This window comes from Carya illinoinensis, chromosome 3 (assembly GCF_018687715.1).
Source record: "Carya illinoinensis cultivar Pawnee chromosome 3, C.illinoinensisPawnee_v1, whole genome shotgun sequence".
Classification (NCBI taxonomy): Eukaryota; Viridiplantae; Streptophyta; class Magnoliopsida; order Fagales; family Juglandaceae; genus Carya; species Carya illinoinensis.
The window spans coordinates 21,846,051-21,918,139 of NC_056754.1; the positions used below are offsets into that span (position 1 = coordinate 21,846,051).

General features: G+C 36.5%; 3 protein-coding genes and 1 long non-coding RNA gene across 8 annotated transcripts; 3 read left to right on the forward strand and 1 right to left on the reverse strand.

Moving 5' to 3' along the window:
• The first annotated feature begins 2,725 nt into the window (after positions 1-2,725).
• LOC122303801 (aquaporin SIP1-1-like) lies at positions 2,726-4,149 on the forward strand. Its single transcript, XM_043115764.1, has 2 exons — positions 2,726-3,723; positions 3,885-4,149. The coding sequence occupies exon 1, from the start codon at positions 2,960-2,962 to the stop codon at positions 3,677-3,679; it is 720 nt and encodes a 239-aa protein (XP_042971698.1). The 5' UTR covers positions 2,726-2,959; the 3' UTR covers positions 3,680-3,723; positions 3,885-4,149.
• Positions 4,150-34,947: 30,798 nt separating this feature from the next.
• On the forward strand, positions 34,948-35,724 carry LOC122303803. The gene is made up of 2 exons (XR_006240828.1): positions 34,948-35,315; positions 35,398-35,724. It is a non-coding gene; the product is annotated as an uncharacterized LOC122303803 (long non-coding RNA).
• On the reverse strand, positions 35,154-46,369 carry LOC122303802 (arogenate dehydratase/prephenate dehydratase 1, chloroplastic-like). Of its 5 annotated transcripts, none has more exons than XR_006240827.1 (12): positions 45,814-46,369; positions 44,981-45,048; positions 44,777-44,869; positions 44,327-44,527; positions 44,022-44,102; positions 43,843-43,938; positions 41,808-41,885; positions 41,640-41,729; positions 41,482-41,549; positions 40,609-40,690; positions 38,925-39,077; positions 35,154-36,400 (listed from the first exon to the last, which is right to left on the reverse strand). XR_006240827.1 is itself a non-coding variant. In XM_043115765.1 (11 exons), exons 1-11 carry the CDS (start codon positions 46,097-46,099, stop codon positions 39,021-39,023), a joined length of 1,200 nt encoding a protein of 399 aa, XP_042971699.1. In that variant the 5' UTR covers positions 46,100-46,369; the 3' UTR covers positions 38,665-39,020. The 5 variants fall into 5 exon arrangements, 2 of the variants coding, with proteins under 2 accessions (XP_042971699.1, XP_042971700.1); XR_006240826.1 differs by having other exon boundaries at positions 35,154-38,337; XR_006240825.1 differs by having other exon boundaries at positions 35,154-38,341.
• Positions 46,370-56,265: 9,896 nt separating this feature from the next.
• Positions 56,266-57,432, forward strand: LOC122304614 (protein FAR1-RELATED SEQUENCE 4-like). Its single transcript, XM_043116873.1, has 2 exons — positions 56,266-56,779; positions 57,116-57,432. The coding sequence occupies exons 1-2, from the start codon at positions 56,266-56,268 to the stop codon at positions 57,430-57,432; spliced, it is 831 nt and encodes a 276-aa protein (XP_042972807.1).
• The last annotated feature ends 14,657 nt before the right edge of the window (positions 57,433-72,089 follow it).

Consider the following 72,089-nt stretch of genomic DNA (forward strand, 5'->3'; position numbering starts at 1 on the left):
AATGAAAAAAAAAAACACACAAAAACAACTAGCGGTAGCTCCTGGTGGCAGTAGTGCTACACTTATTCAATTCATTTAAATGATATATATATATATATATATATATATATATATATATATATATATAAGAGTACAAGCAAAACTTGAATAATAACTCAACTCGGCTTGAGCTCGGTCTGCTACCTGCATGGTGCCACCCCACGCCCATTGTTTAGACCCAAACTATCACATAACTTAAATTGAAAATTAAAATTTGTAAATACAAAAAATCTTAAAAACTCATTAGAATTGTATTAATTTGGTTTTGCTCAAGTAATAAGACTCTTGTATTGCTTTAACCTCCTATATAAAGGTTGGCCTAGAAGGCCAAGGCAATGCAATCTTGTGAATATAAGTCTAATAAATTGTAATATATACAAATTATATATATTTATTTAGAGCTTTGCTACTCATTATCCTAATATACTACACAATGCACCTTTTTTTACTCTTTTTATTTTCAATTTTTTTTTTTGGTTTATTCTTCTTAAACTAATTTAATTCTTCTACTTATTATTCATATTCTAAATATTTTGTAAAAGAAAAAAAATTAAATAATAAATAAAAAAAGTATAATGTGTGGGCTTATGTTTAGAATTTTTCATATATTTATATATAATGTTGGGTACGGGGCAGTTAAAATGTAGGCCGGGGTTGGGCCCAACCTGTCCTCTGCCCTCGCTTAGCATCTAGATGCGGGGTGGGTGTCCTCGCCACCCGCATCTGGCAAATCGGTGGTCTTGCCACTACATCTAGCCAATGGGAGTTAGCCTCACCCATTTGGAGGCAGGGCGAACGGGGGTGGGGCATCAAAGTGTGGGGTCTAGCTGCCCACTCCTTGCTTAGGCTTGTTAAAAATACAAACAAAGATCAACAAATAACTTGACTCGATTTAAGTTTGTGTTTGATCAATTCAAACTTGGCTCGAAGAGCTTTCAACTTGAGCTCAAATTTGAATTCGAGGTATTTGAGTCTAGCTTGACTTGATAACCCAAAAGCTTGACTTAGGTCAGATCGATTATCGCCCTAACTGCAATGCTCAAGAAGAGAGAATAGGTAAAATAAAAAGGAAAAGGACAATGAATTATTGGTTTGGGGCCATGTTCTCAGCCAGGGATGGGACCACCTAAGGTGATCTAAATTGATTCTATAATTGGATCGATTGGTTATGGGCATATGGCTGTAAACAACAAATGGTAGAAAGATATTGCAAGCAACTCATGTGGTGCACTTTAACTCCACTTTTACCATCTCTACGTTCTCATTCGGGGAAAGCATGAATATGGTGAAATATTTTCAGACGGAAAACCATGATTGTCAGCAACCGTAACGGTGCATAGGGGCACTTGTAGTGGCACATAAAAGCCCACAAGCTGACAATAGAGAAGTGAGGTTGGACGCATTTTGAAGATTCGGTGTCGAGCGTGTAATTGTTAAGAGTCTTATTACTAGTCAGTTATACAATAATTTAAATAAGATAAAATGAGATAAAATGATTTGTTAAAAATTAAATAAAATAATATTATAATATAATTTTTTAATATAATTTTTTTTTAAGATTAAAAAAACTAAATTATTTATTTTATTTTATGTAAAAATTTATAAATATTATTTAAGATAAAATAAAATAAAATAACTTAAATTTAAATATCCAAACCAAACCAGAATAAGGGCAGTATCAAGTATTTGACTAGCTGGCGGCTTGGACGACACGTGAGTCACACACGCACTATGTAGACAACGGGATTTATTGACTAATCTTGTATATTGACGCCTAAAAGCGGTAGATCAGACATGGTCTGATTTTGCAAAGGTCAAAAAAAAAAAAAAAAAAAAAAAGAACAGAGGTAGAATGTGCGGAGACGGAGAATACGAGGAAGGAGGCTGGCTGAAAATAAAAAGTGAGGGACTCTTATCTCAAAGAGAAAAATAGATTTTTTTTTTTTTAAGAGAGTTTTTTAAAGGGTTTTGCTACACGCAGTCGGGAAACGCAGTCGGCGTGCAGTCGGCTGTACGGAATGAATAAAAAAAAATTATAAAAAAATTATTTTATATTCAGAGAGACCTGCATGAATTATAAAAAATTATAAAAATAATTTTTTTTTTCATATAGGTCCTGTATTAATTTTTTTTTTACAGCCGACTGCATTTTCCGACTGCACAAATCATTTCTCTTTTTTAAATGGAGGAATGATGAATCGGATAAAAAAAGGCCGAATTGAAAGCCAATTAAAGAAACTAAAAATAAATACGTTAAATATTTAGGATGTTAAGAATACCTTAAATCATCTGTAAATAATAATAAAATAATTTATAAATACTAATAAATTATTTATAGATAATAGTAAAATAATTTGAAAATATTTTAGATGAATTGTATTTCCTCTCAAACACACCAAAGTTAAGTCCCATAAGCTTAAACAAAAAATATTGGCATCCTTGGCCAACAACCCAGATGTTGAATTGATTCGGCAAAGCTTATTCTTAAGTAACCAATTAAATATTATAAAATATAATTTAGGTTGATTACATTAGTTTGCATTTTTCTATGATGGACATCGCTGTCATGCTTTTTGTTTTTGGCTTCGCATTAGGTAAGCACGTGTGAGAACAGAGGGGTGGGTGAGGTCGAGAGTTCGACACGAGCCCACAACAAAATGTCTAAAAGATAAAATGAGTGGTACTCAGCTTTCCAGCACAACGAATTCATTCGGTCTTGTTGGCCATCTCCATTTTTGATACCTTGGAGAGGCCAGCTGAATTCCCAGTGACCTACTTTCTTTTAACTCATATTCTTATTGAAGTAGGACAGCAGAGGAAAGGGGCAATAGAAAGGCAGGCATATATGCGGAAAGAGCCGCTGATATAAAGCAGGCAAAAGAGTAAATTAAGGATTTGAGAGCAAAGAGAAAGTAAGATCATGGGTGTGGTGAAGGCGACCATAGGAGATGCAATCTTGACATGTTTATGGGTATTCAGCGCGCCGATGATAGGAATTCTTACTCCTGTCATAGCTACATATCTTGGTGTTCAAGCCCAGTCACTGGCAGGCCTCTTCATCACTACCATCCTTATCACAGCTCTTGTCACGACATTCAGCTTGATAGGGAAGGCCTTGGGTGGTGCTAGCTTCAATCCCTCTTCCACCGTTTCATTCTACGCTGCAGGCCTTATTCCTGACTCATCTCTCATCTCCTTGGCCGCCCGATTTCCTGCTCAGGCTGCCGGTGGAGTGGGCGGCGCCATGGCAATACTGCAAGTGCTCCCAATCCAATACAAACAAAGGCTCAAGGGACCTTCTCTGAAAGTGGATTTGCATACCGGAGCCGTTGTCGAGGGTGTTTTGACATTTGTGCTTAGCTTTGCCCTCCTTTTGATCATGCTCAGGGGTCCTAGAAATCTACTGTTGAAGGTTTGGTTTCTCGCTGTGACAACCCTAGGATTAATTGTTGTAGGGTCTGGTTACACGGGGCCTTCCTTGAACCCTGCCAACGCCTTTGGCTGGGCATTTCAGAACAATCAGCACAGTAGTTGGGAACATTTTTATGTTTATTGGATTTGTCCCTTCATAGGAGCAACTTTGGCTGCTTGGATCTTTAGGATTTTGTTTATTCCACCAATCAAGGAGAAGAAAGCCTGAAGAAGCATGTTGAATGATCTAGATAAGCTCCACTTGCCTCTGTTGTAAGTTTTTTTGTTTTCTCCCCTTCTGTTTTCTCACTTAAACGACTCTAGCAAAATAGTTATTATGATCTAACAGTTAAGAATATGATTATCATGGTTCCAAAAGATGGTATTAATTCATAGGCTTACTCATCCGATGTTTCTTTGCATTTGTTTTTTAGAGAAATGAGATGCACATAAATATTGAAGCTATAAACAATGAGCAACTGTATCCACTATTATACATTCATCAAAGCAGTCCTTTCCTGGAACTTTTCAACAGCCACATTTTTCAGGTGACCCTACTGGAAACAACCCTAGGATCTTGAAGCAATTGGCCCGGACCAAAATGGTTGGTCTATTTTCCCAATTGTTTGTTTTTATGTTTTTCATTTGGCACTGTGTTGTGTGTTTGATGCGATTGATAAGGAATCCCATTCCATATCCCTGCATATTGCATTATTTAGTAGGGGTCGGCACCAACTCAATCGGAGTCGGTATCCCCTCAATCGACTCCGACTTTGTCGAAGTTCGAATCCAACCTTTAACTCCGACTTCTATAAGTTCTAATCCTACTCCGCCTTCGATTTGTCGGAGCGGAGTCAAACTTTTAAAAATAAAGAAATAAATCCACAACCATAAGCACGAACCGATGGTATCTATGGATAAAAACATATTGATTCCAATACCACTCATAAAACTTAAAAACGCAAAGGAGAATTGAGATTTGAGAGAGGGAGAAATAGAAAGCAATGGTTCCTACATATTGGTATCGTCTTTGATTTCAAGCTTCTTCTGGCACCCAGTGGTTGGGCCAGCAATGTTGAACTGAAGCAACAGAAAAACCAAATAATAATAATAATAATAATAATAATAATAATAAATAGGCTACTTGCTCTTTCTCCACTAGGGCTTTGTTGGCAATTTAGGTCCCAAATGTTGAAAGATATGAGATCCATTCAGTTTAATTTAATTTTAAATTGACTTTAACATCTAAATACCTATAGCACTTTTAATGGTTTATGTATCATAATTTTTAAAATACTTTATCAAACTTCACTTTTTTTATTTTATATATTAATTTTTATAATATACCATACATCAACTTATCTATTTTTTTACATCATTTAAATGTTATATTATTTAATGGTTTGTTGGAAAAAAAAGTACAAAGAGAGATAATCTATTGTGGGGAACAAAGTACATGCAAAGAGAAAAGATAAATAAAATAATTTTACATTTGTATAGAGTTCACACTGGATCTAGCTGAATACTGTAGCAGAATGTAACATAGATTTAGAGATACATAGTCCTTAGGAGGTAGTTTTGAATTACTTTTCTTCAAATTTTACATAAAAATGGGTTTTACAAAACTCATTGGGAGTGCTCTCCTCAATCACTAAATAATATTCATTTCAAAATCTATTTATACGTAATGTCCATAATCTTTTTTAACTTCTTATAAATGCATCTAAATTTATTTTACTATCTAAATATATTTAAACTCATCTTAAGTAGGTCTTATAAAATTCACTCTATTATTTTTATTTATTACTATTCATAAAAAAATTTAATTCTTTTCAACATCTAAACTAGTTGGGATTTTAGGCAGGAGAGGCTTTGATATTTACACTAGTTAGGATTTTAGGCAGGAGAGGCTTGGATATTTACACAAAGGGACACTTCGGTTGTTTTTACGATAGAAAAATATAGTTGCAAGTATAATTGTGTACTAATCTGCACATTAATTTGATGTGATTGGTTAAAAAATAGATTTTATTAAAAACAGTATTAATTTAAATTTTAAATATGAATGAATCAGTATTGATACGTAAATTAGTACGCGACTTTACTTATATATAGCAAAACTCTTTTACGATAGAGTGGTAATATTTGTAAGTGAAATATGGGAGCATACACGTGGATGCAGTCAAATCAAAGTTTTAGTTGGTGGGCTTTTTAGATGATGAAACGAGAGAGGAAGCAAATTGTTAGCTTTAGTTACAAGACTATAATGTTATCATACATTATTATAAATAGACTTGTACTGTAAGGTTTAAATATAATTGTTAATATTTATATTTGTACTATAATATTGATTATTGACAATTACATATTATTATATTATACTATTACATGTTATTAATTTATTATACTTTTACTATACTAGTATCTAACTTATTCCTATTAATAACTGAAGTATAATAATTAGTATTATACATTAGTATAATATTAGTAGTACATGTTATTATAAATTTATACATTAGTGTTTGTACATTAGTATTAAATATTATTATATATTAGTACTATAATTATTCCCTATATAGTAGTATTACAAGTTATTACATTAGTTTATTATACATTAGTAGATGTTTACATATGTCATATACTATTATTAGTCAATTTAGTCTATTTATATTTCAATATAAGTATATTATTTTGGAACAATAATTTGCTCATACTATTATTGACTTTAACTAACTATATACGTTATAATTATATAAAATATATATGATGAATGTATAGAAAGTCGAAGTCGAAGTCGGAGAGGAGTAGGGGTTAGAGTCAGATTTTCGAATTTTTGCTTAGCCTTAAAAAAGAGGGATATGGAGTAAAAAATTTTGCTCCCACCCATTTCCCCCAAGAGGAAGCCGCTTGAAGTAATTTTTATATAATATGATAAATAGACTATATAACTACAGCTAGAAGTCGCAGTAGAGAGTTGTTTGCAACATTTTGTTAGTTTGGACTGGTTGAAGGAAACTTTTACGACCACTTTAACTTGATCCTTGGTTAGGGAAAGTGTGAACATTTGATAATAACAACAAAAAACTGTGTTGAATCGTCGGCGGAAAACCGTCATTAGTTTTGGCGGCGCGTGCAACTCACGTGCTATACTAGGAGTGGAAGTGTAGGTCGAATCTAGAAGATTTGATGTCGTTGGTCCCAAGGGTGTCATGCTTGGTAGCATCAGGCTCTCCAATGCGTGACGGCTCATGAATCTCACGCGTTGCATAAGCCAAGGGTGTCGTGCTTGGCGACATCAGACTCTTCAAGGCATGATGACGCATGAATCTCACGCGCGACATAAGCCAAGCGTGAGATTATGCCACTCGTGAGATGTATGCACCGCACTTTTGAATTAATTTCTTCTGTTTTCTGGTAGATCGATGGCTGAAGAGTCTAGTGGTGGAGCGCGTGTTGGTCAAAGGAGGCTGACAGATAGCATATCGACACATTTTAGTGCCATGGACACAAAACTAAAGAAAAACAATTGCAGAATAGGTTTGACGAAGGGAAGACAGGGGGAGGGTGGGTGCAGCCAAAACTCCAACCCCCCTTTGGCCAGTGAACAGAAAGAAATACCTGAGTGGTGGAGGGAGGTTTTTATCGCTTAGAGAGAGAGAGAGAGAGCTTAAAACATCAGTGATTAGAGCAAGGGAACCCCTTTAGTGCATAGCGGGCAGCCCAGTGATTTCTGTCCAACAGTATACCCCACTGAGTAGCCTTTTTAGTAAAATACACAATAATACAATAAAAATTACAATGAAATTAACATTCAAATGAAACAAATTTAAACTGAGGCATAAAAATTTCATTCTCTTTAAGGATATTCCAATCCTCTACGTGTACGAAGTTTTAAATGAGCCGGTACAACAGATCCAAAATTTGGAGCGGCAAAAAGGTTAACTTTCGAAGAGAATGCTCCACAAAATGTCTTAGCGTTACCAAAGGTTGGCTAGAATTGGAATAAGTTTTGGCATTAAATTAATCGTTCCTCCTCACATTTTCTCTCTACTTTGCAATAATGGAAAGTTCTCCATTCAAGCAAATGGCGCTGCACAGATATTAGCCAAGGATGCCGCGAAATAATTTGCACTTGAATTTTAGTTCAAATCCAAATCTAAATTTTAATATTTACTTTACACAAAGGATTTAAATTGTAATGACACAAGTCCAAATCCTACTTCCCAAATCCATCAATCCATTTAAATTGTCAAGAGAGAGCAAAACTTGTGTTTGAATTGGAGAAACATACGACATGCAAGCAAGAAGTAATAAGCACACGATACAGGAAAATGCATTAGAAATCAACTGGGAATCTTTTCTCACCATGAAAGAAAGAAAACTCGCAATGAGCTAGTTCATCAATATAACTGCTAACTACAGAGCAAATTCTTGAGAAAGAAGCTATAGAATTTGGATAGACGTACATCTACCACCATATATAGACCATTGTAGCTCCATTTGTTTGCCTTCCACTACTTGGTTTTTTTATGAAAACACCAGAACAAAGGGAGCCAGAGACTCTTGGACCATGTTTACAGCTGCAATTCATGATCAACAAGAGCTTACAAACTTGAAGTTGCTAAGGGGAACTCTTCTCATGGTAAATACCGGAAGATGGGATCTCTGCCAAAGACATTGCGGCAGAATAAAACAGCAGAAAAATGAATGAGGCATCGGTACCGCTGCTCATTGACCCTAGTTCGGTACAAGAAGAAAGGTATAATATGGCTTCGTTCATGATCATTATCAATGGGGAGTGCTAAAATCCTTTGAATGATCCTTTCGATAGCCTAGTGAAAATTAAAATGCTCCTTAGTCTCTGCGTGTGCCCTCCCACCACCACATTCCTTTTTTCTCACCATTCCATGGAAGTGCTGGTCTGGGGCATGATTCATACCCATTTGAGAGTACTCTTGAGACATATATGTGAAAAGGGATACTATCGAGCAGCAAGTTCATGACTTGGAGTAAGCTTGAATATTCTTAGTAATTACCACCTCCACTTGACATGCCATTCCACTTCAACAAGCTACCGATGCCACCATGTGCCCTTTCTTCAAATAGGGACTGATCTTTTACCCCAATGATCCGAGCAAGCAGACTGTTAAGAGTCCATCAAAGAGGCATCACCTCGCTCAATCGGCAGCATTCTTGGTACCCATTTTGGTAGGAACACAATAGTCCATTGTTGACCAATAGTGCCAGCACCTCAACGGCATCCATAAACATGAAGTCAAGATGGCATGAAGTGTTTAAGTTCAAACTCGCAATGTCTATGTTAAACCACAGAAGAAAGCAAGCAGTCAACCATGATTCAATCGAAGTGACATCCTTAGCTCCACTGCACAAAACAGATGTAGGTTCCATGTTAATTCAGCGGGACACGGGCATGATTGCAACAAACTTCTCAATTATTCTGGCAGTACTGAATTATAGGCAAAAGCATATATAATGACAAAATGAATAAACATTACGTTATATATATTGAAAACTGTGAGTTGCTTTCATAATCTGCATGCATTGAGAAATGCATCCTCTTGGTTACTGAATTTAACAAGTTAAAAGGACAGCACCAGCAGAAGTTTGAGTGGAACTGGCTTCCACGTGTACTATATATGATGTAAACCAATTTAAATATTAGCTATTAGTTAATGAGTAATAATTGCTTTCCATTTCTGGCAAATCCAGGCTGTTGCCATGAAATGAAATTTCCTTTATATTAGGTGCCACTCCCATTGGGTCCGCATGTACCAATATATTGCCATTCTGCATTTACTAAAGCTTTTATATTTGGAATCGACTAGTTAACATTTGGGTGAGACAAACGAACAATAGGTATTTTAAAGGTAAATTTTTCAATGCAAACTTCATTTATAATTATAAAAATGCTTACAGCGAAGGTTGGGAGATGGACCCCAACCAAAATATAAACAAGCAACCAATGCAACAGTTAGTAAGGTCGGGAGCTTCGTTTAAATAAGACAAACAGGGTCAAAGGCACCGGAATGAGAAAATGGCCCCAAGGCCATGGACACCTCATTTGGAAGGGAAGATCGCTTGACAGACTGATGGTGGCTATTGTCGAAGAGCATGGTGGAAATCCTTCATTATATATATACACATATATATAGTCTATGATCACGATACATCTGTTTTATGTTGGATAATACTTAGCGACTTAAAAGATAAAGATCATAAAGAAAAAGGAAAAAGGAAAAAGTTCTTTGAGATCAACTTAAATAAAAAGCCTAAATTCATACATGGAATTGGCATCTCAGTAAGAATATCCACAAAGAAAGGGACAGAACAAACGCCTGAAAGCTGTAGTTATAATATTGATGTCACCGAGCTTTCCAAGAGCTTTTGTTCCAATCTCTAGCAAAGGTTTTTCCAAGATCCAGGTTTGTCCAAGATCCTTATTTAGCTTATCATAATCATCTCGAATACTTTCATAAAACTCCTCAACCACCACTGCAAAGATTACACAAACAAAAAACATAGTGAAATTTCTGCACATCACACATGAAGCTAGCTCATACTGCTCCTTAGAGTACATATATGAAGAAGAGAGTACATACCAGGCTTAGCACGTGTTACTGCTTGGGGAACGTTAAGGTCCTTCCTAGGCTCCACATGAGCATTTTTCACCCAATATCTCCCATTGATAGTGCCCTCCCAATTAGGTGCTTGAAAAAGTGATCGATCCGATGGTCGGAAAGAGATACTTTGTTGAGCTATGCATGTACAAATAAGTGGGATGAATCGAATTTTTACCCGTCACCATTGTACGACAATTATAGGTAAAGATTATCCAAAAATAATAACAAAAGAAAAAAGATTAAAGTATCTGGATTTTAGTTAAGATATGAGCAATAGCTTCTCTCAATCAAGAGAAAATTAATGAGTACTTGAAGCTGATCTTCGGCCTATGATGCGGGAATATCATCATGAGATATGAAAGATGCAATATGATGAGATGTTTTTTTGTGGGCTTTGGGGAAAAACAAAGCCCCCATCTACAGTAAAGCTTAATCCCTCTTGAAAGAGCTTTCCATCGTAAGGTTTTCATCTAAAAATACAGAAGCTTTTTTTTTTTTGAAGGGAAAAAACAAAAAAAAATACAGAAGTTGAACTCAAGCAACCAAGTGCCGTACGATTATACATGTGCATCATGAAGAAAATAAACAAATGCATCAACAAGACATTTTAACTAGAAAACTAAAAAATCCCCTCGGCTTATAAAAGAAAAAAGGGGCAAAATACCATTTAGCTCAAAGATTGAAGATGAAGCTGAACCAAGACGGAAAACAGCAGCAGAAGTAGCAGCAGAAGTAGCAGCAAAAGCAGAAAAAAGGACTTGGCTTTCTTTTCTTTCTCTGCCCCCATGAAGGACCGTATATTAATAATCAGGTGGGAGAGTGGTTCGGCAGATGCATTGAACCTGGTCACTTCCCAGGACCGTACAAGCCTCAGAAACAGTACTTGAAAGCCATGGACACGCTGATAATGCCAAACCATGCACTCTTTCTAGCAAGCTGGCCGCTTCATTGTCTTTGTCTGCCTTTTTGTAAGGACAACAGAAGGTGTGATATATGTTGGAAATTGGAATTATGAGATATATCACACCTTGAGTGTTTTACTTAAAAAGGTTTACTTGCGTGTTTTTTATTCTTTTCACGAAACAATATTAGTCATTATTTTTCGGGGCTACTTCACCATATGAAATTTATCTCATGGTTTTCTTGACCTAATATTATTATATGATACAACGTGATATATTAAAAGTATTAGAAATATAAACACAAAAATAGTAGAAGGAATTTAAAATTTTAGTCTTTTATCTTTTTTAATTTGTGTACGGGTTTTAATATATATATATTTATATTATTTTAATTAACTATGTGATATTACAAAGTGATGACACGTCAAGAAAGCTATTTTAGTGGTAAACTTAAGATGACCCGATAATAATACTCTAAATATGTATAATATTATTTAGTAGTGAACAACATACATGCACTTATGTGTGTTTATATACATACATACATATATATATATATATATATCTATATATATACATATCACTTTCTAAAACATGTATTGGATTGTGTCCCATTGCAAAAACAATGGTGCTGGAAACTCCTTGTAGTGCACGAATCGCCAACATGGATAAGTTAAAGGAAAAAAAAAAAATTTCAAAACAGAAGTTTCTTCTTTGTTGTATTACATCATCATTTCTCATTCGCCATCCTCCCGCACAGCTTCTTTGATGTGAGCCTCTTGCCTAGGTTAACCGAAAAAAAAAAGAAGAAGAAAGAAACTTCTCTCGCACTACTAATTCGTCCATCCTCTTGCGCTACTACTTCTCATTTAAACACTGAGCTTTTTTTTCGAGGTAGTAGCATTTTACGTGCCCAAAGGAAGGCAATCATCTCTCTCTCTCTCTCTCTCTCTCTCTCTCTCTCTCTCTCAACAAGCTGTGTAATATGTGTAAGGGATTTTGTTAAGGACGTGTTTCATATCACCAACTGCACGAATACCTGCAATAAAGTATGAAGGCGGCACGGGATGTCCAGTGGGACTCTGATACCTAAGTTATAGAAGTAATCTCTAGTAAAGTGTATGGATGAATGTAAATGTATTACTTTTAGGAATTATTTATAGAGGTGTGGCGTGGTAAGGATGACCAACCCCCAAAGTATATCCTAGAGACTCTCAGTGTTAATTGGAATAATCTTATTCTTGATCAGTCGGATGCATTATTTGTTATCTACAATATGTATATCCATAAGATCCATTGTTGGTCCTGTTGGGCTTTCGCTACATTTGATGAGCTTAGAACATCCACATTGGACTATGCATATGCATATGCAAAGTCACTTTTGCATAATATTAACATAAATTAGTCTACATTGAATTCTCTATCTCTAAAATTTTAGCTAATTATAAACAGTGTTATTACAATTTTCCATAGTTACTATTTACTCTCCAAGTTTTATTTTAATCTTTATTTCTCTCTCCTCCCACACTTTTTCTCCTCGACACCCCCCCAAACGGGATTATTTCTACAGCTCTCTCCCTCGGTTTCTCCTCTCCGAATCCCCATCCCTCTCTCGACCCAAACAACCTCACCGGAAGAAGCGAATCCGTGCACCTCTCTCTCACGACGGTCATTAACGGAGCCTGCGACTGTTGCTAGGAATCACTAGAGGTTGCTAGTTTCCTTAGTTTTCCACTATTTCAGGTATGATTTCTCCTTTTCTCTTCACGATTTCGGTTAGGGTTTTAGATCGTGCATGTGTTTTTCTGTTGCCATTTCTTCATTTGATGTTATTCTTGGTTTAGATTAGGGTTTCTGATTATGTGATATTATGGAATCGATTTTCTGTTCTTGGGTTCTATTATCTGAGTTTAATGGATTTGGTTGCTGTTTTAATTCGATCATAGCAATTAACTAATCACATCGATAGAAAAGCGGTCCCAAAAATACTCTGAATGGTATTAATGGCTATTTCCTTTAGTGGAACCTCAAAATTCATATAAGAAAAAATAAAATGGGATCTGCTCTCCGATTGTGTTTAGGAGACTTTTCCATTTATTTGGTTTGAAATGTCCATTGATATTAGAGTGGTTGTTCATTGAAGCATGAAGATGTTAGGTGAGGGATGACTTCATGCATATTTGAAAGGTTTTTTAAATCCCCAGTATGAAAACCGCTGAAAACAGAGGCTAATTCTGATCTTACCATTTAGTTTAAATTTTTAATCAATCTTTAAACAGAATGGTACTCACACCCCCAGTATGAAAAAGCCTCATTTAGATTTTTCATGAGTTTCGGTGATATATTATAGAAGGAGTGATACTCATCACAACCATAGAATAATACACATCTACTATCTGCATTTCTAGGCATTATTCAAAATTTTCTGGTTGTGGGTAGGGACAAAATTATGGAGTTCGATGGTTTTTGGAGTTTTCCATTATTTGGTTTGTTTCTTCATTTGATATTAGAGTGGTTGTTCATTGAAGCATGAAGATGTTAGGTGAGGGATGACTTCATGCATATTTGTTTGCAATGAGGTTATTTGCAAAAAAATAATTGAGCAAAAAGACAAGGACCTTTTTTTCCCTAAAAATAATTGTAGTAAGAGGGGGAGGGGGGGCAACAGAAGTTACTACTTTCTTTGTAGGACTAAGATTGTGCATTGGATTTAAAAACTGAAAGAAGAAATTAAAAGTTGATATGATTGAGGTTTTTTATTAATTCCCCAATGAACGAGTAATGTGTTGGCTTTTAATAGAATGTTTAAATAAAGGATATTATTGATATCAAGATTATAAAGTCATATATATATATATATATATATTCAACATGTATGTTCGGATGGTCAACATTCACATGGGTTAATATACAAATTACTTCAACATGGGAAGTGGGATTTCAAACAGGAGAATGATTAGATTTTTATATATAGTTTTGGTCTTGTTGCATCCAGCTTTTAGATTTTTATTAGAAAAATTACAAGAAAAATGGATGATTTTTAATTGCATATAGATAAATTTGCACATCATCATTAAATTCATAAAAGCTGCATTTAGATAAATCTGTACATCATCTTAAAAACTATATAATCTGAATTTTGTAAACATGTTGGCCTTGCTTTACCTCAAAACATGTACTGGGTATGAGTTTAATGATTTTTTTAAACATGTTGGCCCTGTTTTGCTTAATATGTGCCGTTTTATTAACATTTTGTCCTTCAATATTTTGTTGAAGGATGAACATTTTAATTGATGAGGATTCCTTCTTCACCACATTGTTGGAAAGTGTTGAGGGTGGTATAAACAACCCTATTGTGGATGCTGATTTCATTGATGTCCAAGCGACACAACCCCAACGGGAAAAAAAGGCACCTAAACATAAATCCCAGCAAGGTGTGTCATTTACTATTGAGGAAGATACTCTCCTCATTTTAGCTTGGCTTAACGTTAGAACAGATTCCATACGGGGGACTGACCAAACCTTCACACAATGGTGGAGTAGAATTTATGATTACTACTCCACTTATAAAAAATTTAACAGTCAAGAACGATCTGTACCCTCTTTGACCAATTGGTGGCCAACTATTCAAAAAAGTGTCAATAAATTTTGTGGTTCTATGGCCCAAGTTGAAGGAATGCATCCAAGCGGTGCAACCGAGCTAGACAAGGTATAATCGTTTATTTTGTTATTGTGTAAAATTTTTTCAGATTTGTCCTACTGATTGTTACATTATTTTGTAGATTGACAAGGCAAAAATTTTGTATCGAGAAACCCTAAAAACCAACTTCACCTTGGATCATTGTTGGAAACTTTTAAGGAATCAACTGAAATGACAAACACACATGGAGACCATAAGAAGAAGAGACAACGTCCCACGTTCAGGTAGTACTCCAAACTCAATACAATTAGAGGTCCCAATGGAAAATTTGCCTGTGGAGTGTGAGAGGCCTCCGGGGAAAAAATCTAAAAAAGAAAGAGAAAAGAAAAAGAAAAAGTAGGGAAAGAGAAGATAAACAATTTAGTAACGCCTTAAGGGAAATGACAGATGATAGGAAGATCCTACTATTGGAGAGAAAAGAAAGCATAATGAGATTAGAAAACCGCAATTCTGAGTTATTGGCTATTAAGAAGAAAAAGGTTGAAATGGAAATTAAGGCTCAAGAAGAAAGATCTCTAATATTAGTTGAAAAAAAGAGGAAAAATGATATGAAAATTAAGAAATTGGATATTGGTTTCATGAATTCTGTGCAACAAGAGTATTTCCATAATCTTCAAATAGAAATTATTGAGGAGCAAATAAATAAGGTCATATCTCGTACATAGTTTGCATTCCTGTTTTGTGCAGTTTTTGATATATTTTTTTTTGACACTGTGGTGACATAGCTTAGATATTTATATACTGCTGGTTGCTATGAACACCAAACCCTTTTTTGTACCTCTATATGGGCCTTTTTTTTTGTTGGTGGTGGGTGGGAACATTTTGTTGGGTGAATTTTGTTGTTGGTTGGTTATTGTTGTACTGGTTGGTGCTTGCTGCTTGCTGGTGCTGGAGCTGCTGGAGGACCCAATGTCAAGGCTGTTTTTGTTGTTGTTAAAGGGTGCTGGAGCCATTGGAGGACTTGTTTGTGGTTGTTGGTTGCTATTTTCTGGTTGCTAAATAGAGTGGTTGCTGATTTGGTTGCTTCTAAAGTGAATTTGATTTGTAATGAATTTGTATCAAAATCAACTTTTTGAAACTTGTATTAAGTTGATTTTGATACATAAAATTAGTCACATGTAAATTTTGAAGTTGATATTAGTCAAATGTAAGTTTTGAAGTTGATATTAGTCTCATTGCTTAATCTGAGAACATGTTAATATGTGTTGTTTGGTGTATATTGGGTTGGTGGGAAAGATTCACTTGGGATGTTGTCCATGGCTGTAACAGATTTTTGAACTTCTATGAAAGCTTGATTGATACACTTGCCATTTGATGAATTTTATTATATATAGAATTGGTAAATTTGGATGCATGAAACTGGGTATGGATGCAAAAAATTCTGATCTTTATTTCATTCTACAGGTTCGGTTTTAATTGCATTCCATGTACTGGGTGTTGATTGCATGTATAAACCAGTACATGAAAATTGCACTCTAAAAAAAAAAAAAATTTAGGCAAAAAAAAAATAATAATAAAATGATATTATTTTATTATTATTTTGTTTTAAATATGCATACGCCAATGTGGAAGTTTTGTTGAAATGACAAAGTGGATATGCAAAAGAGGTGAATTTGCGTATGCATATCCATAGACTAATGTGGATGCTCTTATTAGGAAGTGGGTACCAAATATCTCATTCAGTTATTTCGCTAATTTTCTTCGTGTCATCATGTGAGAAATTAAATATTCTACATTCTACGTTCTCTTCTACCCCGCTAGCTTTAGGATAGGTGGCCACCCCAAGGACCTTACTCCGCTGAGGGCTTATACTAATTAGGGTATGGGCAATTAGGGTAAGCCCTTGTACAAATAGTGAATTCCCTGCATGTCCAATATGCGACACATGTCTATAACTATTCTTGTGCTTTTACCCCTCACTTTCAAGAATGATAATCGACAACATACATCCATTCACTTTCCCAAGAATCTCCCATCATTGCCTCTTTTCATTTCCTTGAGTTACCTCTACTTTTCAAATCCTTCCGCTTCCTCTCTGCCTCCTATTCTCTAAGTCTCCAAAAGCTTGTATTCCTCCACTTTCTCGAGTTTGTTTTCAGATAAGATGGAAGTCTTATTTCGTTTCTCGACGGTGAAGTAAGACTAACCTCATGAGCTTATTTTCATAGGTTGGAACAAGTTGATAGGATCCTCTTTTTTCGCTCCCATGTGGCCACACAGGGGGCATGGGGACATAAAAAGGAAAGAGAGGGATGGAGTTTCTCTTACTTTTGGCATAGCAGGCCTCGGCGTGAGACTCGCACGACGGGCTAGTAGCTTAGTGGTAGAGCGCGCCCCTAATAATTGCATCGTTGTGCTTGAGCCTTGCCTCGTTTTTTTTCACGATCATTCTTTTTTTTTTTTTTTTTTGATGGAAAAGCCTTTCATTAGAAGGATATTAGCATTACATTTGTCTCTCCATCCATAGAACTGGAGCAATTACATCAGGGAAAGATCTCCACCATAGCTAATATTACTCACATGCCATGCATGCCTTGCAAGCTTGTGTGCTGCTTCATTACACGTTCTCATAACATATCTAACTTCACACATTTGGAAGTGACTCATAAGCTCTTTAGTGTCCTTGATAACATTTCCAACCAAAGCCATTGAGGATTCTGGTTTCTACAATTCCTGAACTAAGGTCAATGCATTACTTTCTATAATCAGATGTTGAATTCCTAGGTGAGCAGTCAGCTGTAGTCCCCTAAAGATTGCAAGCATCTCAATACTTGTTGCATCCTTGACTTCATGTTCCTTCTTGCTTGCTGCCATAAGCACCTCTCCTTTACTGTCTCTCAAGATGGCCCCAATGCCTGCACTGTGTTGGTTCAAGAAGGTGGCCCCATCCACATTTAATTTGAAAACTCCTGGTGGCAGGAACTCCCAATAGCAGTGGTGTCTCACAGCCTTCAAAGGTTGGCCATGGGTTACTTTATAAACATGCTGGATAGCCAGGGCATGGGATATGACTTGCTCAATATGGATGACTTTGTCTTCAAGAGTTGAGACGTTTCATCTATACCAGCAGCTCCAAGAGACTAGGAAGAATAACTCTAGCTGATCTTTCTGTTGTAGGCCACTGATGAACCCAGCAATGTCCCCATACATCTTTGGTAGGTCAGATGAGAAGATAATAGGCAACTGTTTCTCTCAAGCCTCTCTTACTGAAGGGCAGAAACATAGAGCATGAACTACATCTTCAGTTTCAGTGTTGCATAACTTACAAAAGTCTTCATTCAATACCTTTCTTTACATCAGGTTATGCTTTGTTGGCAGGCTTTCTTTATAGGCATTCCATGCAAAAATCTTGATTTTGGCTGGGAGCTTCAGACTCCATAGGTCTTTCCATAGCTTTTGCATCCCCATTCTTCTTGAGCCCTCACTTTCCATCTTGTTCTGCTTTGCCTCTTTGAAAACCCGATATGCACTCTTTACAGTGAACTTACCATGAGGTTCAGGGTCCCAGATTATCTTGTCTTCAGGTGTGCTGCTGCTTAGAACTATCTTTAGGACTTCATCTTCTGCTCGTGTAGGTAGTAGGTCCTTATCTTTTCCACAACCCACCATTTGGATTGAGGGTCCATGAGGCTATCAACTGTTGCTTCCTGGTCATAGGCTGCTGCAATTACTTCATTTCTGCCTAGGAGAGGATGCCCAGGTATCCAATTATCCTCCCATACTTTGATTGTCTGTCCTGATCCCACTCTCCACTTACATCCCAGAGCCAAGTATTTTTTTACCTCCTAAATCCCCTTCCATTCAAAGCTAGTATTGAAGCCTAGCTTGGCCTCAAGAAACGCCTCATTTGGGAAATACCTCGCTTTGAAGACTTTGTAGATCAAGGTAGTTGGTTATTGCATGATTCTCCACCCTTGCTTAGCAAGGAGGGCATCATTAAAAGTCCTAAAGTCTTTGAAGCCTAATCCTCCAGCCTGCTTATGAGCACATAACTTGGTCCAGCTTACCCATTGGATTTTGTGTTCTTCCTATTTCTGTCCCCACCAAAAACGTGCCATCATTTGTTCCAACTCATGACACAAGCTTCCTAAGAGTTTAAAGTAGCTCATAGTGTAGGTTGGGATGGAGAGAGCCACTGCCTTTTTCAGTATTTCCTTACCCCTCTAAGATAGGAATTTCTCTTTCCAGTTCTATAGATTGGTCCATACTTTGTGCTTGATGTCTGAAAAGACTTTTGTTTTTTATCTACCCACTAGAGGAGGGAGTCCTGGGTATTTTTCATATTGTTGAAAGTGTTGGAGCCCCCACAAGTTCATTAAGTCATGCTGTTGGTCAGAGCCTACATTCCTACTGAAGATCATGGAGGTTTTATCCTTGTTTACTTTTTGCCCTGAAGCCTCTTCATATTGCCCAAGTAGTTGCTGTATGTGGTTGTTCTCTGTCCTAGTAGCTTTACAAAAGAGGATACTGTCGTCTGCAAAAAGCAGATATGAAATCCTTGGTGCCCCTCTACAGATTCTGATCCCAGCTATGCTCCTGGACTCTTTTGCTTGTTTCAAGAGGTTTATTAGGCCTTCAATGCCTATGAGGAACAGGTAAGGAGACAAGGGGTCTCCTTGCCTAATACCTCGAGAGGGGTGGATAGGGCTCTTTGGTTCTCCATTGATTAAAACTGAGAATGATACTGTCTTGACACACATCATGACCAGCTGGGTCCATAGAGGGTGGAAACCCATTCTATTCATCACTGCCTCTATGTACCCTCATTCAAGCTTATCATAGGCCTTGCTAATATCTAATTTAATAGACATGTAGCCCTCCTTCCCTTGCCTTCTGTTTCTCATAAAATGGATCATCTCATATGCCACCAGTACATTGTCACTAATTAATCTTCTAGGGAAAAAGGCACTTTGGGAACTTGATATAACTTTATTCAGGATTAGTTTGAGCCTATTAGCCAGGACCTTTGAAATCAGTTTGTAGACTACATTACATAGGCTAATTGGCCTAAATTCAGTTATCTTGTCATACCTCTTTTTCTTTGGGATTAAAGTGATGAAGGTATGGTTAATGGTAGATGAGAGGGTACCACTTTGTAGAGCCTGCATCACATCATCAGTTGTGGTCTTCCCAACTATATGCCAGTATTTCTGATAAAAAATAGGGGAGAAACCATCAGGTCCAGGTGCCTTAGTAGGGTGCATTTGGTCCAGAGCAGCCTTTACTTCTTCTCTCTTAAAGTCTTTCAATAGGTCCTGGTTCATCTCCTCAGTCACTCTACCCTCAATGTCAGTTAAGAATTCCAAATTAGAACTCTGAGAAGTTGCTGAGAACAGGTTTTGAAAATAGTTCATGATGACTTTATCCCTCCCTTGTCCAACTTGCCATTCACCTGACTCATCTTTCAGACCTTTAATCCACTTTTTAGATCTTCTCAAGGAAGCCTTCTGGTGGAAGAACTTGGTATTGTGGTCTCTCCCATGCAACCATAGTGATTTAGCTCTTTGGTGCCATAAAATCTCTTCCCTTTCCAACCAGACTTGCAGCTGGTTTCGTGCCTCTTGGTGTACTTCCATTTGGGTATGGTAGGGGTCCCCATCTTGCACCTGCTGTAAATGGTCTCTGGCTTGTTGAATATTCTTCTGCACATTTCCAAACTTGATCTTGTTCCATTGTGCTAAACTTTGAGAGCAAGCCCTAACTAGTGTCTTGAAGTTGTTCATGGGGTTGCCATCTGTTCTACCCTTCCATGTGTCAGCTACAATTCTTTCACAGTCCTCATCCTCAGCCCACATGGCCTCAAACCGAAACAACTTGCCCCTTGTGATTCTCTTCTCTTTACTTGAGTATAAGATAATTGGGAGGTGGTCAGAGTAGGCTGCCATCCCATGTACCACTATATAATTTTGGAACTAGTCAAGCCACTTTTGATTGGCTAAATATCTATCAATTCTTTCATTGACAGTGTGTTGGGCATTCCTTATATTGCACCAAGTGAATTGAGGTCCCTCATATCCCAAGTTAATTAAGGAGCAGTCATCTATAAACTGTCTAAAAGCTCTCATTTGTCGTTTAGGTCTATCTTTGCCACCCCTCTTCTCCTGCCAACATAGCACCTCATTAAAATCCCCACATACTAACTAAGGATTAGAGTCTACACCCCTTAAGGTTTTTATCATGTTCCGCGTTTCTTGCCTCAGTTTTGTTTCAGGGTGGCCATATACACCAGTAAAATGCCACTGCCCATCAATTTCTTCATTATAGATCCTAGCATCTATATCGTTCTTTGAGTAGCTTTGTATGCTAAGCTTAGTTTCCTTTTGCCACAAAATTGCCAACCCCCCACTTCTCCCTTCACTACTTACTGCAAAACAGCATTCATACCCTATACTTCTTTTCACATACTCCATTTTAGTCACATGTAGTTTTGTTTCCTGTAAGAACAGGACCATGGGAACTTCCTTCCTGACCAGGTCACAAAGTGCTCAAACTCCTCGTGGGTTCCCAAGCCCCTGACAGTTCCAACTAATGCAAATCATTTTATTGGGCAGAGGCTGGAGACTATTCATGTTTTCATCTACCAACATCAAGGTAGTTTTCATTTTCTTCCTTGTCGACATGTTGTGCACTCCAGGTCTTTTAGTTGTTTTAGTAGCTGTATTAACAAATCTATCAGAAGCCTGCACTACCTCATCCAGGTTAGAGGGTTTGTAGGATTCTATACGAGCTCTTCTTTTCCATGTTCTCCCCCTCCTTGGTTCATTGGCACTCATATTATTATTCATGTCTAGTTCATTCAGGACACTTAAGTCCCTCTTGGTCATGTCTCGAGCCTTAGTACTTTGTTGGGTATGGGTATCGAGTACTATGATGGGGTCTTGATTTTCCTTTAGCCCTCTATTGGAGGTTGACTTTCTATTTATACTTTTCCCCCCATAAATGTCAGTAGTTCCCAACGTATGGCCTCCTATTCTAGTTGTCCGCCCTTATTTGGAAAGCCCCTCAGAGCAAGGTGACGTAAACTTATCTGGTGGTTGGCTCACACAGTCTTGTCTTATTGTAGTTGGCAGACCCCCATGTGGGTAATCTTGACTTATGGATCTGAGCCATGTGTCCTTGACCATGTCAGGACTAGCTTACATATTCTCCTGTGGTAGATTTGACTGGGCCACGTCATCATTGCCATTCTTGTGCCCAACGTTGCTTGCTGGCGTACCTCCATCTCCGTCGAGTCCACCCTACAATTCTCTGGTGGGGTTCTGGTATGCAACTCGTAGCCATGCTCCATACTAGGGCTCTTCCTTTCCATGCATGGTTCTCGTTTGCACAAGCTTCTCACACCCTGTTGCTTCATGCTTGATGATGCCACAACTAAAGCAGAAAGAGGGCAGCCTTTCATATCGAAATGGTATCCATACTCAGTTACCATTGAATGAACTCATAACACCTCGCATCAGGGGCTTTGTAATATTAATGGAAAATTTAACATGTAAATAAAGCCCCCAGCCAACTCCTTCTTTATCTACATCAATTTCCAACACTTCACCTGCCAACTCCCCTATATTTCTCCCCACTTTCCTGGTCATACCTCCTAAAGGGATATTATGCAACTGCACCCAGATAGGTTCTTTGTCAAAAACCATCTCCTTAGGTGCAACAAGCCATTATCGTCTTCTAAACATATTAGGTTGCAATCAAACTGCCAGGGTATGCCTTGCTTCACCTTAGCCATGTCACTTGCATTTTGGAATTCAATCAGGAATAGGTTTGTGCCCACTCCTTTGAACTAGACCCCTCCTCGTAGCTTTCATATCTGGACCATGGTGGCTTTGAAGGCTTCCCTATTGACCACCTTGTCTGCCACAATAAGTCCCAACAGGCAAAGGGTGCCTCGTCTGAATGCTATGCCATCAGTGGATAGATCAAACTAGACCTCCGCTTGTTTAGTATCAGTCAGTAAAAGACCTCCGCTTGTTTAGCATCAGTCAGTTTGAGCTTTTCCCATTTTTTCAGTATGGTATCAGCCACTTCCTCTATCTTCTCAATATACTCTTGCTCGAACTTATTTTACTGTCTAAATCTTTCCACTAAGCTCTTTCCTTGGGATTGCTCTGGTGTTGTAACTCTCTACAACCTCAGATCGTATCTTAATGGATCCAAACCTAAAGCTCCTCAAATCTAAAGATCAGGAGACTATCCTTGCCAAGAGCAAGAGACCCCTTTCACCTCTATCGCCTTATAGAGAGAGAGGAAGAGAGAAGACTACACTACAATTATTCTTATCTTATTTCATTTAATCATTACAACTTTTTCAAATTTTTATACAAAATAAAATAAACAATTCAACTTTATTCAATTTTCAACTTGTATTTCATCTTATTTATGAAAACAAATGAGATAGTGTTTCCATTAACGACTATCTTTGGTGAAGATGGTGTGTCGGCTCTCAACCAGCAGCAGCATGTTGGTTGCATATAATTAAAGCGAAATATAACATGTATGGATAAATTAATTTCACTCCATTTAATTAATAATTAAAGCAAATGTAATACTTGCTTTGTGAACCAGTCCGAATTAAGTGCACTCATAAAACAATGTTCTAAGGCAAAGCAAGTATTACTAATTTATCCATACATTTAGTGCCAATATGTCACAAAAGGATGGAGTGAAACAATTAATATTGGTATTGTCTTTTTATTTTGCAATGTGGATACTTGAGGAGATAGTTACTATTTTATTTTTATTTTTATTTTATAATCTAGACTTTGTGTGGCAACTAAGTTGGACTTGTGTGGTAGCTTCTAATATGGACTTCTAAATTTCAAATTTGTAATATGGACATTGGACTTTTGAAATTGTTTTATTTTATAGCTAATTTTATTTTATGGCAGATCTTTTTATTAGAGATTTTCATTTTCTATTTTTATAGCAGTTTTCTTTATAATAGATTTTTTTAAAGCAGATTTTCATTTTTTATAGCAGATTTTTTATATAACAGATTTTTTTATTGTACAGATTTTTTATAGCAATTTTTTTTATAACAGATTTTATTTTATTTATTTATTTATTTTTTATTTATTTATTTTTTTTTATGAACACTGGCACTTGATTAAAACCAGACCGAACTGGTAAAATCAAAAGTATCGGTTTAGGAGGGTATCTCGTGCGATATCGATTTTTGAAAATGTAAAATCGGTGTATACTAGTTCGATTCCAAAATTTGTACAAAATGGGACTAAACCAGACCGATTACACCCCTAATTTAGAGGAATAAGAGAGAGTTGTTCGTACATAGAGGTTGACTTTTATATTAGGTTTTTGGGTGGGGGCTACCCAAACCTGGTGTCACGGGATTCATGTCACTTTAGCTGTTCACGTAGTCAGAATCTCCTAATGCAGCGTGGCTCTTAGGAGGGCGTCATTAATGTGACATGGAGTCTGAGGAGTGGTACCATTAATGAGACGTGGCTTATTGACTCACTTTATCCTGTGGGCATTCTTTGTCAACCTCCTCCATGCCTGCTATTAGGAGATTAAGGGTTCCCCACATTTCCAGTCCACCTGCTTGTGCAGGTTCCCAAGAGTTGGGTGTCAACGGTGGGTGTCAGGGTGGCGAGTCCCCTCTACCCCTATCGTCTGCTTTTTCCAAGCGTGGGTTGCTTCGTGGGTGGGTTTTGCTCGCGAGACAAGTTCTCTACAAAGGTCCATTGACTCCTTTTAGAGGAGGGTCATTGGGCTTGGCTAGGCTCTCTAACTCAGTCTCCAGAGATCCCTTGTGGGCTTGTCATACAGGCCGAGAGAAGGGAAAAATTCACTTATAGCACCCATGATAGAATTTGCACTTATCATAGTGATTATATGTGTCCCTTCTCAGCTGGCCATAGCCAAGCCCCGCCCCCCCCCCCCACCCACGTAACTTTAAAGAGACGGGACCAAAAGGTACAATACTAAAGTAGTTTTCAATTAATTGAAAATAAATAAAAAAGAAAATATCTTTTAAAATATAATATTTTCCTGATTTATTTCTTAATAAATTAACTAATTGTGCTTAATTAAAGGTAAGACTGACAGTAATCCATTGGTTAGGAATAAGAAATTAATTTACAACCAAACTCCACGGGTTTACACAAGTCAAGTAGTTTATCTTTTTTTTTCCCCCTAATCAAGCTTAAGATATATTAATAGAGAAAAAAATACAAGGTTTACAGAGGATCTTTACCACTATCAAGATACACAAAGCATTGCAGGATTGATAAAAGGGGTAGGTTTCCAAACACTATGTTTGTTGCTGCCCATTGCGCCACCGAGTGTGCACATTGCTTTTGAGATTGATGAATTTTGGTAAATGACCAGTCATGATGATCTTTAGAGATCTGATGGATATCTGCAATAATTGGAGAAATCGACCAGAAGAGAGTTGAGTCTTGACACTCAATTGCTGAGAAGATAGATTGAGCATCGCCTTCTATTACTATTTTTCCCCAATTACTAGCCATTCGGACGGCGAGCAGAGCTATAGAGGCTTCGGCTACCAACGAAATAGGAGAATTGATTTTTTAGTTATTATCTCTTGAACTTCTCCTAAATGATTTCTTCAAATTGACGAGGCTACTGAAAAATCATTTCTTACCTCTGCATCGAAGGAAACACTTTGAGTTCCAATGGGATGAGGGATCCAATTTAGTTTAGGGTTTTTGAGATAAGTGCATTCTGCCGATGCTTCCCTTATTTTTTGTAAGTTATGAGAAGTTGTCGTTTGAGGTCTTCCAAAGAAAAAATAGAATTTTCATTGTGGATGTTATCATTTCATTTTCTCCATAGTGTGTCCAGCAATATTACCACAAAAAGTTGAAAATGGTGACTTTCCTTTCCTTGCAAACCTAAAAAATTCCCTAGGTAGATGATCCTTCGTATCCAATCTGAGATGGATTTGATGGGCAATTGTTCTAAGTTTAGCGGCCAGCTGCTCTGCTTCCAAAGAATTCTAACAATGGGGCATTTCACAAAAAGATGAAGTAGCGTTTCCTTTTCTTGGCTGCAGAAAATTCACTCTTCTAAGTTTTGTTACCGTATTCTTTCACTGATCTTTCCTTTTGTTGGTAAAATATCCTAGAGTATTTTCCATAACAAGAGCTTGTGTCGATAATGTATTTTTAAACTCCACAAAGGTTTGAAGAGGGAATTTTGGTTTTGCTGAGATGTTTCTTGGAATCCTATAGACACCTAGTAAGTTTTTTTGACCGAGTATTTACTACTATGATTGAGAGACCACACTTCTTTATCTTCTTCTTGGGTTCTTGTAGACAATGAAATTTTGAGGATTTCGACTATGTTGGCTTGGTCAAAAATTTTTTGCATTTTATGGATATCCCAAGACTTTGGATTATTTTGAATGAAATCCAATACTTTTGCATGAGAATGTATATATTCCATGTTTGAGATTGGAGTTGGCTTGAAGTCTTTTAGAGTATGAATCCAGGGGTTGAACCAAATTTTTACTAAACGATCATTGAAAATTTGAAAGCACCTACCTTTGGTTAGAAGATCTTTGGTTCTTAATATACCTTTCCACATGGGAGAGTTTGATGGTTTTGGAGAAGTCAACCAGAATGAATTATTTTTGAGGTATTTTGACGAGATGACCGAATGCCAAAGCCCATTTCTTGTGCCATTCAATTCCAAACCAGTTTTGGCTAAGAGAGCTTGATTCGTATTTTTCATCAATCTGATTCCTAGACCTCCTATTGCTTTGGGTAGAAATATTGACTTCCATGATTTCAGAGTTAGATTGTGGGTTTTATTTTTCGAAAACCCCCCTCAAAAGTTCTTAAAGTTCTGATTGAGTGTCTTGCAAACTGTTTTTGGGAGTTGAAAAGTGTTCATATGATAAGAGGGAATGGTGCTTACCACTGTTCGTATCAACATTGTATGCCTTGCTTGTGCTAGTAGCTTTGCCTTCCAACCTTCTAATTTATTCCTCACTTTGGTCAACATCTCGGCATAATTTTCTTTTTTGCTCCTATTGAAAGATGTTGGAAGCCCCAAATATTTCATTATGGATAATGAAGCTTTATAAGGGAGCCAATTTGCGATGGCTGCTTTGTTCTGATTGTTGGTGTTTTGTGTGACAAATATTGGGACTTTGAGAGATTTATTTTTGGGCTCAACCAGTTTTGATATTTTTCCAGGCATTTTGAGATTGTTTGCACGTTATACTTTGTGGCTTTTGCAAATATGATTGTGTCGCCCGCGAAAAGCAAGTGGGAGATTGGTGAACTACTGCTGCTTATCTTGATCCTTTCAATGTTTTTTTGTGCTTCTGCTCTTAGCAATAGTCGTGATAGAGTTTTTGTGACTAGTATAACAAGGAACGGCGACATTGGATCTCATTGTCTAATTCCTCTTTCTACTTTGAAGAAACCTCTTGGCAAGCCATTTATAGTGATGGAGAAAGTTGCTGTTATGATGTATTCTTTTATTAGCTTTATCCAACTGCTATTGAAACCCAGAGTCTTCATTATTGCAAAAAGAAAATCCCACTCCACTCAATCGAATGCCTTTCCATGTCTAATTTTACAACCATCAAACCGTTTTTTCCTGATTTCTTTTTTAGGTGATGGAAGAGTTCATGAGTGATCAAAGTATTTTCTTTGATATTTCTTCCTGGGACAAAGGCTGTTTGTAGAGGATAAATTATTTTGGGAAGCAATCTTTTGGGTTGGTTCGTCATGATTTTTGTGATAATCTTGTAGCTGACATTTGTGAAGCTTATGAGACGATATTGACTTGGCGAATTTGGGCTTTGTGTCTTGGGTATGAGAGCAATATTTGTATAATTCATTTGCTTTAGAAGCTTCTTTCTAAATAAATTTTGTACTGCTTGAACAACCTCTACCTTTATAATGGACTAGTAGTGCTTGAAGAAGAGTGCAGTCATACCATCTGGGCCTGGGGCTTTGTTGTTTGATATTTGCCTGAGGGTGCCAAATATTTATTGTTCCTTTGGAATTTTGTTTAACATCTCGTTTTCGTCTTTAGAAATTTTCTTTTCAAACAAATGGTCCAACTAATTAAGAATTTGTGGCTTTGAAGATGTATAAACATTTTTAAAATGATTAATGAAATCTGATTCATTAACTAAAGGGTCCATTGACTATTTACTTGGCCCCAACTTGATTGAGTTGATGGCATTCCTTATTTGATAGATTGTGGTTGTCAATTAGTAAAATTTTGTATTTAGATCTGTAGACATGAGCCAAGAGATGCGGGATTTTTGCTTCCATAAAATTTTCTCATTTTCTCTTAATTTGTTGTGATATCCTGTATTTACGTATATTTTTAATAAAAGATTATTTAAATTATTATAATTAATGGCTCTCTTGTTTTAAATTTAACTTGTTAATCGTTAGATTTATTTTATGATTTTTAAGTTGCGAAATTTATTTTAATATGCTTTCTTAATTTTAATTGCTTTTCATTATTTTAATTTCTCTTTGTTCTAAATTATTTTATTGTTTTATTATCTTATTTTATTTAGTCACTGCGTTTAAATTATTTTATTTAAATTACCGTTTTGAAATTATTTTTCGTTGGATCAATTTTGAGATCCCGAGTTGAAAAGATTGGATCTCATTTCTTTTCATTCCTTTTTCTTTTTCTCTTTTTCTTTTTCCTTTTTCTTTTTCCTTCTCTTTTTTTTTTCTTCTTTCCTTTTCTTTTCTTTCTCCCCTGCTTTCTCTCATGTGCAACCCAGCCCCTCTCTCATTCTCTCCGTGTGTTTCTCTCCCGCTAGCCCAGTCACCGTGCACCGCCAGTTGTCACCGCCCACCTCAACCACTCCTCCTCAAGCCGGTGACCTCACCCACCCTAGCCACCACCCCCCACGCCCCTCTTTCTCTCCCCTGGCTGTGTATAGCCCGAGTGTGCTCATACTCACTGAGCCGTCATGCTCCACGTTCTGGCACCACCATCGCCACCATAGCTTCCCCTCCCCGCTGGCCAACATACTCCACCAATCTCGGCCCTAGCTCCCATCCATTTACTCCCAAGAAGCTGTGCGATCTTAGTGTCCCCCGGCCACCGTCGCGCCGCCGTTGGCCACCACTTCTTCACCATTGGCCCCTATCAACCTAAACCACCCATCCTCAGCCCCAATCTGCCATCGGTGAAGCCCAGCCATCTTACTTTTCGATTTTCCCTTTGCGCTACCACCCATGGCCAACCACCGCTATCTTTAGCTTCACCAACACCTCTAAGCCCTACCCTAGTCTTCATTTGTCTCCGTTCAAATTTGGGTATTTTGAGACCCACAACCATAGTGCATTTTGCATGGTGAAGTTGCCTTTCCCCCACCGTTTGTAGCTTATTGATCTTTCAGAAATTATTTTATAGCACTGTAAGTATTTTCTAAATAATTTTTAAAATTTAAATATATTTTTTCACTAAAAATACTTGTGAATTTGGTTGGTTGTGCCAAACTGAGTTCGAGGAGTTTGGGGGTCGGTTAGATTGGAGAATGGAGTTGTTTGTGTGATTTGATGATGCTGGAATTTGTTAGATATTTTTGTGGCATGTCTTATGCATTGCATGGTGCACACATGTTCACGTTTGTAAAATGAAAACTGGATTTTTGCATATTGCGTGCATGTTTATGTGTTGAAAATGAAAACTGAGTTTTCATGTGTAAAACGAATTTTTTGGGTGCGAGTGTATCACGACCCTAAGCCGAGATGAGGTATTATCTAGGTAGGGCTCCTCTGGTCACTTAGGAGTGGAATATACTGAATGACATCTCCTGAATTGTTGCTGGATGATAACAGGATTGGACGAGATGGTAACGCTCTCGTACCGACTCCGTAGCCTCTCTGCTAGCGGGGGATAGAAGATACTTGGTTACGAATGCGCTGGGCACGGAACTAGGCATCGCTTGTTATGAAGTCACATTCATGGTTGTTACTCACGGTGTGGTGAAGGGAGTCAGGGTGTGCGGATGATCCCTATAAGAGATCATGGTGCATAAGATAATATGAATAACAGACCATTTTCTGGGAAGATGTCGAGTTTTGGTTAAAGAATATGAGGACCATTTTTTGGGAAAATTGTAGAATTTACATTGGGTCATTTTCTGAAAAAATGGCGAGTGTTTTAATGGATTGAATTGTTGGCCCAAATGAGATTTTTGGTGTGAGTGAAAAATTTCTTACTTTTGGGTAATGATGATTTTCGAATCTCATGCATCTGTCATCATGTGCATGCATATTGTTGTTGTTTAAATGTATTTTTATCTTGTGGACTGTTTGGATTATTACTTACCCGCGGTACCATATTTTGGTACTGTAGATTTTGATGCAAATGATGAGAAGGCTAAGCCTGATGATGTGGCTTTGCCGGATGATTGATTTAGTGCCTTTTGCTTGTATACCTTGGGAATTATTTTCTTGCTTTTGAAATTATGTGATTCGGTTTATTTATGTTTTACTATATAACTGTAATATTTTTGGTACTTTTGTGTTTAAGTGAAATTTTATTTTAACAATTCTAGTACTTAGTTGATTGAATTTAATTATCCTGCTGCACTTTTGTTGTACACTTTTTGCATGTACACACACTTAACACTTCTCAATGGGATGCATGACCTGTGTCATCATTATCCCAACGCCTCGATCTCCACGTGTCCGTAAGTGAGAGTTGGGGGCATCATAGATGATATCAGAGTAGTTTGGCTCTGGGTAAACCCATATGTCCCGTATGTGAAGTACTAGAAAATTTTAAAGGCTTGATTGAAATTATTTTAATTATTTAATTTGAATTGTTTTTATTTAATTGAATTCGATTCGATTCGATTCGATTCGATTCGATTCGATTTGATTTGATTTGATTTGCTTTGATTTTGTTTTGTTTTTTTCGGAGTTGAAAAGTGGGTTAACGGTTACGTTATGACATGAAGATGGTATAACCGTGAATGTTCTTGTTAGTTATGAATATTTAGTGTAGTAGGCTTGAACTTTTATCGATGTGGATTGTTTTTATAATATCAAGACTTGAAGGGAATGACATAGTTTAGGCGATCTTTGGAGTAGGGACTAAAGTTATAACTAAGGAGGGGAATAGCTTTAAATTATTTAGGATACTTGAGGTTTTAGATTCCGTAGAGTTTATAGAATTGGAGGATATAAGTTCGACGAACTTTAACGACAAAGTTATGAGAATTTCATCTAAGGTTTGAAGCCCTATGGATTTCATGAATCAAGTTTATGGGATTTAAGATGGTAGGTTCAACGAGCATTTGAAGGATTACTTAAATTAAAAGTTTTAGATTTTACCGACTCATGTAAGCAATTTGGTAGCAATTGGGGCTTTAGAATTTACAAGCTTTATAAGGCCATGTTTTAGATTTAAGGCCATCGGATTTGAGGATTTCAAGAAATGATGCTTATACTTTAAAGTTTTAGAATTTGCAAAATTGAATGATTGATTTGTAATAAGATTTGAGTTTTTAGTTTCGTAGGCTTGGTGTGATAACTTGATTTATTCTGGAGATTAGTTAGTTTGTAACCATTAAAATATGGTTGATTAGGGTTGAGTTACAGATAGGGGAAATTTTCAAGAGAGTTTTTCTTTGGGGGATTGAAGGTTTTGATCTAGTGCATGTATTTTCTGAGGATTGAATGATTGCTTCTAGCTCAAGGTTATAGTGGTAGGTTTAGAATTTGATCCATATCAATTTTAAGAATAATAGATGGTGCAGATTTAGGAAATGATTCTTATTGATTTCGAGGATCTAAGTCCAGATGATGGAAATGGTAGTGGTGGGTCACTTGCATGTTTGGAGGATTATTGGTTTTAACTAAGGGTGCATGAAATCAATTCGTAGTGGTGGTGAGTGTGTATGGATTTGGAGAGTATAGGTTCTTGTTCCATTTTTGACTTGGAAGAAGTGGTTTTGGTAGGAATTGAAATGGATTTGATACGATAGTATTAAATTCAAGAGATCTTGACTTTGAGTTTTTGAAGAGTCGATTGAAGTGTATAGTCGAAGTGGGTTTCCCAATAGAATGATGGTAGGCAATGATTGTTGTGATTATCTTTAGGAATTAATTGTGACTTGAGGTCACATAGGAATTTAAATTTGGAAGCTATACTGTTCCTTGGAGATTGAGTGTCCAGTGGGAGAATTATGGACATTGTTATTTAACTTGAAGAGAGATTGTTGGGTCATCTTATGTGGTGTATGATAAGTCTTGGAAGTTGAAGTTTAGGGATCAATAGTGGATAGTTTAACTTGATTATGAGGTAATAAGGTATTATGATCCAAGAGTGCAGTGCAATAGTTTTTGGTGGATTGAAGATTTGAGTAGTATTGAGTAGTATGGTCTGCCTTGAGGTTTAATTGTGACGTGCGATTGAAGGAATTAGTCATGTAGATACTAGAGCTTATGAGAGTAGAAGTAGGTGGGTGAGTTACCAAGAGAGTTTCTATACTATTTTGGTGAAGTCAATGGTGGTTCGTAGTGAGTTTAGTTATTGCTAAATTAGATGGTATTCAGAATTGAGATGATGAGCTTTAAAGTATAGGTTGTTGGTAGAAGTTTATAGGGCACTTATTGGTTGGCCGGGATGGATTCAAGTCTTTTAGGGTTGTTCTTTGTCTTAGATGAAGCATGTGTAATTTCTAATCGGATGTTACTTGTTTTCAATTTGGGATGACAGATGAAGCATCTGTTATCATGTGCATGCATATTATTGTTGCTTGAATGTATTTTTCTCTTGTGGGCTGTTTGGATTATTACTTATCTGCAGTATCGTCTCTTGATACTATAGATTTTGATGTAGATAATAAGGAGGCTGGGCCTGAGGATGCGGCTTCGTCGGAAGATTGATTTAGTGCCTTTTTACTTGTATACCTTGGGATTTGTTTTCTTGCTTTTGAAATTATGTGATTCGGTTTATTAATGTTTTATTGTATAACTGTAATATTTTTGGTACGTTTGTGTTTAAGCAAAATTGTATTTTAACAATTCTAGTACTTAGTTAACTGATTTTAATTATTCATCTACATTTTTAGTGTACACTTTTTACATGTACACACACATAGCACTTCTCGATGGCATGCGTGGCCCGTGTTGTCATCATCTCGATGCCTCGATATCCACGTGCCTGTGTGAAGCTTGTTTTGCAAAGTTATTTATGTTTCCTGGCTGCTTGGTGTCTCTCGTTGCTTTGGATTCTCAAAAGTTTGCTTTCTATTTGCTGGATGTTGCTGTGAATGCTCTGGAAATGATTTTGTTCCAAACCTTCAGTGCTTCTTTGGTTGATGTATTTTTTTACAGAGAATAAAGGCCGGATTGCCTTGTACAAATTTACTCCAAGCTTCTTTTATTATGAGATGACTTAAAGGTTCTTGAGTCCAAAACTCCTTGAATTTAAAAGATGGGGCATTGCTAGGCGAGATTGTAGTGTTAAGCAAGATGGGATGATGGTCCGAGGCTGAAGAAGCTAAGTGTTGGAGTAAAGCATCAGGGAAAAGGAGTCTCCATTCTTTATTTGCTATAACTCGGTCAAGCCTTTTTCTAATAAGAGCAACCCCATGCCTATTATTAGACCAAGTGTATTTGGGTCCCAAGTAACCAATGTCAATGAGCCCATTACGATCCATTATAGATTTTAATCCTCTATTCATATTTTGATAGAACGGCCTACCACCCTATTTCTCAAACTGATCTATTAAATCATTGAAATCACCCATACATACCCACGGGCCTGAGAAAGCTTGATAGATGGTGCCGAGGTGTGCCCAGAATTCTTCCTTTTGATTCCTTTGTTCCGGACTATAAACATAAGTAATCATCCATGGGTTATGCGAAGGATCTGAGTAAACTAGAACTGAAATGACATTGATATTAATGTTTATAGGTTCTAAGTCTACTCCCGGATGCCAAAGTAGCAGAATGCCCCCCTTTTTTACAATCAACAGGATGAAAAGTAAAATGATGGAAACCTATACTATTACAACAAAATTGGTGCGGTCTTCTGACACCATGGTTTCCGATAGGAAGATGACATTCGGATTATATATCCTAATATTTGCCCTTAGAATCCTAATTGCCTTGGGTTGGGCTAACCCTGGGCAATTCCATGTGAATGTTCTCATTTATCCGTTGGAGGCATGTTGAAGCTTGCCTCAAGAGCTGTTTTGGATTTGTATTGGGACTGAGTACTTAGTCTGGAGTAGGGATTCATTTTCTCTTTCCCTTTAGACTTTTTTACTTTGCTCTCTTGAACCGGATTGCATAGCAATGAGGGTGTATGCCAATTTTGCCTCCTCTGTATGGGCTGCATGGTGTCTATTCCTTTCGACTCTACCTTCTCCAATTTGATCAGACGTTGTGACTTCAACTTCGGTATTTCTTGTTCTTCTAGAAACTGTTTTCTTTTTCAAGGGAAGATGGCTTTTATAAGGTCTTAAAGAAGGTGTATTTGGATTTGGTGTAGGATCGGGTTCAATAATAATAACCTGTTCAGTGTTTAAACCAGATGCCACTTGTGTCTTCAATTCTTATTTCTCTGTAAAGAGGAGTGATTGAAACTTCTTGAACTGGTGGATTTTCAGTTGTAGTTTGAAGTTGCTCGGGAGACTTAGCCTCTTTTGTTTGACGGGCTTCCACCATTATGGGCAAGGGTAACTTATAGATTGATTGAGCATGATGTTCTTCCTCTGATGATTCTTGAATTGGCACCACTTTTGCCCGAGTTTGAATTGGTTGATCTTGATGCTTATTTGAGATGTTCTGGTGAGAATAAAGGCCAAGTGAATCGCTACCTTTTGAAGAGAAAAGCTCTATTTGCTGCACTGAGAGGCGGGCCTTCATACGGATGTCATTTGAAACTGAAGAAATGGGAGTTGTGTGGGCTTTATTCTTGGACATCAGATCCGTATTGCTAAAGAAGAGTTGATGGGCTTCCACTTGATTAAATTGGGCTTGAGAAGGAGTTCCTACATGGATCGGTTGGGGCCCAGGGATTTGTTTAAGTTGTTGTTCTTTGTTTCCTTGTATTTTGTTTTCTTGTATTGCATAAGGAAAAATATAATTATAAGTATAATTGTACATTAATTTGTATATTAATATGATGTAATTAATTAAAAAATAAATTTTATTAAAAACAGTATTAATTTAAAATTTAAATATAAATAAATTAATATTAGTATACAGATTTGTGCGCGACTCTACTTATATATAACAAAATTCATTATGCTTTGAGCTCTCCAAGGAGCATTCTGCCTTGCTGAAAGTGACACGGATAGCGATGGGGTGACGAAGTATGGCCTGGCCATTAATTGAGAGTCTTCCATAGGGCTGATCTTTACTCCTTGAGTCAGAAGTGGGATGTGGCTGCGGTATAGGTAGTGGATTTCTGATTCAGTGGTTAAGTCAAATTGAAAAGATTAACTTTTATTGGTGGGGTAATGAATGAAGCTTGATCACTGTAGTTAAACTGTTCCTTCAAAGCTTCAGCGGACGAGTTCATGCTTTTCACGCCGATTTTGATGGCACTTGAGGAAGATGGAAAGAAGTTGATCAGTTATGGAATTAAATCAATCGGAACTTCTTCTTCATCACAAGCGTAAGATTGAAGGCTTTGCTTTTAAGATGATACTGTTTGACTTTGTCTTGCTTGAAAGCTCTCTTCCTCATGATTTTTCCAGGCTTCAATTTCCGTGTCTGTTCTTGGCTTGTTGTAATGTTTGTTCAAGTGATCCTCCATTTCCATATGCCCAAAATCGCTTTCAAGCCTCTCCTCTGTTTGATGAAAGGCTGAGAGGTGCCTTGAGGGGGCCTGTATTCCGCTCTTATAGATGGACCAAATTTGATCTTGGTTGGAGTTAACTGGGGTTATCCACAAAAGATTTGAGAGTGGCTGAGCCTTCCACAAGCATAACAGAAGTCTGCTAATTTCTCATATTTGAATGTTATCCAAACAACTTTGTTCCCGAATCTAGGCAATGGAAAACCTTTTTTTAGTGGTTTTGTGACATCTACCTCAACCTTTATACGAATAAATTTGCAGAAGGCTAGACCGTAGATTGGATCTTCTTCTACTCTGATAAGGTTGCTAATTGCTTTTCCGATGTCCACTGCATTTTTCATGTTGAAATGGTCTAAAGGTAAACCATGCAATTGTACGTTGAAAGTGGCACGGTTTAAGTTGATTTCCTCTATGGTTGCACCAGGGGCCTATTGTTTTAAAATCATCAGATCTCATTTGAAATTCCAAGGTCCCCTTGGTTTAGCACCCTAAGTTTGTCTTATGAATTTCTAAATGTGGATATGAATTTATTGACATCCATATCATCTATTAAGAAATTTTGGATGAATTTCCATGAGGCTTTGATGCAAAGGTGGATAGCAAATTTGTTAAGGGGTCTGTCTGCTACTAACCTTCCGATTAGTATTTTTTCTGATGTCGATTTTGCGGCCTCTGGGGTTGTCTGCAAGCTGAGCTCTTGCCATGATAGTGCTTCCGTTTGTGAGATTAGGGACTCCGAATCCATTGTGTGATAGTTGTGAGATTCGCTTTCTTCAGTAACAGAGTTCCTCTGCCAGACTAAATGTGCGGTGAAATTCTGAATTTGTTGCTGCAGAATGTGCAGTTGAAACTTAAGGAAGCAGGTAGAGTTCGGATGCTGTATGCCTTGATAAACCAGACAACTGCTTCAAAGCAGCAGATTGTGCAGTGAGAAATTAGAAAACGCCGCCTAGAAAGAGAAGCTCTGACTTCTCTCTAGCCAGCTTTTGTTCTCAATTCAATAGATCAAGTAGTTTATCTAATTTCAATAATATGATCTTTTGAGTACTGGAGTAGGAGGAGTTCAAGTCCTCATTCCAGAATTAAGTTTTTATATCATCCAACATGTTAAGATTCATTGATCAATAGCTGTGAAAAGCCGTAGGAATGAAAGCATAATAATTAGACATTTAAACTCATCCTATGATAATTTGTTTTTGGCATATCTTGATTTAGTTGAATCACTGGGAAAATATATACCACTTTACGTTTGATAGATGATCTTGATAAATCCATATACATGACCTCACCTGTATAATTTAGTAAGTACTTGCTAAGAGAGTTGCCTTTATTTATTTATTTTGATTGTTAGACTCATCGAATATTGTAATGCTACATTTAGTATCAGAGTGGGCGAGAGAAGTATTGTAGAAGTAAGTTAACATGATAGAAGAACATAAATGTCAACTCCTATGTACACGCATTGGTTTCTTACAATGTGGAATTGAATTTTATAATGACTTTAATGAGCTCCAATTATAATTTTGATTAGTCATTTTGAAATGTAAATCTAGATTCAATTTATTCTTTCTGTGTGTCGTTTCAAATGATATTAGAGTCGAGTTTGAAGTCTAATATGACATTGGACACTTGTGCAATGTGAACCCTATTAAAAACGTCCATCTAGATTTGAGTTGTGTCTTCATAGGTCATTGTGTATGCTATACATTAATGATACAATCTTCACTATTAGCAAGTGGAACCAAAGATGATTGACTCTCTCTTATGAGATTCCACGAGTTCTTAGGCCTCTTGTTGACATGGATGATGTAGAACTTTGAACTTTTGTATCTAGTTGACTAAGATTGTTAAGAGGTGGCTTAATTCTTGTTGAAAAAGCACATTTCTAGATTATTCGCTCGAGCAAAGCTTTAGACAAATTGTTAGATCGACAGTCAGCTTGAGCGGGACCCTTACAGATTGTTCACTCAACTATCGCTAGACAGTCAGCTCAAGCGAGATCCTGATAGAGAGTTCACTCAACACTTGCTCAATACTCAATTTGAGCGAGTACTAGACCTAATGTTCCCTTGACACTCTGTTCGAACGAATGCTCATAATTAGGTTTTTTGCACCATTTTAGTATAAATACATGCTTGATTTCAATGTATTGTACTTTTGAGCAGCTATAATACACGCGCACACACACACACACACAGAGACATAGAGTAAAGCCCTTTTGTGAGATTTTTGAGAGTTCATTGGGTGTATTGAGACTCTGGGATTGAGTATTTTGTGAGATCTCTTGTAATCCACCTTTGTTTTGATAGCGAGTTCATTGACACCAACCCTACCAGTGGATGTAGGCTTAATCTGAGTTGAACTACTTAAAACTTGGTATTCTGTGTGTGATTGTCATTATTTTCTTTTGTTTGCTTCTACTTTTATACTTTAAATTAGCCGCTAATAACTGGTTAATCCTAACAAAGGTAGACGACAACTAGGCTGGTTACACAATTTTGTCATGTTGCGGCTGTTGCCACCATTTCCTACATGGCCACTGACAGTATTTTGAAAGGTATGGCTATAAAACCTTAAGCCTTGCCTATAGACAAAGCTCCCCATACCCAAAAAGAAGGTTGCATACAATGTTGTATCACCATTTTTTTAAGCAATGCCATATCGCCTTATAGATGGTACTTTCACCATCTCCAATATTTATCAAGTAGGCCAGTACGTAAGACCACCAACACCATTTACCACCACTGCTCCACCATAATCATTCGGACTCCATCACCATGCCATCAGCATCACTACTGATCTTGCTGCTCCCTTTCAGAATCCAAAACCAAGTTGTCCACTAGCTTAGCATCAGCAACATACAAATGATCCCATGAAGTAAAAGATTAATGTTTCAGTGGAAAAAATATTTATGACATCTCACTTAAAAGTTAGATACTAAATGCATTCACAAACACTTTCTCAAAGTTCCTATCATCATTAATGAAAGAGGGTGAACGTTACAGCATCAAAGATGGGACAGACTGTGATGTGTGATGAACATCATATTTGACCATTGCACCCTGAAGACTTGACTTACTAGCATACATCAAGATTTCAAATTGAAGGGGACGAAAGATTCAAAGTGAATTTAATAAGAATTTCATAATCCTTTGAGAAAATGACAAAACAATAAAAAATCCTCTTTTAATTACGGTTGATAACTCCTGAAGAAGTACACATTAGCTTGCAAGCATGGTTCCGAAACAATAATCTTGGTAGAATCCATGGTGTCCCATACCAATAAAAAAAAGAAAAAAAAAAGAAAAAAAGAAAAAAAAGAAAAAAAAAAAAAGGAATCCATGGTGTCCCAAAATCATTGATAACGTCTTTAAAAACATGGCTTAACTGGTTTAAACAAGGTATGATGTGGGATTTGAGACCAACCTTTCAACTATGTAATCACTGGTAGTGAAGCAGCCTTCTTATCTACTCAGAGATCTCAGAAGACCATTCACAAGAAGATTGCAAAGAATACAGGGACTACAAAGTGGTATCCATGGGATAGCAACCAAGTATGCGAAGGAATGTTGCAAATTCCTGCAAAGTAATAAATTTGTCATGCAAAACTCAGAAGGTTGGTACAAGAACATCAGTATGTTTGCTTTGTCTAGTAGTAATGTATATCATCAGTGTGAAGTATCATTACAAAATAATTATCAACATCAACATAAAAGAATGACGTCATATGCCGATAACACTCAGCAACACAAAGTATAGGGCTTAAGCATGAGTTGGTGATATTATGGGAGATAGTGTAGAATTTTAGCATTGGCACAGAGAAACTTGACTGCTTCAGCCATAAAGAAAAGGAACAATGGAGCGATAGCTTCTCTAAAATTTGATGGAGACCACATATTCATGGAGAGCAAAAACATAATGAATTGGTAAAAGATGAGAACATTCTCTTTGGACACGGCTGTAAAACCATGTTTCCTTTCTGTTAGCTCCCAAGAACAGATAAATTTGAGATTCTCTATTGGCATTAATCTTGACCTCAAAAAATAAGATAAAGAACTAAGGATGGCATTTTTTTTATTCTAGCTGAAGTCAGAAGTAGGTTAGAATGTGCAGGTTCAAGAAGCACTGCTTTGCATTATAAAAGTGACAGACAGTAAACTGGAGCTCAAGCCTATGTTGGTTGGCAGTTGAAATGTTTGTTGGCATCTATTAGGCATCAAACACACTAATACATATATTCATATGTATATATTTATATATCATGTATGTATGTTGAAGTGGAAATTTGATTAGAGGTTTTGCGGGACATATTGGCCTTGGTTCAAATAATTATGCTGAAGGGATGGGGCTCCTTTTTGGATTACTGATTGTGAAAAGCCTGAATCTAGTTAATGTTGATATTGAGCTTGATTTTATGATTGTTGTCCAGTGGGTGCAGAAAGCTTATTGTGGTTTATGGTATTTTGAAGATTTTTGGGAAGAAATTCTTGGTACATTGAATTATTCTATATCTCATGTGTATAGACAAGGTAATGCTCCTGCAGACTTTTTGGCTTGGATGGGTTCCAAAGGTAATAGTAGGATTTGGGAGGATTTTTCTTTACTTCCACATTTACTAAAAGGAATGTTGAAGATGGACAAAGTGGGTCTTCCTCATATTAGATTTGGTTAATTTTGCTTATTTTAATTCAACTTTATAATTTTTTTGCTGCTTTTGTTGGTTTTGGTTAGAGTATAAGGTTTTTTTAACACTTGTGTTTTGGGTGTTCTTTTATTCCTATCTTGTAACCTCCCAAGTGTGTGTTATTATCACGGAATTCCTCAGCCATAAGTGAAGGTTTATCAATAAAATTGGGGAAGGGTCACTCTTGGACATGTGACCCCAACTCTTTGTTTTTTTTAAAAAAAAAAAAAAAAAGTTGTGGGGATACAGTGTTTGGGGCTCTTCAACCATAAAAGCCATGATTGCAAATTTGAGATGCATTCTGCTTCAAAATTTCATTATCTAACAAAACCAAAATTTTGAGTACCATATAAAAAAAAAAAAAAAAAAAAAAATCCTACCGTTAGAATGCATAATTCGCACAGTTGAGAGTGACAAAAGACAAACCTGCAGATGTCCTAAAGCATTTTGTGCACGGGGCTCTGCCATAGAAGCCTCAAAATCAATATAGAAAAGGTAGTCAAAATATCTGCAACCACAAATGACTTTTTTTCATTCTCAACTCGGATGTAAAAGATTTCCCAATTTGTACAATTAAGATAAGCAAGAGTATGATTTTCAACAGGGTCAACGATACACTCAAACTGAATATTGACATTTTGAATGAACCGTACCAGAGACAAGGATTAAGAACAATAATTTGAAAGGTAGGATGCAACTTCAACATAATTGGTAGAAAGGCAATGCAAAGTGATGTTGATTGTAAGGAGAAGTGACCACAAGCTAATTTAAAAAAGAAAAGAAAGAAAGAAACAACATTTAGATGAAGGATTGACACTGGAGCAACCCATTAGTTTTTCACTTGTTAGAGGTTATTTATTTTTGGAACAAGGGATCATAATAGGAAAAATGAATCTGGGACGTCTGGTACTATAGATATAATATGAGAAAATATGCCAAGGTATTTAAAAAAAAAAAAAAAAAACTCCAAAATAAAAACAAAAAACTGACATTAAATTAAAATACCAAGTGCACAGCATATTAATACGATCGGGTTGCCTTTAGACACACTGGAAGTTGTGTATTGCTGCATTTACCTCCTAGTTGTTTAAACTTAAATGCCTGAGCACGTCTGAAGTGCAATAATTATGCATACAATGGAACATAATTTTGACAAAAATAACTCCAATATACTTTGATATCAATCTGATCCTAACAAGTCTAAATACAACACTCCAATAATTATGCATTAAATACATTGTCTAATAGAGCACTTTGATATAGATCTGGTCCTAACAAGTCATGAAAATAAAGACTCACTTGGCACTTCCCGTGTTAGAGTCATCAACTACTCTTAATGGCCGCTTTCTCTGTGGTCGACTTTCAATCTACAATTGCATGGAGATCAAAGTCCATAGCTAAAGCTTTTATACAAAGTTCATGGACAGTAACTAAAACAAACACATTTTCCAAGATACCTTTGTCAAATTTATGCCCCTCAGAGCAAATACTGCTAAGGCTTTAAATAAAACTCCAGGGCCTTCATCCAAGGTAAATACAATGCTTGTCTGAAATGAGGGAAATTCAACACTAAAAAACTCTGGAAAATATATAACAACGTCCAAATGCGTATATAAATCTCTTACTTTAAACTGCTTATTAGTTCTTGGAATTATTGGATCCCTTGCAAGTACCAGAAAACGAGTAATGTTATCAGAGTCATCCTGTATAGGCCATGGAATTGAATCAAAATATGTAGCATTACTAAATATCCTAATAAATATGCTTCAGTGGAATTAATTCTTTAATGACACGATTTTAATCAAAATATCTGTCACCTCAAATAAAAACAAATGCCTTAAGAGTAAATGGTCCAAACAAACTACACAAATTTAAGGTAGCTTAGGCATTCAGGAAAACATTGCAGGGCTCTCAAATCATATATGTATACTGCAGTGATGTGAGTCAGCCACAAAAAGCTTTTGCACCTCTGTGAATAAATCAATTGAATGAAAGGTCATGATCATCATGATACTGGAATCTCTCGAAAAGAGGTAGTTTATCAACTAAACTCATGGGAAGCAAATAGTACTCTGAAGAGATGAGCTAGCGCTTGTTTGCATCAAAGGAAAACTAAAATATACAACATAGCATTTAATGTTCATAAAATTTACATTCTTTGGTTTCAAAGAAGCAAATTGTTATCAAAACTTACATAAATTACATGTTAACAGCAGTTGCGCAGTTTTAATCAAAAATGGAAAAAAAGGCAAAGTACATTTTTGGTCCTCTAAAGTTGAGGATTTATCAATAGGTCATATTGCTCCAATACGCAGCCAAATTTTTTTCTAATTGTAGCAGTGCTGCTATCCAACTTTTATTGTTTTGATTTTGTCCTTCCCTTTAATTCAGTAAATATATGTAATGAAATCTGTCACATATGATGGAAACAGTAGATGCGTATTAGTTTACATGGCAATGGCATATGCCACAACAACAGAAAATAGTTCTAAATTCTATATTTTTAAAATATTAGAAAAAACCACTCACTGCATTTTTTGGGCAAGTAAATTCTTCTAGTTGTCCATCGAAAATTTTCACAATCCTGATGCATACAGGTGAACAACACGCAGAGGTAATTTTTTGCACATTCTCTAGAGGGATCATCAGGGCATAAGGTTTTTTATTTATTTATAAGTAAACGGTTAAATTATATTAATACGAATACAAATAGACCAAGCAGGCAATAGCAGTCTGTTCTCGTCTTGCCTCCATATGTGTGCCTATAAATTTTTCCCACAAGTTCATTTACTAAATATGATAAATAAGAGAGTCATATTAGAAATTTTAATATTTAGCTAACTCTGTTCGTTCGGTTTAAAATTAAATGGAGTTGGTCAAACTGAGAAAATTGGAACAATATTGACATTGGAGGATAACATTGCTGCAGTTAGAAGAATGAGGATGAAATTGGAACATAAACTAGAAATTGAGGACCAAAAGAATAATTTATCAAAAAGTTTTTGTTCCACGTGCCCTATAAGCTTCAAATATCACCAATCAAACATCACCAAAATGGACTAGAAGATGAAAGTGAATATGATCTACATGATTTCCAAGTGTCCAATCTTTTGGTAACGGAGGATCCACAGGATTGCCACATATGGTCAAACTGTTTCCCCTGCAGTAGAATTTTTAGCACCACAAATACCACAAGCAGCAACATCACTCCTACACAGCTTTAAAATCTGTACATACTATACTATCACACTAACCTATAGCACTATAACCTAATTTATTTCACTATAAACAATTTCTTGGAGGCGTTGATGCTCAGTTGAGCAATAACTCTTTAACATGTATGAGTATTTTGTTCTGTAAGCTACCAACCAGTAATGAAAAAGAGTAAGACTCTGATCTTTCTTCTTATCCAATTCCTACACAACTTTAAACTCTCTACATACTATACTATCACAGTAACCTATAGCATATAACCTAATTTATTTCACTATAAACAATTTCTTGGAGGAGTTGATGCTTAGTTGAGCAATAACTCTTAACATGTATGAGTATTTTGTTCTGTAAGCTACCAACCAATAATGAAAAAGAGTAAGACCTCTGATCTTTCTTCTTATCCAATTTCTTGACGACCAAGTGGTGGTTAAAAGAGACATAAATTACCTGGATTCCATCTGCTAGTATGTTAAGCCCATAGATTTCTGCAGCTCGAGCACTTGCGACAACACCAGCATCCCTTAGGCCATTTGAGGCTACATACTAAAGCAAAATTAAGTTGAAATAAAATCGTTGTGGCATGATATAGAAGAAATCTCTTTACAGGTAAGACATCTATCACTCACCTGAGCAGCCACAGCTGTATCATCAACGTTTTCCCTGGAAACACCTAACTTACTCAGGAGACTATCACTTAACGAAAGTGCCTGCAAACCAGAAATTTCCAGATTTTAAATGAGGAAAAGACGTTTGGACAATATAGATTGGTTAACAAGTGAAGTCAATTTAACAAGCTTTATTACAGAAAACATCCTTCCTCTCCTGCTTCCAGAAAAAAGAGAGAAACATAATGTGTGTGTGTGTGTGTGTGTGTGAGAGAGAGAGAGAGAGAGAGAGAGAGAGAGAGAGAGAGAGGAAATGAAAGATTGACCTGTGGATGGCTTATAACACGTTTCAAGTGCTCTGATCTGACGCCTGGCAGGGCTAGAAGGCAAAAATTAACAGCCAACTGCACCTCACCTACAATATGAAGCCTATGACGAAGTAGTAAATCATAATTGCGGTGGATACTTCCACTTGAAGAGTTCTCAATTGGAAGGACTGCTTTATCAGTCAGCCATAGTTCAACAGCCTACAGATAAAACACGAAAACAAATGAATCAATGATTCGTATTAACTCATGCTATCAGTTGTTTACATCATCTTCATCTCTATCATACATTTCCATTAAAATTTTATCTCCTTGGATTTGAGTAGATGTTGCTCCACATGTTATGGTATTACATTAGTGTTTTCAAAAGTTGTATAAGAATGGAGGACTGCATTTCTTTTGGATGTCCTAATTCCAGCCTACAGATTTTTAGATTAATTCATACTAAACCTTAAAAGCGTCTTCAAACTCATTACAAGGAACGGTTTCACATTTAGGGTAGGCTTTGAATGCGGCATCCTCAGTGTATGAACCTGGACACCCCTGCACGATATTTTCAACCAAATAAGGAAAGTGGACTAAATCTTCAGCAGCAAGCAATATTGATCTAATTGTTGGCATTAGAAACTAGCAACCACTAAGTATATACCCTACCTTGAATGATATTCGTACCTTCGAACCATCATCAGCAGTACTAGAAAGATCAGATACAGATAATGGTTCTGTGTTTGTCAAATATTGAATATGAAGTAGAACAAAAGTCAGATGCATCCAAGTAAAACTAGTCAAAGATGAGAAACTTTACAAAAAGTACAGTATGCTAATTCCCCGCCTACAACGAACATTAATTAAGCATAGAGCAGTAATATCTGGTCCTTATCAGACCAAATATCTTTATCTGATGGAAACCTCTTTTGACTCCTACTATTTTCCCTTCCCGTAAAAGATTTCCCATCCTTTGAAGCACAAACCTACTTTTTACAGCCGGGCTTTAGTCCCCTCACCTAGCTTTCAAACTTCTCCTGTGCAAGTGCAAGTCATCAAATCCTCTTTGGTAGAAAACATTTCATCATCACGTGGCTTTTGAAGACTGGAACTTTCTTTTTCCTTATTGACTTATAAAGTTTAAATCTTTGAGATCAATCATAATTTCCGTAAATTCTAGTCTATAAATAAAAAATGAACCCAATCCTTACACTTTTTTCGATAATTCACCGACTTAAATTTACTTGCGGTTCATATGTTCTCCACAATCACGCGGCATGAATTCCTCATGAATGCTCAATTAGAGAAAGTCCAGAAACTACTATTCTTTCGAGGATGGTCCGCTATTTGTCCCACTTCACTTAATGAGAATATGTGTATTCAAACTTTAATTAAACAGCCCACTGGAAACCACCCCAAATCTGTTCGTAATACTGGAATATATATCAATTCAAAACTTAACAAAATCCATAAATCATATAAACTGCTATAAGATAACCCACTTGGAAAGGAGCTCGAATCCTTTTGCAATCTCTTGGAAACCTCGCTCTTCGTCTCATCAATTACTCTTTGCAACTTCGTGCTCCGCTTGGACGAGTTGCCGTCTTCCACGTTCCGTATGGCCCGACAAGCTAAGAAACCCGAAAAGCCACCAAAACTTATCGATTTGCACACTTTCTCCGGTCCATTTATCCAATTCAATGGAAACCCAGATGGCTTAGACCCCGAATCATTCCAACCAAAATGAGGATTTGTGCTCTCCAACACAATCACAGACTTCAAAGCCATCAAAAGCTTCAAAACCAATATGTTTCCCCGCGATGTTTGCTATACTCCGGAACCATCAGAAACGGCTTTGAAAACCAGGAATGTGTTGCGAAAAGCAATAGAATTAAAACAATGACGACTTTCGTCGAACAGGTGAACGTGAAAATTAGGTGAAGAAAGCTTTACTTCCAACGACACGCACACGCTTCAGTTATGAGACCAGTTCAAGCGGATAACTGTCTGCATCGGATACAGTCGTACAGACGTTGAGACTTTGGAGGAGCGACCGCCCAAAATGGACAACATCAAATAAATATATAAAATAAACCAAATTTGCACGAGTGGGCTCTACATCCACCGACTCGGATCCAAAATTGGTCCGGACAAGTGTAAAATTCCTCAATTTTTTATTTTTGATTTATTTTCCTGTATTTTTATAATATTTTAAATTATTTAAAAAATAAAATAAAATTCACAACATCAATAAAAAAATATTTAAATAATTACTAAATAAAAAAATAAAAAAAGTATAGAAAAGATACTCAAAGCTATTATCAGGATTTCAAACATTTCTCTTTACACATTCACAGATCTAACAGCTGAATTTTATACTTCAAACGTGCGAATAGTGTTCATTTTGATTATTATCTCTATTTTATTTTTTTGAACTTGATATTAAATAATAATAAAAACTCGTTTTACTTGTATATTAATTAGGTTGATGAAAGAATAATAATTAATAATGTTAGGTATAAAATGAGAAAAATTTTATTTCTCATATTCATTATTTTTAAACTATATATCTATCTATATTTTATATTTTTTTTATTAATAAATATGTGATATAAATTTGTTGAGTAAGAAACTTATATAAATAATTGGGTCCTCAAAGCTCATGTTGCATTAAAAGCCCGACGTACAATGATGTAAGAGAGAATCTGAGGTGGGATTACACTTAAAAGCAAGACACTTGACTCGAAAAGGAAGGGAGAGGCAACAAGAGGACACTTCTATTTCTGCTTGTTAGCATTGATATTGCTCTTATCAAAGCTATGTCTAAAATTTAATTAAAAGTATATATTTTATATAAAATGAAAACCATTCAAATTATAATTTTACATTAAATTTTTTAAAATAATAATATAATATTATTAATAATAATATTTTTAATTTTCTTATATCATATTTTATAATTATACTAATTATATGTTAATTAATAATTTACTTTTTATTTAAATTATTATTTTCTAATTAAATTTTTTCCTCAACTTATTTGCAGCCTAAAATTCATGTGGCCAAAATCATTTGCAGCCTTAGAATTCAAGTGCCACCTAGAATGCAGAGTAGATTATAGGACCAGAAATGTAAATAAAACAAAAAAAAAAAAAAAACAGCAGAATGTATTAACATCGCTTTTGGAATACGATATCACTGCACTTGGTCTGATATTTTGAAATAAAATTTCACTTTTGAAAATAAACAATTCATATTTTAATACGAAGATAGACTTAGAAATATTGTAACTCAAACATGAAATTCTTACTATTTGACTACTCTAATGCAGATCATTTTATCTATATATTTTTTTTAAATTTTGAAGATGCACTAACATTTAGCTAAACTAATACAAGTGCTCTTAGAAGATTCGTTGATTTTATAAAGCATAATTTTTGTCGCATATCTTGTACTGTGATGTTGAAAGATCCCATAGATTGAGACACACCAATTGTAACAATACTGTGTAAATGCATAAATGAAATACATCTCTCACCCTCACGATCAAGTGTGAGAAAATTCACAAAGCATGTATTGCTCTGTTCATGAGTGGGTCGAAGAATTACTACTTAACACTTAGAATCTTATTTCAACCATACAGTCATAGACTCCAAATTTTCAATGACACATAGGATTCTTTGTTTTGAATCTTTCGTTGCGATGGGAGTTAGGGTAAGTATTCGGGTCGCTGTGAGGTCAGTCCCGCTCTTTGCCGCAGGGAAAGTATGGTGGCCTTTGGCCCAACCCATTTCCTTGATCCACAAGGAGGTAACATGTTCGGGTAGTTTGAGTCTAGACCCACTCCTGCTCGTTGACATCATAGGAAAAGGTAAAATTTGGGTCAAGTTAGAGCTGAGCCCACTCTTCGTTCGTAGCGGAGGTTGGGGTAAGTATTTGGGTCGCCCGATGGGCTGGACCCGCTCTCATTCAAGGGAGGGATGAGGTAGCCTCTGGCATACAGGATTCAAGGGGAGGTAAGTTTCTGAGCAGTTTTGTTATTGAACCCGCTCCCGCCTATTGATGTTGACAAGAAGGGTAACTTCAATTTCTCTTTCGGATAGTTGAAGACTGACCCGCATTTCACTGCGGGAGGGTTAAAAGCAGTTTTTGGTATTACACCCATCCCTATGGTATCCCGCAGGAAGGTAAGTTAGGATAGTGATGTAGCTAATTGCTCTTCGCCATGATGGGAGTTGGGGTAAGTTGTTCGGGCCATTAGGGGGTCATGACCCGCTCTCCTTCATGGGAGGGGTAGAGCAGCCTTCAGGCTTACTCTTCCATTGGCCCTACGGGAGGTATGCTATTCGGGCAGTTTGCGACTAGTCTCATTCCTGCCTTTTGACATCGCAGGAAAGGTACGTGTAGGGCCAAGCTAGTGCTGGACCCACTCTTTATTGTGGTGGAGGTTGGTTAAGTTGTTTGGGCTGCTGGGTGGGCAGGACCAGCTCTCTACCGTGGAAGGGGTAGGGTGGCCTTCAGCCTAACTCTCCCCTTTAGCCTCGTGGAAAGATATGTTGTTTGAACAATTTGTGACTAGACCTGCTCACACCTATTGACCCATACAAGGAAGGTAGTCTTTGTCTTCGGGTGGCTAAGGGCCCACCCGCACTCCATAGCGGGAAATGATTGATTAAGCTGAAATATTACATATTTCTTACATTTAGAATCAATACATTTTAATTAATTCATGATATTATTATTAGTTTTAGATAGAAAAATAGTTAATAAACATAAATAGAAGTTGTGATTTTTAATTGATTAATATCATGTTTATGCTTAATTTTATAACTTGTGATTGAATTTGACAATATTTCCTTACATGTACAATATATTTTTTATATGCAAATCTTCCTTTTAATTTATTTTTGATTTTCTACTTTATCATTTCTTTTCTTGATTTTGTTTTTATTTTTGTATTTTGGAGATAGCATGGGAGCAAGTGGCACTTGACACACGCAACATTTTCTACATAAAATTGCACTTTGGTTCTAAGAAAATGAAACGAAAAGAGAAGTTTGCTCTTTTAAGCTTCTACAGGGGAGCTTTTCTCGGACAGGGGCACACGAAACATAGTTTGGGAAAGAAAAAAAACTTTGGGCTAGCTGGTTTTGAGAAAAATGCAAGGAAAAGAGTATTTTTTGGTTACGGATGGAAGAAGGTAGCAGAAATTGAAATGAAAAAAGAAAAAAGAAAAGGCTAAAAAGACTGAGCGTTTTGGAGCCCTTTTTCAGTTTTGGGGCATGTGGCACTTCAAAAATAAAGGAGCTTCAGCTAAAAAAGAAAGGAAGAAAGTTTTCACAGAACGGGAGCTTTTGGCCTGACAGAATGAAAAACATGGGGCATTTTTTACTGAACAGGGAGGCTGGCGTGAAGAGAAGGGAGACGGTACTGACCTACAGAGGGAGGCCTGGGTAGTTTTTTTTGGTTGACAGTGGGGGTCTCTATTTTGAGAGGAAAAAACAGGGCAACAGGTTTTGGGGTGAAGGGAATACTCTGAGTAGGAAGGGAGGAGTTTTTCAGCTCGGTTTTCCTTTTCTCCTAGACAGTGGGGTGGAAATGAGGGATTTTGAGAGAGAGTTTTAGTGGGGACTTTGGCTGGGCGTTTAACAAGCGAGAGAAGAGAAATGAGCATTTGAGTAATACGCCAGGAGATTAAAGGTTTATGGAGACACAAAAAGAAGAAGATAAGGTTTTTTTTTTTTTTTTTTTTGAGCTAGGATGGAAACAGGGACTGATGGGGAGTGAAAATGGAGAGAGGATTTTATTTTCTGGCTGGGGACTTGAAGGTAGTGGGTGGTTGGACTGGACGAATGTAGAGACAAGAAGGATAATTTATTTATTTTTGGGTAGACTTCGACTGACTGGGAGCTTTATTTATTTATTTATTTTTTGGTTGAACGATACACTGCAAGGCAGCGTATGAGGGAGGGGAGGAAGAGAGAGAGCCTTGGTTCTTTGTTTCTTGGCCTAGGTTTCTCATATAGATCCAGCAACTGAGATATTGATTTCGTGGTTAGTTCATGGAAAAAGATCTTTGCTGATTGAGCTGAGAAGTTTTCAACGGAATGGAAGGAATTTATATAGCTAGGGTTTTATTTTTTGTTCGGGAGAAAGCGCTAGCTTCTCTCCACTTTTGCACTATGGTCTAGGTTGTTTTTCTAGTATTGATTTGTGTGTTTTATTTTAGTTTTCTGATGAGAATATTCTTATGATTTCTATGGCTCTTGTGATAACATGGTTGGCTAAATTATCGTATTAAGGTTATAGGTGAAGTTTAATGATTTAGATATTATTTTCGGATCAAAATTAAAATTTATATTGTGAGTTTGATCAATTAAATGGTTTTATTATTGGATATTTTGATTATCTATATATTTATTTTGATTCATTGTGATTTTTGAATACAATGAATGCTTGAAAAAAATTCCTGTGATATTCAAATGAGTTTGTAAATATTTTAACCATTAATCGTTCATGCTTAATCATTAGTGACTATTTTTCTTGACCTTAAATGATAAATCTTTCAATTAAACGAAATCATTATTCTAGTTTAAATGAAATAAATTGATTGAAAATAATATTTTAAATTATTAGATGGATCCTCGAAACCTTAGTCGTTCTCCACATCATTTTATTTTATCATTTTGATTTTATTCTATTACTTTAAAAATCTTCAATTCGATAATTTTCTCTTCTATTTGACTACACGTTTCTTTTAGTAATTTATTTTCATTATTTGAGTTTATTTGCTTTATTACATAAGTCAATCCCTGTGGATTCGAGTCTGCTAGGAATTATAACACCTGTATACTTGCAGGTAAAACTGCACTAAATTTTTGATTCACTAGTTTGAGTCAAAGCTTAGGCTTAAATAGGATTAAGTAGCCGTTGGCATTGCACCCATCCTTTTGGTATTCCGTGGGGGGTAACTTCTTCAGACAACAATGCTACTGGTCCGCTCTTTGCTGCGATAGGTGTCGGGGTAAGTTATTCGGGCTGGCAGGGGGCTTGTCCTACTCTCTACTACAGGAGGGGCGGAGTGGCCTTCGGCCCAACTCTCATCTTTTTCTCCGCAAAGAGGTAAGTTGTTTGGGCAATTTGCAAGTAGACCCGCTCTCGCCCGCTAGCATCATAGGGAAGGTAATTGTTGGGCAATGAAGTTGTCACTAGTTGCTCACATTATAAAGAGATCATCTTGTTTTTCTGAGCCATTGTTAATGTCATATTTCATACGCCTTTGGGTCGAGTTCAAGGGACTCAGGTCTTTTGTAAAAGACGAAAAAGATGGAGTTTGAGGAGGATGAGCTTGAGGTTTAGGAGCCTCTGATGCTTAAGTCAATAAAGGTTTCTTGGATGTTTGTAAATAAACACTGAGAGAGAAAAGTAGAGAGAGCCAAAGAGCTTTCCTTGTGCTTGGGGGTGGCTATTTATACTGGTGCATAAGGCAAGGTGGGGTGGGGCAGGGCGGGGCGGGGGGGAGGGACAGATGCTCTCTACTCCCGTGGGACCCTTGTCCTCCTCATTATTATTTGCTGTCACTCTTTCTAATGCGGCGTGGTTCCTCGTTTGACCTTGTCCTATTAGCTATTCATGTGGCTCGTCGATAAAGCTATGTCAGATAATTAAAAATTTCTCCTTACTTCTTGCTAGCTCACGTAGACAGGTACTCGAAGGTTGGGCATTGCTCGAGGAGCTACCTGGTTGGCATGTCCCTTCCCTGGGTATTGCCAGTGGGTCCGGGCTTAAGGGACCCATTTCTGCAGAGCCATGAGCCCGCTTCTTGCCCCTTGGTTGGCCCATGCCAGGGCCTAAGGGTAGGAGGGGAAAAATTATTTTTAATGAGATGTCATTTTTCTCACTATGTTGGAGTTTGTCTAACTCTTTGATTCCCTTAAAATTCCACACACACACACACATATACACATGCTACTGGGACTTGTTAGTTAAGTAAACCCAATATCTATACAAACCCAAACCATGATTTCCAAAAGTTAAAGGTTACTGGCCGAGTTGCTTTTCCAGGACTTCATTTGCTTCTTGTGAACTTGATTAAAAAAAAAAAAAAAAAAAAAAAAAACAGTACTAGCAAAGGGGAAGAGCTGCATTTGCAACAAGAAAAGAGTTGGCCAGTGTTGGCACCTTGGTGTTGACTACTGAATAGTGTATACAGCAACAGGACCAAGTGCACTTTCGTACGTCGCACTGCTGTTTCTTTCTGCCTTTTTCAAATAAAAAGCCGATTGAAAAAAGCCCACAAAAAACAGAAAAATAGAAGGGAATGAAGTCCAAAATGCTTGGTCCCCCGGCACATAACCCATGGCCTCAAGCAACTTGGGCAGAATGAGCTCAAAGCCCGATATTAGGGTCCTAATCCAAAGAATGGAGTAGCTATTTCCTAAGAGGGTAATTTATTATTATTATTATTATTATTATTATTATTATTATTATTATTATTATTATTATTATTATATTTACATATATTACTTTTAAATTAGTGTGGATCTTGACACAACGGCGCATCTTACATGTCAAATTGTTTAAATCCGAAGTTTAATACCTTTCACTCAATTTTTATCATGTCAGTAGTGTAAATGATGTGTTCTCACTGTCAAAATGCGAACATAAATATTTTATTTATCATAAAATATACACAGCAACCTCACACTTTTTCATACTATTGAAAAATGTGATTTTATTATTTTACCATTTTTTATTTTACATTTCAAAAATAATGATGTATTGGATGTGAGACTGTTGTGTAGTATGCCTCTTTATTTGTTACAAGTGGTCCACGACAATACATCATACGAGATTGTTATCGAAGTCCAAATATGATGCATCCAAATATGGAGTGGGCTAATGATGGAGGCCTCTCCAAAGATAAATTGTATATTATGCCAGTTGGTCCAAAACAAAAAAATCGACCGGATCGACCCATTTGAATCAGACTAAACTCTAGACAGGTTGGTCTCGATCTTAAAAAATGTGAACAGAATAGTATTCGGTCTAGTTTCAGAGTCTATAAGTTTTGGATTGGACTAGACTAAAAATTTCAATCCATCACCCAATCGAATCGGACCAATTTACACTCCTTATTAACATCTCCCATAAAATTCCTCAGGTCTTCATCCCTTTTTCTTTTTTCTTTTCTTTTCAATTTAGTCTAAGCAAAAGAAAAAATAGAGGAGTTTTGAAATGAGCAGAGAAATTACGATGAAATACTTGGTACTGATTTCACCTTTCAAACACTTCTAATCTTCACCTTATCCCTCAATCTTCACCTTATCCCTCTCTTTCCTCTTCACTTCTCTGTTGCGCCGCCATCTTCACTTGTACAGATCTCTACAGTCACCTAGTATAAGAAACTACTTTGTAGAGCTAGATTAAAAAAATTCTGCAAAATGTTTTAAAGGCCACTTCATAATATTACAAGAGTTACATAGCTTGGTCACCTTTTCTTTTCTGGGTGAATGAAGTCATTCATGGTGTTGTTGTATTTGATAATTTATTTATATCTTAGGAACCAATCAATCCCTCTTTCAAAAGGTGAATGGTTGCCCCACAAGTGAACTTTCTAGCAAATAAGAAATATGGAGTGAGATTGGAGTGAATTTGGCACCATTCGGTTTGGTGTTCAAATTCATAGTCAATAGTGCTACATACCCCCAGGGTGTAACCCCGCTGCGGCCTCTTTGCCGACATCAGCTGGTAATTTAAAAAAAAAAAATGAAAACGGACGAAAGCTGAAAGGTAACGCGGGAGGGAGGGGGAAAGCCATTTTCACCTGATTTTGAAGAGAAAACTCGAAGGAGCCCAAAACCGGAACCTCCCACCTCGCCGACGAGCTGTAACAGATGACCATTTACCAGCTTCTTTCATCTGCATCTGTGGGTAAGAGACGGGTCGATTCTGGTGAACAAGGAGGAGACGCAGGATCCATAAACCGGAACCTCCCAACGTCGCCGACGAGCTGTAACAGGTGACCTTTTACCAGCTTCTATCATCTGCATCTGTGGGTAAGAGATGCGTGTGATTTTGAAGAACAAGGACGAGAACTGTGCAAGAGCCGAAACTGGGTTTAACTACGCAAGAGAGGTCGCCGAGGCTTTAACTGGGATGGAATGAGAGAGCTCGCCGAGGCTTTAACTGGGTTTTTTTTTTACAAATTCATCTGCATTTGTGGGTAAGAGAACGATTTTGGCACTGAGTTTTTCTTTGAACATTTGATTTGTGTTGTTGCTTTGTGAATGTCGTTTGCTGTCTTTATTTTCATTAAATATTTTGTGGTTGTTTTTATTTGTATTTCCTATTGCTTAGTACTCCTATTGATAAGGCAAGACAGCGGGAAATTTATTCATTTAGGCAGAAGATCGGCTAGTTCATTAGCATGCACAATCTGATCTTTAGTCAAAGAAAGCATCAAAAGATTAGTAGAGAGAATCCAACTGATTGTGAAGTTATCATGTTGTGCTTTCTCTAATGTTATTTTTGGACATACCACATTTGTTTTTCAGCTAAACCCAAATATTTTTATCAAGATTCCAGCGGTACATGCAAGGGAAACATTTTATTTGTTTATTTTTGGTTGAATCCAAGGGAAACACAGCTCTGAAAGTATGCCTTTACCTTCTAGAAATTCATTTTTTTTTTATTGGAAAACTCACCTGTTTTGTAAACTAGGAAATAAAGAAAATAACAAATTAAATTATAGAGAATCTAGTACCGATGCATGTTGTGTTGGATGCTTTGTTTAGAGTTTAATTTCATTGTCTCCCAAGTTTCAATATGTATTAGAATTTAATTTGTAAGTTCTGGTTTTTGTTAACATTTTAAGAGTGGCTCTATAGGCTACAGCCACCAACTCGGGCGACAAGTGTAAAAAAGTTTTTATTTTTCTTTGTTTTTCATGTATGTTTAAAATACTCTTAAATATTTTTTTTTTAAAATTCACAATATTAATAAAAAATACTTAATCACTAGGTGTATATATATATGTAAAATCATATGTCGATAGAAATGCTCGGGACCATTATCAGGATCCCAATCATTTCTCTTGTTCTTATTATTGGTGCACTCAAATGAAGATCTTCAACTCACTAGAAAATGAAAATAACAACTAAATAGAAAAAGGAAAAATAACAATAAAAGAAAAAAAGTGTTTCTAAGTTTGGATTTAGAGATGAGATTGTCAGTTATTATACTTATGTTGAATTACTTAATTGGTGCCAGTTCTATTATATTTTCCCAGCATGGAAAACGAGAAAAATCAGCCAACTCTGCAGTCGTTATCTACCTCAAATCCCCCATCCGAGGTATGTATGTTATATAATTGAAAAAATCGATTACATTGGTACTCTTGGTATTTTTTTCCCAAAATACATCAATAACATTTATCTAATAACATGTTAGGCCATACCATCAAGTAGTCAAAACATTCCAAATTATATGCCTAGTTACTTTGGAGCAATGCCTACGTGGTCACCAACCTTACTACCATATCCGGCTGGTAACCAATATCCAATCAACATACAGGTAGTGATAACTGATTGATCTGGATTTATTCATAATAAGTTGGCTTCTTTGCAACTATCAAAAGAATAAGATACTTGTTGCAACATTTTTATATGATATCCTTTTATAATTTGTTGCAGAATGCTGGTTACTCATTTCAACAGTTCATGGAACAGCCGACTCCTTTTAGCAATGCAAGCTCTGCCACGAGCAAAATAATTGGTTCAGAGCTGGATAATAAAACTGATGGTGGGGAATCTGAAGCGCCATGTGGATCTCCTATAGTTGATCCATGCACTGAGGATAGACCAAATCTTACGGAATGTAATAATGCCAGTGGCGAGACATCTTAGAATGTCGAAGTGGTTGATGATGAGGCGATTGAGGAGCCAAAGTCGGGAATGGAGTTTAATTTCCTTGAAGAGCTACTGAGTTATTATAAGGAGTATGATAAAAAATGCGGATTTGGGGTGATGACAAAACAGACTGATAGGGATGAAGATGACTCTGTTAGATACATCACTCTTTGTTGTGCTCGTGGTGGGAAAGCCCGGAATCGCACGTTGAATGTTGCCAACCCACGTCCGACAGGAAAGACGGAATGTAAGGCAAAGATTAATGCCTTAAGGAAAAATGGAGTGCTTCGGTTGACGACAGTACACAATATCCATAACCATGGCCTCAGTCCGAAGAAATCCTGGTTCTTTCGATGTAATAGAAAAGTTAGTGATGCCGTAAAAAGGGTTCTAGATACAAATGATATGGCTGGCATTCGAGCGAATAAGCGTTACGAATCTCTCGTTGTTGGTGCGAGTGGGTTCGAGAATCTCCCATTTTTGGAAAAGGACTGTCTTATTATATTGACAAATCAAGACATCTACGACTTGGCGCAGGTGGTGCCGGAGCATTCCGACAGTATTTTTTAAGGATGCAATACAAAAATCTTGGGTTCTTTTATATGATGGATATAGATGATGATGGGAGGTTAAAGAACGTCTTTTGGGCAGACCCCCGTAGTAGAGCAGCGTACCAATATTTTGGTGATGTGGTCACATTTGACACCACATACCTAAATGAATCGATATGAGATGTCCTTTGCACCATTTGTTGGTGTAAACCACTATGGACAATTAATTTTGTTGGGAGTAGGGTTGATTTCTAGCGAGGATATTGAGACGTTTGTGTGGTTATTCGAGACATGGTTGCAATGCATGGATGGTAACGCTCCAAAAGCTATTATCACTGATTAAGATAGGGAGATGAAAAATGCAATCGCAATTGTCTTTCCAAATACCCAGCACAGATTTTGTCTTTGGCATATACTGAAGAAAGTTCCAGAGAAGCTTGGTTCATATGGTTCCTACAAAACTGGGATGAAAAATGCATTGATGAAATGTGTATATGACAGCCAGCATGTTTATGAGTTTGAGAAATGTTGGGATGAGTTGCTTACTACTTACAATTTGCATGAGAATGCGTGGTTGCATAGCCTATACGTTGAGCGTGAACATTGGGTGCCGACATTTTTGAAGGAGTGGTTTTGGGCTGGAATGAGTACCACGCAGTGAAGCGAGAGCATGAATGCATTTTTTGACGGTTATGTACATTCTAGAACAAACTTAAAGGAGTTTGTAGACCAATTTGATAACGCGTTGAAAAAAAAGATTGAGAATGAAAATCTCGCGGACTTCCATTCATTTAATGTCACAATCCCCTGCATTTCTAGATCTCCAATTGAAAAGAGGTTCCAAGAGTTGTACACGATTGCTAAGTTCAAGGAAGTCAGCAGCAAGTGAACGGTATCATTGACTTGAATCCAAAGTTACATAATTCTGTTGGTGCCATAAAGACATATCTGGTTGACGATGAAGTTTGTTTGGAAGAGTTTACTAAGTTGGTTAAATATTTTGTGGAGTTTAGTGAGATTGATGCAGTTGCAAAGTACTCATGTGGATTATTTGAGATGAGGGGAATATTGTGTCGGCACATTTTGGCCGTATTCAGGTGTAACGATATCAAATATTTGCCCGAAGTGTACATTTTAGATCGATGGAGGAAGGATATTAAAAGGCGATACACTTTAATTAAAAGTAGCTACGATGAAGGGGAACAACGACCAGATTCTAATACATATTCAAGTCTCTTAAGTATATGTTATCAGATGATTACCCATGCAGCGGGTTCGAGTAAGCATACTGAGGATGCAAGGACTAAATTAGAAGCAATGATTGAGCTTTATCGTGCCAATGAAGAACCACCATCGATGACTCAAATTGGTTCCAATGTTGATAGTACGGCAAATGCTAGGGAAGTACACAGCCCACGTGTGGTTAAAGGAAAAGGCAAACCTTCAGCTCTGAGGAGAGCATCCAGGATGGAGATAGACATGCGGAAAGCGAAAGTAAAGATGAAGAAAGCACCAGCAAAGGGGAAGCGTAAAGAGGTGCATATATATATATGTATATTAACTTGAATTAGAATTTATTTTATAAATGAATTAAAAGATGTAATGTATTTTTATTTGTTTTGGCATTTTTATCGAGAAGGAGTACACACCCGAGTCACGGAAAGAGAAGATACGCCTGTTGTGGAAGTATGGAGGAATTTATTTGGCCCTTTTGAGCTTGATGTGTCTAACATGGTATGTTAATTAGTATAAGTATATCGAGGATACCAATTATTTTGCAATATTGATGAGTTTGTGTGTCAACAGCCAATGCCAGAAAGAGAAAGCACGGCTTCAGCTGTTTTTGGAACCCAGCCATAAGAAATAGTGATGCAGAGTCAAGAAAGCGTAAGTGGTCCTGCCTCATTTTCGAGTTTGTGAAGTATTCTCTATTACATAAATAAAATATTTTTTGTTTAATATTTACAAATGCAAGTTGGGTTGGATGGATCACAACCTTTGCAATAATGGGTTCTCAATTAAATCTGATTTGGAAACATTTATCATGGATTGGAGCGAATTTATCATCGATTGGAAAGAATTTAAGTGTATTTGAGCATTTCATTTTGTGAAGTATTGTTGGAAAAAAGCATGTATGTGAGCAACTATTTGAGCAAGTTAATTAGTATTAAAAGATATTGTTGGAAAATAGGCATGTATTTGAGATGAATTTATTTTGGGATGAAGTGTTCATGCCCAGAAAATATTTAGTTTGCAATGAAGTTGGAAATTCTGTTGGTGTATTTGAGCATTTGGGTTTGTGAAATACTTGTTAGAAAATAGGCATGTATTTGAGATGAATTTATTTTGGGATGAAGTGTTCATGCCCAGAAAATATTTAGTTTGCAATGAAGTTGGAAATTCTGTTGGTGTATTTGAGCATTTGGGTTTGTGAAATATTTGTTGGAAAATAGGCATGTATTTGAGATGAATTTATTCTGGGATTAAGTGTTCGTGCCCAGAAATTATTTGGGATATTGTGAATATGTACATTCTATCTTTATTTCGGTTTGTGAAGTATTTGTTGGAAAGTATGCAGGTATTTGAGCAGAACGTTATTTTGGGATGAAGTGTTCATGCCCAGAGATTTAGTGATTCAGATTGTGAAGTTGGGAACAATTTATCAGGTGTATATAATTGACAGTTATGTATCCAGCTGGATTGGTGCATTAGAAGTTATCTTTTGGGTTCAGCGGGTTGTAATTGTGCAAATAAATTTATACGCATCCATGTAAGGCAAAGATTTTTGACATATACTGGCATAGTGGTTACGTAATGGATGCCTGCCAAAGCGTCCCTGAAGCAAATAAAACTGGGTTCTAAATGTCATTTTGCCTTCAGAAAATAATACCTGAAAAAAAGAAGGATTAAAATCCTACTTCTGAAACCATCTATTACTCATGCCAACAAATACCCAATATGCAGAACATCAGTTTCTTGTGAAGCGTTGGTGCTTCCAATTCCACCAAATAACTACAAACATAGCACTAGTAACTAAAATCCCAAATTGAGCCAATACCAGAAAATAATACAATTGTACAACACTATTTGAGCTAACAATGAACTAAGAACTACAAATCCCAAATTACTTATATAATACTAGGTAACATGCATGTACAAAGGCTAAACAACAATAAATCCAAAGTAGGGAAGCCAAACGCCTTATTTTAGCTTCTTGTGCTGCATGCACCAACTCCTTTTGCATATCCTCGTCGATTTTTTTGGTTAGTACGATCTCCACTCTCTCGAGGCGATCCACTATCTTACGTAGCTCCATCTCTCTCTTCTCGAGATGCTCGAGTATTTTCTCAACCTCTTTCTCTTTCTTTAACAATTCGTTGGCCCTTTCTCGAAATTGTAGCTCAGTCACTTCATTACCATCCAACCACTTGAAAAACTTACAATATGGTAAGCCCTAATGATTTCAGAAAAATCATTAGAAATAATTGAACTGTACTGGAAATTAAAAATTATATATTAAAAGATGGCCGTGGCATCTAATTAGTGTGGTTACCTGGGTATTGTATTTTGAACACCCCAAAAACGGTCGTCTGGGATTTTTTGCAGTTGTAGACCATTTCAAAGTGGCTTCAAGCTCGCAAAAGCACAATGTTTGACCCAAAATACGTTTGGGAAAAGATGAAGAAGATATTAATGAGGATGATGATGACATTCTAAGATGAACCCCCATAAAACAATTGAATGACTTCTTGGATAATAACAATGCCAAACCACCCTCAAACAAAACCCAGAAAAGATAATAACAAACTCCCAACCAATCATAAACACAAGCATTCATCAGCAACCTAACCAATCCAATATGATAATAACAACCTCACAACAGAGGCCCACAATCAATAACCCAACCATAATTATATAGCTCAAATAAGAATAAAACTCTAAACAAATCTCAATTGGGAGAAAGTGTAGAGATGCATAAAACAATCAAACGTCGATCTAAATATGAAAACAATCTCACAACATCTCAATTGTTTCAACATTCTAAGCATGTCTAGCTAGTGTATCTGCCATTTCATTACCTAGCCTATTAACAACTAAAATCAGCAACTTCATATCTTCAGAAAACAGAACACCAATTTTGAAGATGATACTGCGGAATGTTGAAGGTCTTCTATTAATAGCAAACAATCACACTTTCAACAATAATCCTCTTTATTCCCATATATTTATGTTGTAACGATATTCAATTTTTATAAAAAAACCAAGATCAATTCAACAATCCAAAATGATATAAAATAATGTCATAGTCAATCCCAGCAACCAAAAACATTAATCAAAGTAAACACAGTTCGTTGGGACAATGCCAAACCACCCTAAAACAAAACCCAGAAAAGATAATACAACCCCCCAACCAATCATAAACACACAAGAAGCAAACAATAACCCAACCATAATCCAACCCACGAAATATAACCCAACAGAAACCCACAAACAATAACCCAACCAGAATCATGAAATCCAAACCCACGGCATATAACCCAACAGAAACCAACAAACAATAACCCAACCAGAATCATGAAATCCAAACCCACGGCATATAACCCAACAGAAACCCACAAACAATAACCCAACCAAAATCATGAAATCGAAACCCAAGGCATATAACCCAACAGAAACCAACAATTAATAACCCAACCAGAATAATGAAATCAAAACCCACTTATATAACCCAACAGTAGCCCACAAACAGTAACCCAACCATAATCATGAAATCGAAACCCACGGCATATAACCCAACAGAAACCCACGCACAGGCTTAAAATTGTAACCCAAAAATTGTAATGAATCGAAGAAAACCTACTTAAAAGAACCTCACAAGCTTAACTGAGGGAGATAAGAGAGAGATTCACTACCTTGTTAGTCTTCGACGGGTCGAAAACGGAAACTGCAATAGGCAAGAACAGAGGTGACGACGTCAAAAATGGAGGTTCGAGGGAGAGGGAGGACGATGGAGATATTAGGGTTAGGGTTTTACGAAATGTTAGGGTTAGGGTTTGAGAAATGTGGAGAAGATAGGTTACGGATGATAGGGTTGAGAGAAGAGCGAGAGCAAAGAGATAGATGAGAGATTGTATTATCGAGCGAATGAGAGGGTTGGAGTAAATCTAGATTTGGGTTAGGTTTGGGCGATTAGGTTACGGGAGAAGAGAGGGAGATTTGGCAGATTAGGTTACGGGGGAGAAGAGAGGGAGATTGGGCCATTAGGGTTTGGGCGATTAGGTTACGGGAGAAGAGAGGGAGATTTGGCCGATTAGGGTTACGGGAGAAGAGATGGGGAGAAGAGAGGGAGATTTGGCCGATTAGGGTTAGGGGACTCGAGGGAGGCAGATGATAGAAAAGAGAGATGAGGGAAGACGGGGATGATGCCAACATTGAATGCGAGAGAGGAGAGAGATTGATTATGCCAACGTTGAATGCGAGAGAGGAGAGAGATTTAGCCAAAATCAAAACGACACCGTTTTGATCATTATGCCACGTAGGCCACGAGGCCGCGGCGGGGTCACTTCCCGGGGGCATACAGACTTTTCCATTTTTTATTAATATTGTGAATTAAAAAAAAAATTAAGAGTATTTTAAAAATACATGAAAAACAAAGAAAAATAAAAACTTTTTTACACTTGTCGCCCGAGTTGGTGGCTGTAGCCTGTAGAGCCACTCTTAAAATATTAACAAAAACCAGAACTTACAAATTAAATTCTAATACATATTGAAACTTGGGAGACAATGAAATTAAACTCTAAAAAAAGCATCCAACACAACATGCATTGGTACTAGATTCTCTATAATTTAATTTGTTATTTTCTTTATTCCCTAGTTTACAAAACAGGTGAGTTTTCCAATAAAAAAGATGAATTTCTAGAAGGTAAAGGCATGCTTTCAGAGCTGTGTTTCCCTTGGATTTAGCCAAAAAAAAAAAAAAATGTTTCCCTTGCATGTACCGCTGGAATCTTGATAAAAACATTCGGGTTTAGCCGAAAAACAAATGTGGTCTGTCCAAAAATAACATTAGAGAAAGCACAACATGATAACTTCACAATCAATTGGATTCTCTCTACTAATCTTTTGATGCTTTCTTTGACTAAAGATCAGATTGTGCATGCTAATGAACTAGCCAATCTTTTGCCTAAATGAATAAATTTCACGTTGTCTTGATTTTCAATAGGAGTACTAAGCAATAGGAAATACAAACAAAAACAACCACAAAATATTTAATGAAAATAAAGACAGCAAACGACCTTCACAAAGCAACAACACAAATCAAATGTTCAAAGAAAAACTCAATGCCAAAATCGTTCTCTTACCCACACATGCAGATGAATGTGTAAAAAAAAAAAAAACCCAATTAAAGCCTCAGCGAGCTCTCTCGTTCTGTCCTAGTTAAAGCCTCGGCGACCTCTCTTGCGTAGTTAAACCCAGTTTCGGCTCTTGTGCAGTTCTCGTCCTTGTTCTTCAAAATCACATGCATCTCTTACCCACATATGCAGATGATAGAAGCTGGTAAAAGGTCACCTGTTATAGCTCGTCGGCGATGTTGGGAGGTTCCAGTTTATGGATCCTGCGTCTCCTCCTTGTTCACCAGAATCGACCCGTCTCTTACCCACAGATGCAGATGAAAGAAGCTGGTAAATGGTCACTTGTTACAGCTCGTCGGCGAGGTGGGAGGTTCCGGTTTTGGGCTCCTTCAAGTTTTCTCTTCAAAATCAAGTGAAAATGGCTTCCCCCTCCCTCCCGCGTTACCTTTCAGCTTTCTTCCGTTTTCATTTTTTTTTTAAATTACCGGCTGACGTTAGCCCCAAGGCCGCAGCGGGGTTACACCCTAGGGGTATGTAGCACTATTGAAGAAATAAGGATAAGTGGGACCTTGTGAGGGTGTGCGGTGTAAGGGCGGACGAATAGCATAACTCTACTAAAATAGTAGATTGTAGTGATCTTTTCTTAGTTGTAGTTTTAAGTTGAATTCGAAGAGTGCAAAAATTCGACTATATGCAAACTACTTAGGCTTTCTATCTATATATTCAAAACTACTTGGGCTACCCTACAAGGACACAGCTTCTCTCTCTCTCTCTCTCTCTCTCTCTCTCTCTCTCTCTCATGAGTGATCATATGATCTAGATGTCCTAAGGAAACTGCTATATGTTAGTTTGAGACTACAAGGAGCTAAATTGATTATTTCATCTAGAAAATTGGAGAAGAAATGGAAACTTTGGTAATCAATTCATGTCAAACTTTGGTAATCAATTCATGTCTAATTCAAGTCTTGGATAAAGGATATTGGTTAGCTTTCGACAACATGAACCCTTCAATTTTATGGATATGGATACATACCACCTAAACTTTTAACTTAGTTAAAAATAGTGAAACCTAATTAAATACTTAGCATTGCCTCCAAGTTAATAAATGTTCTGTTGAGAACTTGATAAAAGAAAGATAGGAAAATAGAAAGCTGGAAAACAGAGAGAAAGAGGATGAAGAACTATCGTATCTTGTATTGAAAATGAATTGAATTGAAATGATACAAGTGTTTTACATGTACTTATATAGAATGAAACTAGTAACAGAAAATAACTGTCAACTTGTCAAGGCTCATTCTCTATTTTACCCTTTTTATATTTTGACTTTAATTCCATATATTCTATTTTTGAGGCTATACTCCAACACCCCTCTCAAGATGAACATGAATATTAAGGATGTTCATCTTGCATAGAGTATGATGAAAGGGTAAAGAATTAAGTGGTTTTGTAAAGATGTCTGCCAACTGTAGTCTAGATGGAATATAAAATAGTTTGATGAGGTTTTGCTGCAGCTTTTCATGAACCAAGTGGCAGTCAATTTGAATATATTTGGTTCTTTCATGCTAAACTGGATTTGAGGCTATGGACATTGCAGACTTGCTATCAGTGTACATTAAAGTTGGCTGAGAATTGGTGATTTGTAAATCTTGCAGTGCATAAATCAACCATTGGACTTCACATGTTATAGCTGCAAGGGCTCTATATTCTGCTTCAGTAGATGATCGACTTATAGTTACTTGCTTTTTGGACTTCCATGAGATCAATGAGTCTCCCAAAAATATAGCAAACCCTGTGACACTTCTCCTTGTATCAATGCACCCTGCACAATCACTATCTGAAAAAGCTTTTAGTTACAATTTTGATGATGCTGAGAAGAATAATCCTTGACCTGGAGTGGCTTTCAAGTACCTTAATACTCTAACTACTGCTAGATAATGACTCACAACAAGCTTAGCAAGGAATTGGCTGAGGACTTGAACTGAATATGCAAGGTCTGGTCGTATAAGTGTTAAGTATAGGAGTCTCCCAATAAGTCTTCTGTAAGCTGATGGATCTTCATAAAAAGTAGAATAGTAGCTGTGAGTTTTAAATTGGTCTCAATTAGAAATGCAATAGGCTTTATACCAATTGTTCCCATGTCTTGAAGAATATCTAGTGCATATTTCCTTTGGCAAAGAGAGATACTTGCTTTTGATCTTGCTATTTCTAAACCAAAAAAATATTTTAGTGGCCCCAAGTCCTTTATAGTAAATTTATCATGCAGAAATTCTTTTAGGAGTTGAATTTCCTATAAGCTATCACTAGCTAGCAACACATCATCAACATATACCAGCAATGCCATGAAGGATGTTGTGGATTTCTTTATAAAAAGAGAGCAATCAGAAATTCCTTGACTGAAGCCATAGCTAATGAGGGCAGTGGATAGTTTTTCAAACCATTTTCTAGATGCTTGCTTGAGGCCATAAAGGCTTTTCAAAAGATGACAAATCTTATTTTCTAGATTAGGCATTCCAGGGGGCAGTTCCATATACACTTCTTCTTGTAAATAACCATGTAAGGATGCGTTGTTGACATCCAATTGATGAAGATGGTTCCATATACACTTCTTCTTGTAAATAACCATGTAAGGATGCATTGTTGACACCCAATTGATGAAGATGCCAGTTCTTAATTGCAGCTACAACAAGTAATAGTCTAATAGAAGTCATCTTTGCCATAGGAGAAAAAGTATCAAAGAAATCCAAACCCTCTTGTTGATTATAGCCCTTTGCCACTAATATAGCCTTGTGGCTTTCTATGCTTTCATCAGTTTTATATTTTACTTTGAATACCCATTTACAACCAATAGTCTGTTTATTTTTAGGTAGAGTAACAAGGTTCCAAGTTTTGTTTAACTCCAAAGCATCAATTTCATTTTTCATAGCTTGTTGCCATTCAGAAAATTGTGCAGCTTGTTTATAGCTTTTAGGTTCTGGACAGTTTGATATTGAAGCAAGAAAAGCTCTATGAGAATTAGATATTCTACTAGCATATAAGAAAGATGAGATAGGGTATGGATTACCTTTAGAACCATTTGTAGAAGAAGTGAGGTGTTGCATTTAAAGAAACATTGCTGCAATAGTAGTCTTGCAAAAAACTAGGTTTCTGTCTAACTCGAGAAGATGTTTTTTTTTGTTTGGACTATTGTTAGGTTGATAATGAGTTGTGGAGATATTTGGATCAATGTTTGGTATAGGCTCATTGATAGACAAAGTTAAATCACTCTGGTTAGGAATAACAGTTGGAATTTTAGAGTAATGGTCTGCACTATATGAATTTTTTGAGATAGGAAACAAAAAGGAATGAGTATGAGAATCTATAGGGACTTCTTTAAATGGGAAAATATTTTCATGGAATGTAATATTCCTTGAAATGAAAATTTTATTGCTATTGAGATCCATGACTTTATAACCTTTGATATCAGATATCCAAGGAAGACACATTTTGTAGCTCTTGGGTTGAATTTTTGTCTATGATGTTGCAATGTAGATGCAAAACAAAGGTAACCAAAAACCTTTAAATGAGAAAATTTTGGTATTTTGTTAAACAACATTTCATAAGGTGTTTTATTATTGAGAAGTGTGGTGAGAATTCTATTTATTATATGAGTAGCAGCTAGTACACAATCACTCCAAAAGGACAAGGGGATATTAGCTTGAAACATTAAGGCTCTAGCTGTGCTAATTATGTGTTGATGTTTCCTTTCAACCACTCCATTTTGTTGTGAATTTTCTACATAACTTCTTTGGTGTAAAATTCCATTTTCATGATAAAAATCATTGATAAAAAATTCTGGTCCATTATCAAACCTTATTATTTTGACAGATGTGTTAAACTGAGTTTTAATCATGTTGCAAAAATTCTAGAGTGTAAAAGAAACTTTAGACTTGGTTTTAAGCATATAAACCCAAATACATCTTGAAAAATCATCAACAATTGTTAAGAAAATTTTAAAACCTGAGTAAGAAATTGTTGCAAATGGACCCCAAATATCACAATGTATCAAATCAAAACTTTTATTAGAATTGGTATGAGATACAGCAAAGGGTAACTTTCTTTATTTTGCTAATGGACATACATCACAGACATTTTGACAATTGATAGAGATTGAAGGATCTAATTGCTTAAGGAGAAGCAATCTAGAAGAGGACGCATGGCCAAATCTGCAATGCCAGATATCTAGAGAATTTTGTGAAATAATAGAAGCAAGAGGGGTTGAGTTAGACTTAAATGTGTTGCAGGGCGAAGCCTTAGGATCAGCTTGTTGTAAAATATAGAGCCCATGTTTCTCAAATGCAATCCCAATCATTTTCTTCAGGGATTGGTCCTGTAAAAGGCAATGAGAATGAGAAAAGGATAAGTAAAGATTAGAACATTTGGTAAGCTTAGAAACAAATAACAAACTAAGAGAAAAAGAAGGCACACATAATACATTTGATAAGAATATTTGATTGGAGAGACAGATTGTGCCAACATGAGTGGCTGGAACTTTTTGACTATTAGGTAGGTTTATTGAAGTATCAATATTTTTGGGAGGAAAGCAGTATAATAGTGGTGAAAAGATCATATGATCTGTTGCACCAGTGTCGAGAATCCATTGCTAATTGGATTTTTGAGTAAATGAAGATGCAAAAGAAGTAGGATTATAAGAGGCATTACTAGAGAAATTTGAAGATGTAACAAGATTACAAGTTGAAGGGATATTCTGAACATTTGTAGAAGACTGAGAAGGATTGGCAAGAGCTATGAGTTTATTAATCTCTTCAGCAGTTAAAGAAAATCTTGGTTCCTCATTGTTGGTTTGATTGCAGACCTCAGTTGAAATGGTATTATGAGCAGAGTAAATTCATTTCCCTTTTGGTCCAGCCCACCTAAGGGGATAACCATGAAGCTGAAAGCATTTTTCAATAGTATGTCCATTGTATCCACAATGTGTGAAATGGAGTGAAGTTTTCTTGGATTTTTCTTTTGAGAACCGATATGAAGAAGTTGTTGGATTCAATTACTTTACCATCAGTGCATGTGTTTAAGTAGGAACTGAATTGCTAAGCTGTCTTTGACTCTCTTCTTGAAGTAACAGAGAAAACACTTTGGCTATAGTTGGTAATGGGACAACAAGAAGTAGTTCGCATCTAACAGAAGCATAGGAGTCATTCAAGCCAACAAGAAACTTCAAAATATAATCAAATTGTTTGCATCAAGAAAGTAAAAAGATTACATGTGCAAGATGACATTTTCCCACCTGTACAAGTAGGAAATGGGCGATAGCTTACATATTCATCCCAAAGTGTTTGAAGGCACTGAAATATTCAGTGATTGAAGAAGAACCTTGATTTATGCAACTCAAGGGTTTCTCAAGGTGAAACACTCTTGGCCCATCACTCCTCAAATACCGAGTCTTCAATTCATTCCAAAGATTCAAAAGTGACATACAACAAATTGTTTCTGATCTCCTTAGAAATTGAGTTAATCAACCAAGAAAGCACTAAGTTGTTTGCACGTAACCAAGCTGTGTGTGCAACAGTTTGAGTTGTAGAAGGTGAAGTAATCGAACCATCAAGAAATACAACTTTATTCTTAACTATCAAAACTATAACAATTGAACGACTCCAAGCAATATAGTTGTTTCCATTGAAAATCTCTGAGACTAGAAGAGCACCTGGGTTATCACTGGGATGAAGGTAATAAGGGCTAGAAGAATCATCTGATGAATTGATGATTGGAGGAACTGTAGAACTTTTAGAGGACATTTCAAGAATTGCAAAGAAAACACAGATTTTACAAAACTATGTAAAGAATTGTAAAGATTTTACAAGATCTTGAAAGAAGATTGTGTAGTGCTGAAAGATCAAGCTCCAGAAATGTTTGCAGAATTTCTAAGCTGATACCATGTTGAGAACTTGATAAAAGAAAGATAGGAAAATAGAAGCTGGAAAATAGAGGGAAAGAGGATGAAGAACTATCGTATCTTGTATTGAAAATGAATTAAATTGAAATGATACAAGTGCTTTACTTGTACTTATATAGAATGAAACTAGTAACAGAAAATAACTGTCAACTTGTCAAGGCTCATTCTCTATTTTACCCTTTTCATATTTTGACTTTAATTCCATATCTTCTATTTTTGAGGCTATACTCCAACATGTTCAATAAGTACCATATATATTAAAGGTCCGTTTATTTCTCTCATACTTTAAACCTTAAATTTCAAATAAAAATTTTGAATGATCTTAATCCTACTTTTATAAAGAGACTCTATTGTAGATGTTAACATAATGTTTCGTACACTTTTGAGTTGGGTTCTAGTAACTCAGATCTTGGGTCTTTTATCTGCACACTAAATAAAATACAGAGACTAGGGGACCTTGGTAGAGGCCAGAGGGTTTCCAATGTTTAAGTCAGTATCTTCTAATTTGTAGTTTGTGTGAGAGTTTAGAGGAATCAAATAGAGTTCTTCATAGCTAGAGGTTGGCTTTTATACTAGGTTTCTGGATGGAGACAGCCCATACTTGGCTTCAAGGAGTTCATGTCACTTCAACTGTTCACTTAATCAGAATCTTTTAATGTAGTGTAGCTCCCTTGGGGTAATGTCATTAATGCGGTGTAAAGTCTGAGGAGTGGCGTTATTAATGCGGCATGGCTCCTTGACTCACTTTACCATGTAGACATTCCTTGTCAACCCTCTTCAAGATCGAGGGTTCCCCATATCTTCCATCCACCTTCCTGCACAGGTTCTCAAGGGTTGGGTGTTAATGAGGGGTGTTGACCGGTGCAAAACTGCAAGTGCACAGTATCGTAGTTTTATAGTAAAGTAATAAGAAGAGTATCGTCCTCAGGGATTGGTGTCTTACTTTTATCAAATACCAAAATTATACTAAACTTGATTTTATCTAGAGGAATCACTAAGATTTTTGTAGTTGCAAATTAAACTAAAATTAACTCAAAGAGAAATATGCAAAGGAAAAAAAACTAACGTTCGAAGATCAACTTAATGGGGAAGAAAACTTCTAGGAAATCGATTTCACCTAATTCTTCACTATGTTTTTCTCATCCAGCTAACTTAATTTAATTCTCTTTTATCTAGTAGCAAATCTCTAATTCATCCAAAAGCCTCTTTCGATAGTCAATTGGAAACGACTCTTGTTTATCAATTCACACAAGAATATGCAAATTTAATAATCAAGAAAGTAATAAGATCAATGATTTAATTACTACATAGGTTCATACAAGTCTTTCAATCTCTATACTTACCTATGCTGAAATATTCAAGATCTACCCTATGATTCCTCTTTCGATAGAAAATCATAAGATTACTTATCATCTAATCAATGGCCAGTTAATTAGAAGCAATAAACTCAGAATAAATCAGATAAACAAAGAGAAAATTGCATTAAATTAGCGTAGACAATCACGCATAGTTCGAAAATAGGTTACATCGTTTTCCTAGAATGAAGAAAATTTAGCTCATGCTAGAAATGGAATTCAACATAAACGAATTCACCATAATTGTTCTGAGAAGATTGGAAGAAAATAAACACTGAAAAATCCTCCTTGTAGCCGCAACTCGTGTTCAAAAGTTCACGGGAACGATTCAACGTTTTTCTCCCGTCCGTGCTCGTGTATGATTCCAACGTACGTGCAATAATTGGAATTCCCTCTCCAAAACAGATGATTTGAATCTCTCTAGCTATGTTTTTCTGTCCCAAAAAGTGTTCTCCAGTCCAAAGTCGCGGCCCTAGAGTGAAAAATTCCTTTTATATGGTGTGAAGGCAGAAAACCTTAAATCTGTCAAAATACGATGTTCGCTCGAGCGGGGTGTCGAGCGCACATCGAGCGTTCGACTCTGCCTGATTTCGCTCGAGCATCCTATCAAGCGCACGTCGAGCGTTCGACTCTGCCTGATTTCGCTCGAGCGGTCAATGTCTCCGCTCGAGCGATCTTTGTTTTTCAGCAACCCGCTCGAGCTCCCTGTCGAGCGGCAGTTGAGCGTTTGAATCTGCCTGAATTCGCTCGAGCGGCCAAAAGCCTCCGCTCGAACAAACTTGTAAAATCTGCAATATAAAATTTTACAAGTCATCAGGTGTCATGGTGGTGAGTCTCATAGTCCTTTGCTGCCTGCTTTTCTCACTTGTGAGTTGCTTCATGGGCAGGTTTTGCTCATGGGATGAGTGTTTGATCTGCTGAAGCTCATAGACTCCTTTCAGAGAAAGGTCGTTGGACCTTAATCAAACTTTTGACTCACTTTCCATGGGTCCCTCATCATGAGCTTGCCATAAGGGTCAAGAGAGAGAAAAATCCCCTCACAATAGACATATTCATTAAAGAGTAATGTTACGTATAGTTATAGTGTGTGTAAATATTGTACAATTATTTTAAAAAATAATAGAATCTATAATTAAAAAATTAATTTTTTTTCATATACATCTTATATTAATTTATTTTTTTAAAAAAATTATATGATAATTATACAATCATAATTATAAATATCATCTAAACTCTTTGATAAACGGTAGGGTGAGATACATCATCGTGTCGTGTGCGGACTAAACAACATTATTTTATGGCTCGTGCTCCCGTCTATTTCTATTTGAATCTCACCTTGAAGTTTGAGCATGAATGATAATCTAAATTGGATGTGAGAGTTAACCCAATCCTATCAGTTTTCCTTTTCTTAATATTGAAGTTTCAAAAAGAAATTAAATAAAAGTCTACCATGCATTAATGACGCTGTTTGTAGATAAGGAGCCACACATGGTTGTCCCAATTGGGATTGACAGGGATTGTAAGAAATATATATATTTTTTATTTTTTTATATATATTTTTTAATACTATTAAATATTTTAAAAAATCCATAACGTTTTTACAAAATAAGTTTTTAATCATTAAATTAAAAAAATAATCACTATCAGAATCAACAGTCATGAG

Bases quoted from the DNA above. Each gene is read 5' to 3' on its own strand.
- LOC122303801 (XM_043115764.1), top strand. From the start codon at position 2,960: ATGGGTGTGGTGAAGGCGACCATAGGAGATGCAATCTTGACATGTTTA.
- LOC122304614 (XM_043116873.1), top strand. From the start codon at position 56,266: ATGGAGTTTAATTTCCTTGAAGAGCTACTGAGTTATTATAAGGAGTAT. The intron at 56,780-57,115 runs GTATTTTTTAAG...TCACTGATTAAG, and splicing joins GGTGCCGGAGCATTCCGACA to ATAGGGAGATGAAAAATGCA.
- LOC122303802 (XM_043115765.1), bottom strand. From the start codon at position 46,099: ATGGCTTTGAAGTCTGTGATTGTGTTGGAGAGCACAAATCCTCATTTT. The intron at 43,939-44,021 runs GTGAGTGATAGA...ATTTTGCTTTAG, and splicing joins ATACAGCTGTGGCTGCTCAG to TATGTAGCCTCAAATGGCCT. The intron at 41,730-41,807 runs GTAAGAGATTTA...CCCTCATTTCAG, and splicing joins GAACTAATAAGCAGTTTAAA to ACAAGCATTGTATTTACCTT.